Raw genomic sequence first — 72,089 nt, forward strand, 5'->3', positions numbered from 1 at the left:
TAAGTCTTATTTTCAAAAGCATTAAAACCTGTCTTATGCACTTCCAGTAGTTTATTTGTCCTCATTCAAATAGCCTACTTTTATTTATCAGTGAAACAAAGATAGTAGTGGTTCTAGAAGGCATGATCTTGGCCGTTGGTCGGGCTTGGGGTCTTTGTGGGCCGGATCGAAGGGCTAGACGGGCAGCATCTGGCCCGCGGTCCTCACTTTCCCCACCTCTGTTTTAGGAGTCTGAGGGAAGAATACGTTTACAGATGTTGCCGAAAGGGAGGGGGGGGGGGGGGGAATTAAATAGAGTTCAGAATCATGATCATTACTAAGGATGATGGGATTTGCAGCAACAATAAACCAATGGAGATTTTAAAAGTTAAAATACTGTTAGTTATAGTTATATATAGTTACTTAGACATGTAAAGGAACAGGCCACTGTTTTTCCATACTGAAATATGTTTTTACCTGAGTTTAGACGAGTTGATTCGTACCAGTCTGGTCTTTTATGCGTGCGCTCAGTCATGGAAAAAGACCAAAGATGTTGTTAGCATTTGGCCTCTCCCAGCATATCCCTATGGCTCCAAACGGGGGTGAATTTGGAATTTACCACGCTCTTCCCGGGCACGCACAAAGACCAGACAGGTACGTATCAACTTGTCTAAGCTCAGGCAAGAACATATCTCTGTATGGAAAAACTGTGGACTGTTCCTTTAAACATTTAGACGATTTACAGAGAGTGACATATATTTACCAGTGGTGACTCAGCAGCTAAAGAAGTTGTTCCACGGCTTTTATTTCCACTTTTTATACTGCTTTTTAGCAAATGTTGGTCTTTGGAAAATGTTTGCGAGCACCCACAAACATGGCGGATCTCCATGGTAACAGTTCATTTTGCCGAACTCCCTTGTTTTATAGTAATATGTTTTGTGTCAGGATTTCCATGTTACCAAAGCTACAGCAGGAGTCGTAAGTGTAACAACTACTAGTTCTCTCTACCACTAGCGTTGCCATGTGAAACTATATAAACTGATATGTTAAACGCAAATACTTAAACCTGCTCTTTACTGACACTGCCTAAAGCAAGTACAAGAAGTCATGCTACATTAAACATGCATCAAACCATGACTGCCCCCAGCCAAATTCCTCATGTGCTCTGCTGATACACAATCTTTATGCACAAGTCAACAAACAGATGAGTGTTTATAGATCTCCGAGACGGGATTCCGATCACCCACGAACCCCTGCCTCCACCGCGGGACCCTCCTATCAGCATGGAGCTTGTTATCATGTGACTCATACAAGTGGCAGAGGCTGTTTACATGTTTAGTTTTATTCTCGCGGCATGGTGCGCGGCGCGTCCATGGTCTGTGTGAACTTGTGCGGCGGTGCGTTTACGGTGTGTGGGATACCGATGACCCGGGCAAAGCCTGGCAGCGAGAGAGGCGCTGGTGTCTGACTGGCACCGCGCCCACTCGCACATAAACAAGCAGATGTATACACTACATACAGAGCCACTTGGGCTTTATCTGCTCTGCTAAGGCTGCTCTTGTCATTGAATGGATTTCTCGCAGCTATTTTTTTCATCTCTACTTTTGTACATCTTTGCTTTGTTTTTTGTTTTGTTTTTTTAGGTTCAGCAGGTTTTTTTTTTACTGCACAGTCCACATACTGGCCTTGAAGGACCCAGCTTTTCAAAAGTAAACACACACCTAGCGTATGAGCTAAAGATATTTGAGTCGTACAAAAACACTGAAGAAGTACCCCCTGCTAAAGGAAACAAAAAAGGGACAAAGGAGGAGGTATCCAGGCAAGACTTCTATCCCCACAATTGTTCTGTGTGTGTCAGGTACGTTCACTGGTAGAGTAAGATGGAATATGTTCCTCTGCTACACTCTTCCCAGAAGATGGTGAAAGACTGTTGTGGAGCGGAGGGAGCTGCACAGGAGGAAGAGGAAGGAGGAGGTGGAGTGGGACACCACGCTCTGACACAGGAGGCAGAGCACCGTTTCTGCCATCCAGGTTTTCTCTCAGTCCACTCCAGTTTCCATCCATCCATTCATCCATTTTCTTCCGCTTTATCCGGGGCCGGGTCGCGGGGGCAGCAGTCTCAGCAGAGATGACTTCCCGATCCACACACACCTCCCTCCTCCAGCTGTTCTGGGGGACCCTGAGGCGACACCAGGCCAGCTCGGAGACATAGTCCCACCACTGTGTCCTGGGTCTTCCACGAGGCCTTGTCCCACTAGGACATGCCTGGAACACCTCCCGCGGGAGGCGACCAGGAGGCATCCATAACAGATGCCCTAGCCACCTCAGCTGGCTCCTTTCGACGTGAAGGAGCAGCGACTCTACTCCGAGCTCCTCCCGGGTAACTGAGCTCCTCACCCGATCTCGAAGGGTGCGCCCAGCCACCCTGTGAAGGAAACTCATTTCGACCGCTTGTATTCGCGATCTTGTCCTTTCAGTCATTACCCAAATCTCATGACCATAGGTGAGGGTGGGAACGTAGATCGATCGGTAAATCGAGAGCTTTCCCCCCCGACTCAGCTCCCTCTTCACCACGACAGACCGATACAGCGACCGCATCACTGCTGACGCACCGATCCGTCTGTCGATCTCACGCTCCATCCGTCCCTCACTCGTGAACAAGACCCCGAGATACTTGAACTCCTCCACTTGAGGCAAGAACCCCCCACCGACCTGTAGAGGGGAAGCCACCAGCTCCAGTTTCCCTTTCCTCCAAAAACATGCTGGTCAGGTTGGTTAGGACTAACTCAACACCTATGTACAATGACAAATAAAGCGGCTACTTACTTAATTTTTCATAATAAAGCGTTCCATGGCCAGTTTGAGAAGGATGGAGTCCAAACGGAAATACAAGTACTTCCTTCACCCTCAAACACAAGCATGATTTCTATCAGACACTCAAAGGCCAGTTGAGAGACCAGAACCTGATCCTGAAGGTACTCGCTCTACTGGTGAAGCTTTCAAATAGACCAAGAGTGCATTTGAAAAGATGGGAAACCTTCTGAATGTCTTAACCTGATACTGTGCCCAATTAGCCTTTACCCAATAAGAGAGGCCCGATAAGAGTTGCTTGCAAGTGACAATTTGTCATGGCTCTCCTTATGGGGGTACCTCCAAAACCTCAATTCTTAAGCAGGAAAATGTTTGATATTTACAACTGTCTTTTGCGATTGGAGTGACGCTACTGTACTGTACCTCATGCTTAGTCCAAAAGACACCTTGAACTTGGTTGTTTTTGTGGTTTACTTTCAAAGAGTAAACCTCAAAGGAGTCACGAAAATATCAGCCATGGCATTCCTGCGCCTGCTCTTAAAAACTCGGACGTGCTTCGTGGATTCCTCGGAGCAACGTATATGGAGCCTGGGCAGGCGTTTTGACTGTATAAGCGGATTGCAAATTTATTTTACAAATTGATTTCTGTGATGTTGGTCTTTTAACAGCACCGTTCCACCAAACTGATTGATTTTGCTCACCAAACCACCAACTCTAACATCAGACTTCGAAAACATCAGATACGTGTAGTACATTCTCATGCAATCGCACCGAGACTGAAGCTTTTCTGGGGGAGGCGGTGTGGACAGTCGTCAGAGCGTGGAACACAGGCCTTCATGAACTTGTTATTCCTGCATGATCCCGAACACAGGAGGAAATGAATGTGCGCTGCATCCTCATGCTGCTCCCCGAAGGACAACAAACTCCTGCTTTCCAGACTGACTGAAAAAATATGTAAATGCAACGCAAACAGAGGAAATACGGCCGAGGAGACGGGTCGCCATGGAAACGCTCCACTCCGTCTCCGCTACAACCTCCCGCTTTGTACTACTTCTTTTTAAAAGGTCTGATATTATGCTTCATGCAAGCTTGGCGAAATACTTAACGACACCTTGGCTTTTGTGGAAGCCCTGTAGTGTTTTGTGACTTAAAGCTACACTGCGGAACATTGCACGTTAGCCTATCTGTTGCTCCATCACCAGAATAACTCCAAATGTCAAAACATATACATCAAACATTAAATGATCAGCTAGACACTGATCATTTTTCAGTCATATGGCCTTTGAATGATTCTCATGTGGTTGGTAGAGGCAATTTGAGTGCTGAAATGGGGAGCACCACCATCATGACGTCAGTGGCCTGGAAGCGTTTTGAGCTTTCCAGAAGGCGGGGCGATTACATTTACATTTCATTCCTAAATACCAGAAAAAATGAAAGATACCACAGCTGAGGTGTCCTAAAGTGTGAGACACGGCAGATGAACACATAAATTTTGAGTGTTCTCCCGTAACATGATTTAGTTTTAGTGTCCAGTGAAAAACTGACCAGACTCGACCTTTACGACGTCTACTTTATGACGTTTTGTCGATTTGCATATTGGGATTTAGTCAGGAAATCGCTATCTCCCACACCTGTCCATTCATAAATACTGACATGGTATTCACGTGACGATTCTTAAGCGTCACGTGATACCAGCCCCGACAAGACTCGACAACCTAAATATGGTCATTTCCTTTGTAGAAGACCCCAGATACAAAAGTTCCCAAGGATAGATACAGGCGGCATCTCTGGAATCGCCTATATGGTCATGTTTGAAAACAGTTAAAGGAATAGGCCACAGTTTTTACATACTGAGATATGTTCTTACCTTAGCTTAGACGAGTTGATACGTACCTGTCTGGTCTTCACGCGTGCCTTCAGTCACGTAAAGACAGCGCAGACGGCGTTAGCATTTAGCCTCCCCCTCTCTCCTCTATAGCTCCAAACAAGGTCAAGATAGAAGCTACCAAGCTCTTCCACGTTTTCCCTATTTAAATATGGCTACGTGAAGTGTGTTACACTATAAAGTATAATTACACAAAATTAAACAATGTGGATTTTATAAGTGGATAAAAGGGGAACTATTTTGTAAGGCGTAATAATACCAGGAGTTCTTCGACATCCGCGCAGTAATATCTTCACTTTACTGTGCGGATGTCAAATTACTCCTCCTCCTGCTACCTCCTCGTCTAAGCTAAGGTAATCATGTCTCAGCATGTAAAAACTGTGTCCTATTCCTTTAAGGGGGAAAACAATTTGGAGAAAGATCTAAACTTTCTCTAATTATTCAAACAACTACTTTAACTAATACTGAATGGGGTGGAGCAAAGTGATTCAACAGCCCATAAATCCATAAATAACGGAGAATGCTAACATGATGCTTCATGCTAGCATCATGCTAATGCTAACGCTAGCTACGACTGCTGTTTTTTCACTTCTACTAAACAATCTGCTGTGAATAATAATCCATATGGACCCGATTTAGACTTGACTGTATTTGTATGTCAGAAATAATTCGCCAGAAAATGGCAAAAAAAAAAAGTGAAAAATGATGTTTCCCAAAAGATTCTGTTTACCCCTCGGCGAGGCCACGCCCCCTTCTATGACACGATGCCGTCTGTATCTATATACACGTAGAAGCAGATTTCTCAAAATTATGTTTTCATTCTACCTTTGCACCAACAAACTCCAGACTGTCCACTCTGGTACTTTCCAGTACGCTATTTTTTCTTCTAAACCAACTTCTTTTTTTTAGTTTAAACCCCATAAAACAAAAAATATTTACAGATTTTTTTATGCATCGTACAAGTTACAGTTCAAGCTTTGGTCTATATTTCCTTATATTTACGCTTTGTGGCACGTGTCATGTGTGTCATCATCACTTACCGCTAAACGGCTGCAGACACTTCCAATGAAGTGTCTGCAGCAAGTAACAAGTATTAACAGTTAGGCTATTTTATAAAAAAAAAACGACATAGAATTTTTGCAATTGCACCGTGATGCACCAAACCATGGGTCCTGCACCGTGAACCGAACCGGGAAATAGCAGAACTGTTACACCCCTACTAATAACAAGTATTGGTTGTCAATAATATTTTTTACTATTTTTACGCCTTACTTTTATCCCCCCCAAAAAATCAAAAGACAGAAAACTCTCAGTACACTTTTTTTCCTCATACTGTATTTATCTTAGTCATCTCCAGCAAAAGTGTAAAATTGTGATCTCTAAATGTATTTCCCCTCCATCACCTGCAGTGTCTCGCCTTAAAACCTGAATTACCACAGGTTCCCCGAGGCCAAAAAGTTACTTAGTTCCACTCTAGTTATTGTCCTCTGCTTTCTTCACCCCTGGAACGTCCCTGAAGGTTTAAAGTTCCCAGCTGAGGTCACTGGAGGAGAAAGGGCCGGGCGCTGGGCTCTCAGACTGGGGGTAAAGGTAACACCTGTGGGCCGGGGGCAGATGGAGCGCGGCGGCCGGGGCTCTTGGCAAGGGACCTCTACGGGGCCGAGGGTGCGGGTGCGAAACGTGAAGGGTGCGCGGATCACTGAGTTTTCACAGATCAAACTGGAAAACACACAGCACTCCGGTGACTCTTACTTCAGCCGAGGTAAAGAACATGGTTGTAATTAAATAGGACCTGTTTAATGCTTCTCAAACTGTGGCACTTAAGATTCTATTTATGGCACTGAAGATGTTTTTTCCACATCAGTTTAGATCTTATATTACCCGGATTCCTGGGGCTTTCTGTGATCGTACACCAACGATGACAACCAATGGAACACATTTTGGGGCGAAAGTGGCGCAGTTGGTAGAGCGGGTCGTCCCAAGATCGGAAGGTTGAGTGATTTGAATCCCAGCTCCTGAAGATGCACACTGTCATTGTATCCTTGGGCAAGACAAGACACCCCACCCAGGTGCCTCCAGAAAAGTGCTAAGCTGAGACCATTTACCGTTTCTACCATTTACAATTGTCTCTACTTCGGCTTGACCTAAATCTAAGAGCTTCTTGACTGGAGAGTTCACAGCTTACAGTCCAGTGTAATGCCTTATTGGAAAGGTAAGACCTTCAAAACTTATTTAAGAATTTTCCTTGCGTTGTCGCCGCGTGGTCGTCACTTTATTGTCGCATTTTTGTTGCTTTTTCATCCTCGTCTGGTATTTTGATGTTTTAAGAAGTGTTTAGATTCGGGTCGTGCCGAACTGGAGAAAATGTGCTTGGTTAATGCGGGAGTTAAGAGGTTAAACAAGAGTTTGGGCCCTGCCGCTGGCACCAGACCAGAGGATGAGGACCAGGCTGGAAACGCAACCCTGCAGACTGGAGTAGGCTGGAAATATCAGGGCCATGGTCATCAGGCCCGCGTGGTCGCAGATCAACCGGTCAGGCACCAGGCACACGCAGTATGGGTACTCCACGAAAAAAACACAACCATTGCTGGTTCCCAATGGAGGCTCTGGAAAGAGTACCTCCTCACATGCTGGTCAGGCTCTCTGGAGCATCAGTGCCCGCCGGCCTCATGTGGTCTGCTCCTGAGAGAAAGCAGCTCATGTATGGCGAATAAGGAACTGCCACACAACTCTACTGAGACCCAGTCAAAGTCAGGGGTGGCCCATTGGTCCGACAACCCATTAGTCAGAAGTCTCATTACTCTGAAAATGTCTCATTGAGTAGGGGTTGTTGAATAAAATTAGGTTCAGGCAAGAGTCCGCTGACCTTAGAGGAATAGTTCACCGTTTTTACATACTGAGATATGTTCTAACCTGATATTAGACGAGTTGATACGTACCTGTCTGGTCTTTGTGCGTGCCCTCAGTCACGCAAAAAGACTAAAGATTAGCATTAGCATTTGGCCTCTCCCAATGTATTCCTATAGCTCCAAACGGGGTGAAGTTGGAAGCGACCAAGCTCTTTTACGGACACAAAGACCAGACAGGTCCTAAAGAACTCGTCAAAGCTAAGGTAAGAACATTTCTCAGTATGTAAAAACAGTGAACTATTCCTTTAAGGTTAGGGTTAATGTTTGTATATGGGTCTCTAATCCACAACACAAGTGGGTTAGAGATGTCGGACTATTGGCCCCTCTGCTCAATGGTAAATTTTCGGAAAAATGAGATATCGGATTAATGGGTTGTCGGACCAATGGCATGGCACCGTCACAGTCCACACCACGCACACCCCACATGGCTCCGCAGCTTCTTTTTTTTTTAAAGGAAAAAAAAACAATAAATGTGGCCTTTCCTGGACTTACAAGTAAACAGATGCTGCAGCCAAACCGAAAACTGCAGCTTAACTCATCAGCAAAAACAAGTTCCACACTTCTAGCCTCACAGTACAACATCTGCCATGCTTTTTTCACAATCAAGTGACTGCTGGCAATCACAGAAAAAGCACCATTTTTTTTTTAACTTTTAGCGCAAGTCCTCTCCTGCTCTCTGCGGTCGAAACGAGACGACAATTTTGAACAGTTAGTCCAAAACGGTAATGCGTCCAGTTCACACAATGGGAAAAGCTTTTTGGAGAGCGCCGGCTGAATGGACTGGTGCTAGCACGAGTTCCTGCTGGACAAAGTGCACTTTGTAAAGGTCACTTTTGAAAAAGAGTGAACAATTTGTAATTTCATTGTGGGGTTTTTCGTTCCGCACCTGGTTTTCAGCTCGAGTTTTGGTATCTGAGGAAATAATCTTCTATCTATACATTACAAACATTATTATTCTCTATCATGCAAAACTGCGTAGAGCTTTTATCCATGTTATAATTTATTGTTGTTCCCACGTCTTTGCTTGGTGCGGTTAGTCATCCCATCAGTGCAATTATATACGTTTAAGTCACGCCAGCCTATTGTTCTTTCAACACGATCCATTTGCATAAAGTGTCGCCTGTCAAAAGAAATGACATTTGTGTGAAAAAGCTCATTGTTCTGATTGAAATTTGACACGGCGTTGTGCTCCGTATTACTTTGTGAGTGTCGCTATAACCGCTAACGCAACTTTGTATCGTGTTGCCCTGTTGATGCGGTGGAGTGTGTTTGGCTGGTTCGTTCATTGCCAGCTCGTGTAAGGTCATCAAAAGGACAAAACTCTGCTTGCACGGTTGTAGAAATTCGGTTTCGGAGAGATGGCACGGTGATCTGAAAGGGTGAGATCGCGGACGCGCATTTATCTATTTGTAGGAAAGCTCTCATCTCCATTTCAAGGTTTTTTTTTTACATGTCAAATTAACAAGAAAAACACCCCCCACCCCCTTTTGTAGACCACTGAGAGCAGCAAAGAAGTTGCTTTTCATTAGTGTGTATTGGGGCTGCCGGGTCAGAGCCGGAAAAGTTACAAGTGTGGACCTCCCCGAAAAGTACTTATTTCGGCTTTAATTGTTAAGAGACATTCCATATCGTCCTCTCCATTCAGAGATGCCCCCCGTCGCCGGCCCGCCTCTCCCCGATACACACACCGATCGTCTAAGTGAATACTCTCTGCACGGACTTTATTTTAACGAAAATGTCTCAATTTCACACAATATAACCTCGATATTTCCCTTTGTAGGAGTTAATCATCACAAATACAATCACCCGACCCCATTAAGCTTTTGTTGCCCCCCTCTCCTTCGCGCAGGAGGGGGGGAAAAAACTGATGGTGGTTGAGCTTCACAGAGTTTACAGCTCATTAATAGTTATTTATTATTTTGTTAGGAGTTTTATTCAGAGCCGGTGCTGGCCCTTCTGCGGTCCTGAGCAAAAACCCACACGGGGGGCCCTACAGTACTCATCCCATGGCTATTTCACAAAGAGTGAACCCATTTACGGTAAAAACAGTTCAACTAAGGAACACAATGACCTCAATTCAGGCCTTCAATTCCCACTGTGTGAGAACCACTAACCAATAAACTACTGTCAGATTAATGTCGTTTAAAGCCCAGTCTATTTTCCCCACTTTTTAAAATGGCAAATGGTCCCATTCTCTCACCTCTGGTCCCTGACCCACAGTTTGGGAACCGCTGAACTGAAACCTGCACCGGACGGTTATTTCTGTCTTGGGCTACTCACAGAATTAGCCTGTGATTAGCCCAATTTCGTTTTAGACTGTGCACATTCAGAGAACCAGAGTCACTGTAAGTAACTGCGTGTAACCGTGTGGATTCAACTCCTCTTTGAAAAGCCACGTAGAACGGCCTCGCTCTCGTCTATTCGCCAAACTACGGTCCTGATGCTCTGTAAGGGGGGACACGGGTCACATGATGCAGCCACGCAGGAGGCGACGCGAGCACCGGGCCTTGAAGTGACAGGGGGAAGGTCGTAGGTCTCTCCTGCTCATTCACTTCAGCAGACTGCTCCATTCTGGTGTTACATGTGGCAAAGTAGAGCTGAGAGTGAGCGCGCGCTGTCAGAGTCTGTCCCTGTAAAAACGCGTTGATTAATTAGTGAGACAACACCGTAGTTTGACAGAGATGTGGGGGCCGCAGGGGCCCCACACACCTTGCGTACTCTGCTTATAGGAAAAAACGGCTTGTTGCTTTGAGCAGAGATGACCGGGGCGGATTGAGGAGGAGGCAGTGGGTGTTGATGAGGAACAGGCGGAAGATGTGGAATCTGGGTGGTACATTTCCTGTCTTGGTCATACAAGCCCAGAGTAGAGCTGCTGCTTCTCCACATTGCGACATAATTAAAGCAGTTTGGATTTTTGTTTCATCCATCCATCCATCCATCCATCCATCCATCCATCCATCCATCCATCCATCTTCTTCCACTTGTCCGTTTCCGGGTCGTGGGTGCAGCCGTCCAAGCTGCCCAAATCACATTGCACCAGCCCCTTATGGCTCCTCCTGCAGGTGGTGGATCCACAGAAGGACTGCCTCAAGATTCAAACCAGGCCTGTTGGTCTCTCATAAGGGGCTTCTGAACCATTCTTTGTCTGACCCGTCACCTGGGACCTGTTTGCCATGGGAGACCCTACCAGGGGCACGAAGCCCCCGACAACAGAGCCCTCAGGATCATTCGGGTGCTCAAACCCCTCCGCCACGTTAAGGTGGCGGTTCCAGGAGGGGTGGATTTTTGTTTGATCAACTAATTATCATTATTATGTCTTTTTATTGTCATCCCAGGAGTCCTACTAAATGTGGGCATTAGATGAATAATGAGATCTTGAAGGTTAAAATGAAAACACCCGCCCACACACAGACAAGAAGAAAGATTGTTGCATCTTTTATTTTGTTGTATGGACACATTTGCAATAGGCAAATAAAGCAATACACTATTACTTTAAACATGCATTTTTCAACCTCTCATAATCATTGCGCTGACATCAGTATCAGAGGATTCGATTTGCATCACTTTTTGTTTTCACTTCGACTGAAAGTTCTGCGCCGGCCATCTGTGAAATCCACTTTACGGCGCTTCGCTCTCCGCCTGCCGTTCTCTGTATTAAATATTAGCTTTACTCCTTTAACTTTCCTCGGTGCAAAAAAGGCACATTAGCTTTAAACCATCTTTGTTCTCGTTCTATTTTTACCGCTGACTTTGAAGCCTCCCCCTCCTCCTCCTCCTCCTCCTCACTGCGTCAACTTGTGCTGAATCTTATTAATATTAGGCGCCTTTGTTTCTTGATTCCAGTGATATTTTTATCTGAAATCACAGGCTGCGGCGCCGAAGTGAATCAAAGTCCTTGAACAGCCCCCAGTCTCCAAAGTGCCCCATCGAACAGTGGTAATCAGCAGACAACAAATGAGCAATGCATTTTTTTTCCACCTTGAAATTGTTTCGCCCTTGGGTTTTGTTATTGTCTTGCATTATCCACAAAAAAAGTATGTTGAACAAGTCGGCATTGTACTAATAATTATCTGTTTGTTCTGTTTTACAAAAGATTATTTTGAGTCAGGTTGGCTTTGCAAAATAAAATGCAGCGTTGAGTGCAAAGTGCGTCGTAATAGTCGAGGATTCTTTGGGTCATGCAGAAAATGATGTCGAAATAAGTTGTTTTGTGTTTTTGTCACATTTTGGTCACTTTTGTTTCATTTTTCATGGCTTTCTGTCACTCTTTTGTTGCGTTTTCAGCTTCGTTTTCTTATCATTTCGGTCACTATTTTGACACATTTTTTTCAAGAAACTTTTAGATTTGGTTAAAGCCAAACTGGAAAAAAATGTGCTTGGTTCAAGTGGGTAAAAGAGTGGGCACTCTGTGATATTTGGGGACCATCAGTTCATTTTCTCGTAGGAGAGGTGTGCTTTATGATTGTCCATAGCCGTTTATTGGGCGCTACGAATGTCTTCATATGTGTGTGCACGTAGCCATAGCCAATCGTATCATCGTGTACGATTGGATATATGAAGTACACGCTGTAAACTTTCGCGCCAAACTGTTTAGAACACAGTCTACGTTTGATCCAAAATCAAAAAATCGAAATGATTCGAGCGCCCACAGCTGTCTGCATTAGCCAGGTTATAGCCAGGATGCAAAAAAGCATCAAAAATACAAACATGACAGTACAATAGTGGTATACTGCTTTTTGCAGGTATTGGGTAATAATCTCAAACTTGCCTGCATCGCTATCTTACACTTTATTGGTTAGAAAATGAGATATTGAGCTAAAACAGCCGGAGCAGAATATAGTTTCACGGGCTATATTCCGATAGGTGAGATCATTGTAAAAGACTGAAGATGCTCTTGGGATGTTACAGAGAAACGTGGGCATGAGCCCAGAAATATCAGTCTGGTCAAACTGAGTTAGTTTTATTGGTTGTATCTATTTATTTATTAGTTTATTTGGTTGGGACAGTGCAACTTATTGCACAAGCCACACCGGATTGTAGCCTTTGGCTAATTTCCATCCGTTGTCCCCCATGCACACTGTCATACATCCTATTGTACATGTTTTTAGTGGTAGGGGAAACCAGAGTACCCGGAGGAAACCTACGCAGACACGGGGAGAACATGCAAACTCCACACAGAAAGGCCCCGTCCCTGGTCGGAATCGAACCCGGACCTTCTAGCTGTGAAGTACGAGCGCTAACTGCTGTGCTACCGTGCCTGCAGTTGACCAAACTGTCCCAGAAAAAAAGGAAATGAATAAAGTTTCCAAGTTTGCATGAAGTTTGCATGATGGCTAAAAGAAGTTAGAACGGAAACATTCAGCAACTTATTGAAGCCAATAGTTGACCTCACACGGCTTCTCAGGGCCCAGCATATGTGCTACACCCTAAACCCCTAGGCTATCCTTTCCCTTTACTTAACTGCTTTCTCGAAAATAACTTGCTGGTCACACTTTCCCATCAGCAACTGCAGCCTATCTGGATTCAATTATTTCCTCCATACTTTACAATACAATACAACCGTAACTCACAAGCAGTTTCAAACATTGGCAACAGTTTAAAAGAAGAAAACTGTGGGCATGTTGAGATCTGAAACTGACACATAAATTAACCCCATCTTTGAGAAGACACTTGTGAAAAATAACATTTACCTCATCTCTACCTTATTACCTGTGTAGATCAAGACAATGAACATCCTCTCCCACTCTCACTCGACTTCAGTCGCCACTTTTCCGCTTGCTTTGAAGTCTCTCTCCTTTTGTGCAGCTGTGCAAGTCCAGACAGTCTGCAAGCCCCTGAGCAGTCGGCTCAGCGCATCAAAAAACTCAACCGGGAGAGACTTTCTGAATGAAACGATCAGCCCATCGCCCAGCGGGTGGCGGTGAAGAGAAAGAGTGGTAGATTTAGCTTGAAGCGATATTTCCTCCAAGACTCGCGCGCCGGTGAAAATTGTTCACCGGGTGGGTTTACGCCAGCTTTGGTTAATCCCGTCGACCTAAAACATGCACCAGGTACCCACTGCCTCTGACTGTTGTGTCAATCCACACTTTGTAATAACGCTCAAAGTAGTAACCAAATCAACACTTTACTTATTTGTAATACATTTGGTTACTACACATTATTGGTACCCCTTCTGGAACCGCCACCTTAAGGGGTTTGAGCGCACGAATGATCCTGGGAGCTCTGTTGTCGGGGGCTTGGTGCCTGCAGGAGGAGCCAAAAGGGGCTGGTGCAATGTGATTTGGGCAACGCCAACAGCTGCCCCCACGACCCGTAAATGGAAAAGTGGAAGAAAATGGATGTATGGATGGACATTATTGGTAATGCACCGATCAATAGTACTACCGTCATTCACAAGACATTTTCGCAGTGGCACTAAGCATTGTTCATATGAATGCGCACCTTAACAGAGATATGATGGTAACTGTGCGCACCATTGGGAATGGGTAAGGTTTAGAAAAAGGGTGTCCGAAGAGAGTTTGTACTTTTATCAGAAGAGGCTCAGCCGGCTAACCAGACTCACTGCCTTTCTGCACCAAATAAAGTTGAACTGGACCCCTGGATGACAGGTTTCCAGATGACCAGTCACAATCGGTCACACGGAATTCACAAGAACCCACCCCAAAATAAATTAAAAACAACAATAAAAAAAGGTGTAGGAGGGGTAGCTCACTTTAAAGGAACAGGCCACCGTTTTTCCATGCTGAGATATGTTCTTACCTGAGCTTAGACGAGTTGATGCGTACCTGTCTGGTCTCTGTGCGTGTGCTCAGTCACACATCAACTCGTCTAAACTCAGGTAAGATCTTATCTCAGTATGGAAAAACGGTGGCCTGTTCCTTTAATCAAACAAACCCCCAAAACTACACCAAAATGTTTGTGGAATTAAATTGAGTTTAGGTGCAACAGTTTGATAGTCGGTGCCCCCTCCCCCCAGAACCTGAGTTTCTCTGCCCCGCCCCTGCAGCTTTGCAATCGGCTTGTTAGCTGTTTAGTTGAATTCACTGACAACCTGTGCGTGTTCGTCTGCAGCGTAACCAGACTACTCTCTGTGTAGAATAGAAAGAGCAGTCTGGCAGCGTAATGTTGTGTAATCACAAAGCCTTGGTGGATGTTTTTGCCTCTTGCTCCACTGTGGACGAGGGGTGAGCTTGTGGGAGCTCGGCAGAGAGCTTCCCGGTTATGCGTATGATCGGAGACAATATGCGGTTAAGAAAACAGGCCTCACAGCACTTCGGTTCGAGGAGGTTTATCTGGTGACTGTCATAACAGAAAACAATGATAAAATTCTTAGCCAGCCAAGCGAAGAAATAGTCTTCCTTCCCGAATTTTGTGCCTCAGCTTCATGACTGCGGACTAAAGAACTTCTTATTTGCATTTCAATGCGCGTCTTATCTCTGAAAAGAGTTTGCAACATCACAGCATGGAGCCGGGCAGAGTCATCGCTCCCAATTTTACGTCGTTTGAGCCGCTCCTGTCTGCAAAATGGATGGAAGGGATTGTCTGTGAAGTGTGCCAGGCCTACACAGGAGAATAATTGGGCTGATTCACCTCCAGCAACAGAAAGGGGGTCCCATTAGCAGATATTGTCACCATGGAAAAGATTGCACCGATAAAATCAATGTTGAGTCAGACTCCTTTGCCAGTATTTTTTTTTTTATTGCAGTTTTAAAAGATAATGAATATTGCCTAAGCAATTAAGTGACTCATCACATCTCGCTGCGACCGGTGTTGGCCTCAATAATCACATCTATCCCAGGTTTTACATAAAGTTACAAAAAAGTTGTAGAAATCAGTTGTGAAGCAGAAATGGGCCACTCGCATATCAGCATCATCCACATTATTCCTAGTTGTAGAGGTTGTCTGGTCATTGCTTGGATGTCTCTGTGCTCTTCTCAGACCATGGTTTGGGGATTTACGGTGAAAATAACAGTGTTGCATCGCTATGAACGTAAAGAACTCTCCTCTGGCTCTAATGACACATACAACTCAAATTACACACTGAAGAAGAAAAATAGTATACTATTTCATTCAATTTCATAATGACATGCTCTAGCCTATGGAGCAAAGAGGTATCCACCGGCGGATGTTTTTTCCAACATCATGAGCCGACTGCGCAACAGTAAAACAATAAAACAAGCTCACAAAATGGCAGATCATCAGCTCTGTGGAATTAGAATTAGACCAGACTGGTATCGTTTAACGGTACCATTAAATGATACCAGTCTGGTATTGGAAAAACTGTTTAGGTACAACTGGTATCGACAAAATTGAAGTATCGAAAGAAGGTACCGAATAAAATATATCTTCGGGTCCAAGTTTTGTTGCTTTAAAGCTGTAAAAGAAGTGACATGTTTTTTTCAGCTCAAATAAATGACTTTTTCCCCAATTTTCCCCCCTTTTTGCCCTACCTTTGTGCACAATTTTTTTTTTTTTTTTTCCCCCTAAATTTTGCTCATTTTTAGTGCTAATATTTTGCCTATTTCTATAAACGTTGTCAAATTTTTCCCAATTTTTCCTAATTTCTTTACGCAATTTTTCCTTATTTTTGCCACAATTTCCCCCCCAAATTATTCCCTGTTTTTCACACATTTCTTGACATTGGAGATCAATCTGATGTTGCAAATTTGCGAATCTTCTAAACCATATTGTTCTGTTTTCTGGTTTTCGTTTACAATATTTTGACATTAGATAAAGTATTGTTCAGGTATCGATATTGTAAACCAAATAGTGGTAATGGAAAACATACAACCGGTACCCTGCGGTAATCATATGATACACCCCAGTTGATAAACCGCCGCACACATAAGTCCCCATCCCCAAAGTATCACAGACTTTCTTTCTATGTATTTACAACTCAGAGCAGAGCAGTACATTCAGTTCATGTTTGAGTATAATCCCCGTCTGTTCTGCCATTGCAATATCTGACATGATTCCCACTCTTTCTCTCCCGCTTATCTGGTCAGCCCTCTGTGCGCCGGTCAGTGGGGAGGAGCTGTAAGCACGTTATAGAGATGGGATCAGGGGGAAGCAAAGTCAGTATTCTAATTCCACGGCGTCCTGGTGGGCCGGTGCTGTCCGGGGCCTGATTAAGGATTCATGGAGTATTAGTCCCACTATCATCGTCAAAGGCTTTACAGGCCAATGAGAATGGGGACCCAGGTGTAAAGACGTGTGCTGGTTTCAGATTGACGCCGCAGATGGGATTACGGGCCAGATTTCATCAAACTTTTATCATCGAGACACTTTGCTCAACACATTGTCGTCAAGATGGAATGAGATAGTCATGTAGTGGCGGTGTTTTCTATAATAGGACCTGGATGTGTAAGATAAGAGCTTACTTAGATTTTATTAGGCGAGGCAGGTTTATTTGTTGAGCATAATCCGTACGCCGCAAGGCAACACAAAGCGCCTCACAGTTTCATGAAATTACAAGAATCAGATCACATCCACCCATAAAAACATTAATATAATCAATCAATTACATAAAAGTGAAGAGCACAGATATAATCCTTCCAAGTGTCATAGTCACAGATACAAAGGACTGTTTTGAGGCCTGTTTCACATCTTATTCCAGATTTGAACTGTGTAAAAGTGAAAGAAAGCCATATATTTAGTGCTTACTCTGGGCACCCGCTGGAGACCAGTTTCTTGGAGATGGTTCACACGCCTCGAACATGTCAGAGGTTTACTTGCCAGACCATGAAGAGACTTGTACACAAGCAGAGCTGTTTCAAACTCTATTCTCTGAGTGACCGGAAGCCAGTGCAGTGACCGGAGCACTGGACTAATATGGTCATATGTCCGTGTTCTTGTCAGGACTCTAGCAGCAGCGTTCTGGATAACAATAGTCGAACCGGCTGGAGACAAACACAATGGATTAGTGTCTCTACATCTGGTTTAGATGCTATGATCTTTACCACCCGGCGCAGCAACAGCATTGCTCAAGACAAAGTTGGAATCTTGTGTGCAAATAAAACTGCGCCAGTGCGTTCGCTGATAACCTGAGGGCGTCGCTTGGAGAAAAGTAGGGGTTGACTGAGGTGTGGTGTGTTACAAACGCTTTCCTTATTAAACGCTCGCAGGACAAACTACTATTTCTCCCACTGTGAGTTAAACACTGTCCACATCCCGAATACATAGATCCGCCTTCGCACTAGTATTAAAGAGCACGATGCAAACTCCACAAAACGTGATCAAAACACCAGCACGTGCTAACCCCACCAACCCACCGCCCCTGGAGGAGTAAAGCCTGGGGAGGGACCACTGCTCTGCATAAAATCGGCCATGGAGAGTCTGTCCAGCCCCTGTCCAGCAACGTACAGCGCCAGGAATGAAGCTGATGATTCCACATAGCACAAGCTCAAAATCTAGTCCACAGTCTGCACTTAGAAACACAAGATCAGGGGCCTCATTTATAAAGCTCACGTACGGACAAAAGGAGGCCAAAACCTTCCGTACGAACTGTTCTGCGCCAAAGGTGGTATTTATAGAACTCAAACTGAACGTGAAACATTACGCGCCGCCACACGAGGTTTGTACCTGTCGTACGCAGTCCGCACTTTTACAGAAACGCTGCACAGACGCGAGGAGTGGCGAGGGAGAGTAGCGAGGGGAGGTCACATTGAGGAAATGAAGTTTTGTGCACATTTTAAACCGCTGAGCTTTCTTCTTTATTTAATCATCACCTTATTCATCATCTCACCACCCGGACTCGGCTCCTCATTCACACCCAAAGCGAACCGCTGCCTCGCAACCCCCAACCCTGACTACACGTACAGCGAGCTCAAGAAACAATATCTGAGTGATTAAAAGCTTATTCTGAAGTTTCAGGAAGTTTGAGGTCCGTGAATGGCACTGGCAAATATCAGCGTCTAAAAGGCTCTTCTTTACGTTCTTAAAGTGTTTTTCCAAAGGTTTTATTGATTAGACACTGCACTCTGCAAATACTTTCAGAGAAACAGCGGTAACATGTGAGTAAAGATCCGCCCGGCCTCTGCTGCGGCGTGAGGCCCCTCCCTCTCTGCCCCCAGTGTCTCGGTAAAACCCTCTCATAATCGCCTCATGTTTAGGTAAATCTCATTCATAAGTTAAGTTTTTCCGTACGTGAAGTTTGGGTTTTGCTCGTACGGACTCTTATAGGCAGAGTTTCATGCACAGTTTTATAAATGAGACCCCAGGCCCATCATTTTGTATCTTAGTATTGTTTTTCAGATGATCAGTCTCAGTCCATGATTACTCCTAGATTTCTAGCTTGGTTTTTCGTTTTTTTGAGAGAGAGACTCGAGGTGACTGGTAACACTTTTTGGGCCAGAAACAATGATTTCAGTTTAGTTTTGTAGAACGTTGTTTTGCATCCACACACATCTCTGACGATGCAGTGAGAGAGTGTAAGTTACTTCTTCCCATGTTCTGAATAGCTTTGTTACAAGTCGAGATTGTCCGAGTCGTCGTCTGTACTACGTTTGGAGTAACCGGCCTTTCGCCACATTCAAATAAAAACTGCGATATATTTATCTGCGCAGCTCTTGTGTCAAACTCCAACAACTTGGCCATCCACTCTCGGTAAACAATTCCTCCAAAGTGCCACGGCCCCCAATGTTGGACAACTTCTTGAACTTGTTAGCTTGCAGTTATCATTAATTCGCCAACCGCACCCATCCAGAAATCAATTTGGATTTTCCTCCGAGCAGGTAAAAAGTTTCTATTTTCCTCACTCACGCCTCCCTTAATGCGCCATTACGGCAATCAGCAGTTCGTCCCTCATAATTACAAGTGTCCTCCGTGTAAGGTCGACTCGTGCCCAAGGACACATTTCACCGTCAGAAGCCCTCGCCCTTTTTTTTTTCTTCTCCGTGATTAGGATTTCTTTGATAGAGCTGCCAATCTGGAGAGAAATTAGTGGAGTCTAGCAGCGTGCCTGTCCGGGGGCATGTTTTGGACGATTTCTAAAAGGTAGCAAGCGGTAGAAAATGTGCAAAAATGATGTTTAGTTTGAGAATGTAACAGCCATCCAACCTTTTACAAAGATGAATATCTGACAGCTAGAAAAATGTTCAATCTCCATGAGCTACTGTGCTTGAAATGAACTGAAAGAGCCAATGCTTTTGCACAGTGTACTCCAACCTTTGAATAATGTTCCCTGGCGACACACATACCTAAATTTCTTTTTGGTTTTGTTTTGTTTCATGTTTGTGTAATCCGGCATAACCAGCCCGTCTCCTTCCCGAGAGCTCAAAATGAATAGAATAGAAAAAGTTTATTGTCTACCATGCACAATGATGGCAGAGATTTGCCTTTGGCTTGCTCACACATTCGATGCATTTGCCCAGCAATGTAATAAAAAAATACATAATACATTCAAATCATTCAAATCAGTTTGCTGCAGACGCAGCAGCAGCAGCAGATTCACTTCACTGAAAGAAAAGGAAAAGGAACAGACTGACCTAACGACATTAGAAGTTACAACTTATTCAGCTCCTTGATGGCAAACGGCACAAAAAAATTCCTGTACACATTTTTCTTGGCACAAGGAAGGCTGTATCTCTGCCGTGATTGGAAGGAGTGGATGGCCAGCAAGCCCCACAGGTCTTGAGTGAGTGTATAGTTCCACTCAATGCTGTGGGTTCAAGGACTAGAGGAGCTCAGAACGGGAACTATCAGATCCCGAAACGAAACACTTCATTTGGACAATCAGCTTTCTCTGTACAAGGCACCAAAGCCTGGAACTGTTTACCCACTGACCTGAAGGGAGAGTCAAACTGGGTCCTTTTCAAACACAAACTCAAAGACTTTTTAATCAGAGGTCAGAAATGTGACCACTGACCGTCTGCTCTGCTGTGTTTATATAGTGTTGTGCTGTATTATTGTATGTGTTTTAACTATGTATTGTTTAATTTTTTTTGTAAAGGCCCAACTGGGGACGGACATTGAGAATTAGCTTTGGCTAAAATGTTGTAGTATGTGGCATGAGTTTATGTGACATACTTGTCCCTATTCAAATAAACTTAAATAAAATAAAAATGGCTATCGTCATCTGTGATTTCAACCTGAAAAGACTCACAGAAACAGAATGACGGTATGAGTGTTTTATTAGCGAACATGAATCCTTATTGGGGCTCAGACCCCGGCGGAAGACTGAACGAACGATACGGAATGCATGGCTTTGACGAATGATAGCCGTGATCTTCCCCGGAGCCTGGACCCTGGTGGTGGTGGAAGAGACCTGGGTTGGGAGACAAAATGGGGAAAGTGTGTTTTCTGCTTTTTTGTATAGTCTTTTCAGGACAATTATCTTTTTTTAAGGGACAAAGCAATTTAGATGGTTCGCAAAGACATCGCTTCACAAATACTGACATATTCATTTTTGTCAATATCACAGCACAGGTATGAACCAAGCACTTCAAAACACACAAACATCTTTTATCTTCTAGCTTGGTATGATTTTATGGCCTGGCTGAATACTCAGTGTGCGCTTTGAAAATCAAATTTCCAGCTTTCAGGATAATTGCCTCCTAGTTTCAAACCAGCCGCATTGTTCTGGCATCAGGCACTGGATGGCGTTTTTTTTTTTTTTTGAAAGACAGTACCAAGAAAACACTAAATTGAGCTGGTCCAGATGGTTAAGGCATTTTTCTTGGCCGATGCTAAAATCATTTTCCTGTAAAAACATTGTCTCCGTAATTGGCAGCAAATCATCCTATTTGTCTCTCCTCGAAGACGACCCTGCCAATTCCCCGGAAAGATCTTTGAGAGAATTTTCACAAACGCTCGCTTCAAAAACTCGCCTGTTGAATGAGGGGGTCTGAAGAGAAAGGCCGCGATGAGGGCTCCGATGTGCCGCTGAAACATCTCCAAGCCTCACACACGGACGACAGTGCTTAGCAACGGTAGCCAAGCTCTGGATGCGGGGGGGGGGGACAAAAGCTCACTGTAAAGAAGGTTTTGAACACATCACGGCATATAAGTGGAAGCAGAATCTTCGCTGAGGTCATCCGCTGCTGCCGACACGCGTTGAAAGTTGGGACGCGGAGAAGAAACGTTTTATTTTTTTTGTGTGGAGGAGCTCTGGCCAGGCAAAGATTCTTTTCCTGCTCTTTTTGGCACTATATAAAGTGCACAGATATAATGTATAGGCCTCTATGGAGTAAATTCAGTAGTGCTGTGTAAAGTGTCTCCCTTCTTTAAAAACATTGTGTTTGTACGTCAGAGGGCAGAAGTCTGTTGACAGTCTGAAATCAGGTGCCAGACTGTTGTGTCATGGTGCTTGAGCTAGGTTACTGGAAATAACTATGGGATAGTAGTAGTAGTAGTCGTAGTAGTCGTAGTAGTAGATTTCAGACGGTTCCGACTAAGTGCTACTCACCTTACTCCGCCCATTTTTGCCATAGATCGGCACTTCCATTGTATTGACACTTCTAGATTTCTAGCGCAAAGTCCGTTCACTAAGAGGAGATCGAGGGAAAGTGTTGCAGCTAAATGTGACGGCTAAATGATGATCAAAAACTTATGAAAGTCACAATCTGGACATTATATATATTATTGCGTTACTTTTTTTTTTTTCAGAAGGGGCGTGGTGTTGTGTAGCGGTAAAGCCGACACACGAGAGCGCGTTTGACAAAGCAGAGTGGCTTCCCACGGAAAGACAGTTGAGATTTTAACATTTCTCTGAGTTTTTAAATGGTCAAAACCGGTCCAAGGACGGCTGAGAAACATCCTGTTAAAGTCTTCAATCCGAGAACCAGGCTGTTTAAATTCGCACGCGATTATGAGCGAAAGTGATTGGTCTGAGGAAACACGTGTCCACAATGTTGTCGTTGAAACTTGACTTCAAACTAATATATTTAGGTATTTGCCTCTTCCCATAACGTTAGTGTCTGTCCAGAGAGGATCGAGGAGCAGAGGAGTTAATCAGAAAGAGTGTTGCATAAAACACTCATTATCTTAATCTGTGATTTTGATTTAAATTAGCCTTTGTTTAGCTTAGATTTCTCATGAACCGAGGCATGTCGAATTAAACTGTTTTTACCTACGGAGAGCTTAGAGTCTCGTCCTTCAAACAATCCACGGCTTGCTTCTACAGATGCCAAACCAGCATCAACACCGACCTCACTTTCTCAATAGCGTCCTCTCCTCCTCGCACCTGCATTGCGTCTTCCACACTGCTTATTTGTTCTCTTTGTTCTGTGTCGATGCGTCTGTAATGTGGCAGGCGGCGAGAGATGGGAGCGCAGAGACGAGGAAGCGGTATAGAGGCGCTCGGTGATGATGTCAGCGGCGGAGCCCAGCTGTGGTGTGAGGAATCGTGCCTTTGATTCGGAAGGAGAGTGTGAAAATGTGCGCTGCCTCCTCACTCTGACGGCGGGTGTCAAAAAGAGAAGGGAAGGGAAAAAGAAAATAATCATGTACTGAGGAGAGAGATACAAGCTGGAGTGAGAAATGTGTCAGGTTGAGGCTGTACCCACAATATCGACTTGTTCGTCGCATCGAGTTTGTAATGAGCGTAAACAGGCCTGACTGCAGTGTGCGCAATATGCTATGGAGGCAGTGTTGTGAGGAAGAGACCGCACCACGACATAGCAGTGTGGTGCCGTCGGTTAAAGATAAATGCAGCAACAGGAGGGAACTTGTTTCAAACCAACTCTGGGAAGTGTTTTGTGGCTGGTTGCAGCCAATAAAAAATACATTTGGCCAGTTTCATAATGTAATAAGCCGATAACGTAATAACGCTGTTGAGCCAATAACGTTATCATTATTATGTTACTGGCTGGAAAATCTATCCAATAATGTGGATAGATTATTGGCCTCTATCCACAAATGTTATAAATTCAGCCTATAAGTCAGGGGTCTCCAACCTTTTTTACCCGACGAGCTGCTTTTACACAATATGAACATCGGAGAGCTACTTATGTTCAAAAACACAACAAAAACGCAACTTAGGTGGAGTTCACCCAGAGGAATTACTTGCCAAGCTGGTATTTCAAAGACAGTGCCTTGAGTTTAGTCCTTATACTTTACTATATTAAACCAACTGTTCACAGATTGTGTTCAGCATGTTCAGAACAAACAGAAAATGCATCTAAAATTTGAGTTATCAAGTGTGTAGAGGTGTAGAAAGTCTTTGGCGAGCAACCTGAAGAGGCTTGGTGAGCATCTGGTAGCTCCCAAGCTACTGGTTGGAGATCTCTGCTATAAAGACAACAATCTGACTTTATTTTAAAAAAACACACTTTAAACATTTGTTTTGTGCTGTTTTCATTAACATGTTGGAGGACCTGTTATTTTGTGGGTTTGTCATCAACCTTTGTATGTTGCTGTTCACTTCACCCCCCCTTGCCTGTGTATGAATGTAGTGCATGAGTGAGTCAGTGGTTGGTTCAAGGGGCCGATGGGACTAATAGTAAATTCCCTAATAGTAAAAACAAAACAGCAATATAATGCTTGTTCTTTTGACACAATTTTTTTCTTTTCTGCTACAGACTACTATCGTAGCCACAGCTGCCCAGGGGTAGACCAACAGAGGCCAGGCTACCAAACTGTGCCATCGACCCCTCTATACTAAGAGTGTGACGGTAGTTGATCGTTTATGCGCACATGTCTCAAAGTGGGGTTGAGTATTGCCAACAGACTTAAAAACAGTATTCTAGATGCCTCAGCATTGATGTTTTACGTTTTGTTATTAGAAATGTCTCTGTAAGAATTGGATATCAATGAAATACAGGCACTGAAGCTGATGAGGACATTGCCCGGGGCTCCCCCCACAGGCAGCAGTGGGAATAACTTTCCGTTTTGGTTCACAGCGTGGTTAGCAGCTTCAGCACGGTGTGATGAACGCACTTGGAGAACTGATCCCATGTTTAATGCTGGATGTTTTAAATGTGGAGGACTGTTGTAGGCTTTAAAAATGATTCAATATGACCCAGGGAGTGCAGATTGAAGTGCTGACACCGTGGAAGAAGACACAGCCAAATAGGATTAGTAAAATGCTATATATGTTTCTGACAAAGAGCAATGGTATGACATGCTATATGTTTCCTAGAATGAGACTTCTTTAATAAAACTGTAAGTCTTATATTGCAGTACTTTTAGACCATGTTGTGATACGTCCAAAGCCCACATTGGCACCAAATTGACTCTTTTATGTCGTCTGAATGGATTCCAAAGATTTGGCTGCTTTTAAAGAGACAAAAACCCAACATTACAAATTACAAGTGGTCCTCTAAACAACTTGACATTTTATCAGCTGGAAGACTTTTCGAGGTGTATCACATATTGTAGTTTTGGAACCATCCACACATGCATGCGCACTCCTCATGCACTCCCTCCACGCGCTGCCCTTCCCGCCGGTGTACGGCGCCGCGGAAAGTGGAGTGTGTGCATTTCCGTAACACGCCACCGGCAAGGACACAGGAACAACAGCCGTCCCCTCCATTCTGTAACTGTAGAGCGGCTCAAACTGGGACAGAACACCACGCCAGGCCCACTCCGGTGTGCCTTACACCGCTTCCCCCGCGCAGCCGAGGAGCCGGGACAGTAGTGAGTCTGAACTGATGACACGTCCGGTCAAGCGGTCGACGGCATCACCACCAGCACAAGCACTTCTTCTGAGGCCCCGTGACCGAACAGCAGATTGTAAAATGAACGTTATTGGGATTACCGTGGCAAAGTCAGTAACAGTGGCACAGATAGAAGTTCTTCCCTGGGCTGGCTTTGGGGGACTCTACCTAAGGTGGGGTGGCCTCTTGAGGACTGGGGTGAGAGGGGTGTTATTTACAAATGACTGCAAATAAATATTTTCTTCCATTCTGGGTAGGGTGGTCAGTCAAGTTCCAGGGGGTGCAGGTGCCCACCCAATGCCCCCCTCTCTAGCTCCGCCCCTGCTCAGTAAGCGATTGACAAAAGAATTCACATTTTCATTGTTTGAGGAAGCACAATATATTGCATTCTAACCGAAATGAGTTATTTCAGTGCTGGGAATTTTTGAAAAGTAAACATCTTCCTTTTAAAAAAAACAAATGTAACAAAAATCCGAATAAATGTACTTTTGTTTTGACATTACGTGTATATAATAGTTTTTCCTGTACACTTAAAGATAACTTTTATCCTACTACACTGGGTTACAAAAAAAAACAACTTATTCAAAACATTTTTGCAATCCAGAACTTGAAAATGACATACATTTTTCTGCATCAAGTCAGGTTTTATGCTAAATGGATTTTTGGAAGTTTGATGTTTTTTTTTAAATTATTTTGAAAACTAGATTTTCCACTCAATGAGATACATTTTTGAAAATTGGGGTTTGCTTTATTTTAGTAGTTTCTATTTGAAATAAGACTTTGTGTACTGAAATAGACACACATATGCAAATGATGTTACAACAAACCCCAGTCTCCCCCTCACTGTGGAAAGACAGGCACCGGGATGGCAGATTATAAGGACAATGGGGTAAAGAAAAAAAAAAGAAAAGAAAGAAATTGACCTGATTGAGAAAAAAACGAGACACCGACTTTGTTGTTGTTCTTTTTTGCTATCTTAGCTTTCTCTATATTTTCATAACCTTATTATTGTTCATCTGTGTTTCGTGTGGCAGTTTTCACCTGCGTAAATTCCTACTTTGTGAACCCTTTCACTGACAATGACGGCAACAATAACTGTGATTCTGAATCGATGAAACACTTGAGCCACATATTCCAGTCAAAATATAAAAGTGTCCATTTGTGGCTCCAAGGCTATTTGTTGAGTTACAAAAAAAACAACAAAGCAAATGGAAGCATGAGTCAATCCCAACCCTCACACACTCCAAACAAATGTTAAAAAAGAAAAATCCATTGACTGCCCTTCAGTAACTCGCCGTCTGGCAAATATGATGCAATGTAGTTTGACCGCGAATGGCTTTGAAAACAGCAGAAATTTACGGTAACATTATTTTTCAAGATCTTGTAGCTTATTGATAATGAGAGCGTGTGACCACTGTGCAAAGTCTGCTCATGCTCCCTGAAGCACTCTTTCACAACGTGAAAGAGAACTGAATATTATCATTATGACCGTCCCGTACAGTCCTGACCTCGTGCTCATATTTATTTCCAAGTGTGTCTATTGTTGGAAGTGGGACTCCCCTCTCTCCTGGCGTGTCCCGTGTGGAGTGTGCCTGTCCAGGGCGGGGGTGTTACCTGACCCCGCCGGTGAGAGCCGGAGTGTGGTTCGGAGCAGGGAGGGGACTGTGGGAACTTGCTAACATGGAGCTCCCGTTACCCAAACGACCGAGAGCCAGTGACACTGGATAGGGCACTCTCATTTTCCCCAGCACCAGCACACCGCGGATCGAGTGCAGCGCACTTTCTAAAACACACGGGCTGACGGGCTGCGGTTAGGGAGTCTGGTTACAGAGCGGTGGCCGATTTGGAACAGTGGGGATCACATTGGAGCAGACATGATAGAGACAAGTATTTAATCTTTAGTAACGCTTGGTCATGGTGCACGGCGGCAGCTCCGCACAAAGATCCTCCTGTTCCCAACAATCCTACAAAACCAGGAAACACTTTCCTCACCTTTCCATCTCTTGCTAAGTGTTAATTATTTTCTTCTGTTTTGTTTGTTGCATCATAAAAATAAGTTCATTTGTAAAATAAATTATTGACCATGAGAAACCAATACGACTTTTTGGGTTAATTTTGACGGATAAAGTTCATGAAGAGTTCATTTGCAAAAATAGGTAAGTGCCATTGAAAAAACTAAACATATGTTTGAACATACACTTCATAAAAAGACACATTTGCATTTTTTTTTCTCACTGTGTGACATAAAACCAGAATTAACTTTTATTTTCTTTAGGTCAATTAGAATGAAAAAAAAAAATCTATTTGTCAAATTCCAAAAGACTGAGAGAGAGAATTTTCTAAATTTTTTATTACTTTTTACAAAACCAAAAGTTTGCATACACTAAGATGACCATACTTTTAAACAATTTGGGAAAGCCCAGATGATGATGTCATGACCTTGGAAGCACAAGTTTGGTTCATTCTTGGGTGAAATTTCAAGACACTTGAAGGTTCAGGTTTATCGGTTCAAACAATGATGGAAATGTCCAGTTGTCATACAGATCAGAAAGAAGGCGGGCTCTGAGTCCCAGAGATGAACGTGCTGTGTCTGAAATGTGAACATCAACCCAAGAACAAACAAAAGAGCTGGTGAAGACACTGAACCTGTAAGAGTTTGTCATTATCCAAGTGAAACAAGTCCTGTACTGACAAGGGCTGAGAGGGAACTCTGCCAGGAAGAAGCTCTTACTCCAAAAGAAACATCAAAAAGCCAGTTTGGTCTGACGGAAAAAAATACCTGAGAACACCATCCCAACTGTGAAATATGGGGGTGGCAGCATCATGCTGTGGGAGGGACTGGTGCATTTCACAAAATCGATGACACTATGTGGAAATATTGGACCAACATCTCAAGACATCAGCCTGGAAGTTAAAGCTTGGGCACAGATGGGTCTTCCAAAGCAAACTGCCAAACTGGCTACAAAGTGGCTTAAGGAAAACAAAGTCAATGTTTTGAAGTGGTCATCAAATAGTCCTGATCTCAATCCAGTTGAAAATGTATGGGCAGAGCTGAAAAGGCATAGGCACACAAAGTGGCTACAAATGTGTCAGTTACACCAGTTCTGTTTGGAGGAATGGACCAAAACTTCTGCAACTATTGTGAGAAGCTTGACCCAAGTTACACAGTTTGAAGGCAATGCTACCAAATATTAATGAAATGTATTATTATATGTAAATGTTTTGTAAAAAGTTATAAAAAATGTGTAGAAAATTCGATCTCTCATTCTTCTGGAATTTTGCATAAACAGACATTTTATATTTTATTTTAATTGATCTGAGACAAAAATGCAAGTGTGTCTTTTATAAGGTGTATGTAAACATATGGTTTAGCAGTGTATTTCATTACCAGATTTGTTTCAGTGCCATGAAAATAAAAAAGTCACTTCACAACTTCAGTTTCATAAGTGGCAAACAACAAATATCCAAAACAATAAAGAAAAAAAAAATCTTCTTTGTTTATAAGAACACTTTAAGCATTTTCAAGCAATTTTGCAAATGTCAAATCTTTTTTTTCAATCACAATTTGTGCGTTTTCATGCCTGTAATGTTCCCGTGAACGTGCAGGTAGACAGAGGAAGGCCTGAGGGAACAGCACCACCTGCACTTTGTCTCCTGTCTGCTGTCATATGTGTGCGTGTCTTTTGTCTCCAGTGGAAGTGTCTCCGGTTTGACTTTGCTCGGTGAAAGAATCGGCCCCGGGGTCAGCACTAGACAGAGATGAAGAGGAACGACGATGACGTACGTGAATGCACCCGGGAAACAAACACACAAGATTTGTTTGGCAAGTCTGTAAAAGAGGATGAAACTTTGCATGATAGTCAATGAAAAAAACACAAACCTACCTTTGTTTACCTCTAAGTGATGACCTTTTACTTTACAGAGCTAGTCATAATGCTAACATTGGATTACATGCTAGTGGATAGCTTCAAGTGCCAGGTATTTACTTCAAATGTACTACCTGCTTTATTTTCTCCTGCAAGAATGACACAAAACGGATTGAGTTTGTTTGTGTGTGCTAAATATGCGTCGGGAATAATTGTGAACATAGAAATCCTAGAAATGCCTTTAGCTATTTGAGCCTGATCCTAAAAATGTGTACATTTTGTTAGCGGTCAAATCCCGAGCCCCAATTAAATTTAACAATCTATCCATATACCCGCGCAGCAGTTAGCATTTCTGCTTCACAGCTAGAAAGTCCTGGGTTCGATTCCCACCAGGATGAGGACTTTCTGTGTGGAGTTTGCATGTTCTCCCCGTGTCTGCGTAGGTTTCCTCTGGGTTCTCTGGTTTCCCCTACCACTAAAAACATGTACAATAGGTGAATCCTCCAGCCAGGTGATTCTGACCATCAACCTGGCTCCACATCCCCAGGCGTGGCACTGCTGTCGCCCAATGCTCCTTACGGGTTCCCCAGTGGCATCGAAGGATGGGTCAAATGCAGAGGACAATAAAATATACAAAACAAACAAAAACTAATTAAAGGGGGGGTATTAAGCAAAATCGACTTTTTCAAGCTTTACATCGTGTTATTATGTCATTCCCTCATGAAAAACATGCCTGAAGTGTTGCCTTGGCACATTCACGTATTTTTGAGTAATCTGTAAAAACTCTGATGGCAGCCATTTTAGGGACAGATTTGCCTGTCCTCCTAGGAACGCCCCCACCTCCTGGAGACGCCTCCGAGCTTTCGTCACCAACCGAGTAACCAACCACTGCTCCTCAGCAGAACCCCCTCCCCACTGATGCCACAGACAGAGTGTGGAGGGGGCGTGTCGGAAAGGGTCAGAGGTTCTTAAAGAGACAGAGGCCTATTTCAAGACATTCACTACAACCATTTTGAGAGAGCAATTTTATACAAGGCAGTTATTCTAATTTACTGCATTTACCGACCAACAGAAGGTTTCGTCATCATTGTAGTGTGCTATAGACTGGTGCTATGTGATTGAAAAAAGCACAATACCCCTTCTTTAATAAGAAAACCAGGCGCAACACTAAACTATGGCGAGGTCTATTTTGTCCTTTTCATGGCATTTAATTTCCGTGGTTTCTTCCGACCCCACAAAATGCAGAAACTTACCTGAATTTGGTTTAGCATTAAATTCAGAGGCCACTTTTAAATGCTAATTTGTATTTTGTCTCTACATTCGTCATTGATTAGGAGATTTTTTAAATTGAAAAGGCTTAACTGTACCTTGGTGGTCATACTGCCTTTGCTCTGCCCAATCCCGTCAGACCTTGGAAGCTAAGCAGGGAAGGGCCTGGTCGGTACTTGGATGGGAGACCGTTTGGTAACACCAGGAAGCCTAGCGAATGTAGTGAGTGACTGAGTGGTTGGTGGTGGTCGGAGGGGCTGATGGCGGAGACTGGTTGCCTCGCCTCCGTCAGTCTACCCCAGGGCAGCTGTGGCTACAATAGTAGCTTTGACCACCACCGAGTATGGAGTGAACGAATAGTGCAATGTAAAGCGTCTTTGAGTGTCCAGAAAAGCGCTATATAAAAACAATGCATTATTATTATTATTATTATTATTATTATTATTATTAGCTGATTTGTTTTCGTTTCTTCTTTTTTAGCTTATGTGTTTTATTTACTTTTTTATTTTTTGCGCTGTGACCTTTGACAAAGATATGTTCAGAATAGGACACCATTCATCGGAACTTGACCCAGTCTGTATTATTTTTGTAAACATGCCAACAATGGTATTCCTTCAGTAACCACTTTTACGAGGAGGCCCTGAACATTACCGCAGCTCACAGTGTTGGCGTCTAAATGCCGGCTAATCCCACCTGAAACTCTTCTGACATAAACGCTTGACATTCTCCACATTTTTACATTGTTTTAGCATTAGAGCCCCGGGGGCGGCGCACCGAGCCTAATCCCCTTCCCACAGTCACGTGTGCCTCCGGAGCTTCCGTAGCCCTCCTCTCTGGACGTTACCTCAGCGCTGTGGCATTATCCCTGTCCCCTGTGACGCTCGCTCCACACGCCATTGTCTCCGTAATCTGCCCCCGTTATTGTTGCACATTTGACCCGGGCCCTTGTGTCGTGGCATCAGCTGACAGCGACCGGACAGCAGTGAGCTCAGAGGGAATGATTGGAAAAATGCGAGGAAAAAATTCATGTAATCTGGGACAATGGAGTTTATGGAGTATTTATAGTCATCAGGATGAACGGGACCAACCGGTAAACAGGTTCAGGGTCAAGTTTATGTATATGGCACATGAACGATACAAACCGACAAACTGCCCCAAAGCGCTGCACATACGCTCAACCATAGTCAAAAATATGAAGTCATAATGCTTGCTTTTGTGAGCTTTCAGAATATGCTGCTGTTCTATAAACAACAGAGACACTAATTGGTACAGACAAAATCATTCAATGCTATTTTTGAGCATGGTTCGGGAGCACTGAAGCCAGGATTTTTCAGCATGGTGGAAATAAAATGGGTAGATCGAACATCCTGGTGCTTATTAGAACTGAGAGGGTCAACCGAACGTTCTGCTTACTGACTGGATAATCATAATACTATTTTTCTCATATCAAAACAAACCGTTTTTGTTCTTTTAATCAAAACATCCGAAAATTTGATGCAATTCTTTCTATGTCTCAGTCTGTGTGGACCGGAAAATGAGCTCCTGCTGCGGTAGAGAGTTGTGGCGCATAGACAAGTCAAAAAGACAGAGAGCTAGAAGGAAGCGTGAGCTTATGAAATATTTGGATGAGAGGCAAAGGCAGCAGGGTTTGATTGTTTTACAGCAGGTTTTACTCCCAGACCTCTTTTTAAAGAGGGAGCACCATTGAATCATTGTAAAACGCTCCAAGTCCATTTTGCTTCACAGTATGTTCAGTGTATATGTCCTCGTAGGGCTGTGCAATCGAAATTCGATTACGATTTCATTTACAACAGTAAACGATTACAAAATTAGCATAATCGCAAAAAATCGACTATAATTGTATTTAATTTTTTTCATTAAAAAAAAAACAAATTTCAATTTTTTATTTTTTTTTTCCAATTTTTTTTTTTGGCAAAGCAGACTTGCGTTATTTCAGGCTTCTGGGATTATTTTCCCTTCGCTTTTCACGTGCCATGGCTCATGCTTTTGTCTGACATAAAAACAAACAGCGCTGTGTGATGATGTCATCAGGCCGCACTGCTCAGTTTGCTTGCGCAGGTGTGAGGGCTGGCCAGCAGAGGGCAGGTGTGAAACAGAGACCTCTTTTTAATCAAGGCGTACTTGAAATCAATTGTACTTTTATGACTTTCCAGAAAACATAAAATATCATCATAGCGTTTTGATTAATAAATAAATAAAATACAGATGGACTTTTTTTTAAAGGCAACAAATTATTGTTTGAATAATCGTGATTTTTATTTTTTCAATAATCAAGCAGCCCTATACAGTCCTCGTCAACATGTAAACCCCAAATCTTTCCTTCCTCCAAAGCTTAAATATTGTCTTCCTTCTTTGGAATTCACACTATCCTCCAGCTAAACTAATCCAACAGCTTCAGACAAGCTTTTTCTCTCGCACTACCTTTTGAACACCGGCTTACTCACTCCCCGTCTCAGGAGTGCGGCGCAGTTCCTTAATGTAAAGCGTGACCGAAAAAACATTTAGTCGGCGCGCCGGCTGGCATTAACCGGATTATAGCCGAGGTTCTTTGCAGTAAAAAGCTCTATTACCCCGCTCCATTCTCCCGATGCTCATCTCAAGAGGTAGAGAGAGTCGGTATCGCAAATGGCGACCGCTTTACCGGAAATGGTAGGCGTTGGGGCGATCAAAATGGCAGACCTTAATACATTCAGCTCACAGTAAGAAGGTCGATCCAGTCTCCGTGTTGGAGCCTTTCTGTTAGTTTGCATGTTCCGCCTGGGTTTGATTGAGAGTTCCTGTTGCTGACCGAAAAAAGAGTCCTACATGGAATCGCTGCAGACTCAAACTCTATTCGGCCCAGAGTAAAACATCATCTGGAACGGTTCAACAAAACTCGGGGGGGGACAGATCTTTGAAATCTGTGGCGCACTGACGCTGTGAATTGATCATCCTCCACGCTGTGCTCACTTGAAGCTGCTTTTCATCTTGTTTCGTGTTGGATATTGCAATTCTGTCTCGACGTGTTTCAATAAGACGTCTCCCAACAGACTTCATATTGTACAAAATGTCAATAAGCTGGAAGGTCGCGAGAGTCGAATATTCAGTCTCACCAAAATCTGTTATTAAAAAGGCTTGAGTTGATATATTGATTGACAACAACAAACTCTTTTACCGAAACTTAAAGGGACTACATGGAATTTAAAAATGCTAAAATGGTGTGCGCCTCCTGGAACCGCCACCTTAACGTGGTGGAGGGGTTTGAGCACCTGAATGATCCTGGGAGCTCCCTGGCAAGGTCTCCCATGGCAAACAGGTTCTAGGTGACGGCTCAGACAAAGAGCGGTTCAGATGCTTCTTATGAGAGACCAACAGGCCCGGTTTGAATAGTGATGCCGTCCTTGTGTGGACCCACCACCTGCAGGAGGAGCCATAGGGGCTGGTGCAATGTGATTTGGGCAGCTCCAATGGCGGCCCCCGCAGCCCGGCAACGGAAAAGTGGACGAAAATGGAGGGATTGATAAAATGTTGTATTCCCCCCCCCTTCATCCTCGACTCAAAAAGTTAATATTTACCTATCTCCATCATCATGCACAAGCTTAACATAGAGACTACAATTACGCATAAGACCTGAGGTGGTAGTAGCAAGTTAAAAAAAAGCCAGTTTCCATCATGTCCCTTTAACACCACGATGACGTCGGAAAAAGTGCAACAAACAAAAAAACGTTTTTAATAAATGTGAATATTTAACTTGCTTTAGCGCTTTGTTGTTTGGCCATGTTTTGAGACTTAGCTGTGATTGGCTAAAACGAGGTGCACTTGATCCAAGCAGTAGCACTGCAGTAGTACTTCTAAAAGTTAGTTCTCTTCTCGAAAGATTTCAGCCTTTCCAGACTGACGTCTGTGCAAGCTCTCTTTTTGAGTCATCATCTGTACTTTGTAGTCATATTTCCAGATCAATGTCACTGTGGTAATGAAAATTGCATTGTAATACCAATCTGGCTTGTATAATCAGTCAAGTAGCCTTCTTGGCTTTAAAGTATAGTTGTCTGCAACAACCATGTGACACAATGACAGGTAAAGGCACTATACCTACTTTTTTTTTTCATCAGATGGGTATTTTGACGAAATGCCTTTGAGGCCAAAGGTGGCAAATTTTTATTATTATTTTTTTTTTACCATCTCACCTAATGGGGTTAACTACACACAATATAAACAAATCATAATATAATGCAAATTTCCTGCATAAGGTATTGTGTCCACAAATTACCACAACATACTTTTATGGGGCAAAAAGAGGGTGAAAAAAGTCAGGGGGCCTTTAAAGGGGCTAGATGCAAGTTAGCCATTTATACTCACTACTGCCGCCTCAGGTCATACGTGTAACTGCACCTTCTATATTAAGCTCCTGCATGACGGCACTTCAGACCTGAAGTAACAACATTTTGAGTGACAGTGCAGGATTTTAGACGCAATTGTGGTGAACAGGTCTGAGCTCATTCTACACGTTAAGACATTGTTGGCACATGTAGGTGGAGGAAAATACATAATCTTAACTTTTTTAAACTCTGTATAGTCCCTTTAATGAAAGAAAAGAGAGAGAAAATAATCCAAAATGTGATATTATTTTTGATTCTTGTGAATGTTGTTCCCAGTTTTATTTTTCGGTACTTTATTGACGCTTCTAAAGCAAAAGCTCGTACAAATACCTTTCTGAAGACTTTCTGAAAATGGCCACATGACCCCCTCCTCTTTTGTAACGCTAAATCTCTGCTCACAGTTTTCAGTAGCGCTTGCATACAGTGGATGGATCTGGTCCTGTTTAAAAATGAATGAGCGCTGTGTGAAAGCGGCGCTGGTATTTAGACGGCAGTGATCTGGCGCTAGCTGGAGGGAACCATAGCTGCTGTTGTCTGCTTTAAAGACTGGCTCAGATTTAGTGCAGAAGCAACAACTCTGAGAATCCTACCAGAAAAACCTGTTCTGGCTTTGGTCTAATTAAGACGTATGAAAGTTTCAAACTGCTGAATGCATTAAAAGTTGTGCAGTGTGAAAACAAGCGGATGGCTGGATCATTTCTACAGCTTAACAAGCACTTCTGGGGAGGGAAAAAGAGCGACTCGGTGATTAAAATGTGCACATTTTAAGGAACGAGCTAGGAAACCAAACTATTGTTGTGCCTTTAGGCAAGACAGTGAACTAGTGAGGCCCAATCAAAGTATTATTCACAGGTAGAGTCGGGGACAAAGATACAACTGTGGCTCTGATGCCTATTCTACTAACTTTATATTCTGTCTCTAAAGGAAATGATTAGGAACATGCCTCTTTTGGCTGTGTAACACCTCATTTGAAAGCTAAGACCCACAAAACTGACATTTTTCCTTGCGCTGTTGCTGTGTTGTGTCACCTTTTGTATGTTTTTTTTTTCTTTTTCATTTTTGTCACATTTTTGTTGAGTTTTTGTGACATTTTTCTTGAGCTTTTGTCACATTTTTGTTGAATTTTTGTCACATTTTTGTTGAGTTTTTGTCACTTTTTGTTGAATTTTTGTCACATTTTTGTTGAATTTTTGTCAATTTTTTTTGAATTTTTGTTTAATTTTTGTTTAATTTTTATTTAATTTTTGTTTAATTTTTGTTTATTTTTTGTCACATTTTTGTTTAATTTTTGTCACATTTTTGTAGAATTTTTGTCACATTTTTGTTTAATTTTTGTCACATTTTTGTTTAATTTTTGTCACATTTTTTTGAATTTTTGCCACATTTTTGTCACATTTTTGTCACATTTTTGTCACATTTTTTTGAATTTTTGTCACATTTTTGTCACATTTTTTTGAATTTTTGTCACATTTTTGTCACATTTTTGTCACATTTTTGTTTATTTTTTGTCACATTTTTGTTTAATTTTTGTCACATTTTTGTAGAATTTTTGTCACATTTTTGTTTAATTTTGTCACATTTTTGTTTAATTTTTGTCACATTTTTGTTGAATTTTTGTCAAATTTTTGTTTAATTTTTGTCACATTTTTGTAGAGTTTTTGTCACATTTTTGTGGAATTTTTGTCACATTTTTGTGGAATTTGTAATTATTTTTTCTATCATTTTGTTGTTGTTTTTGTCCGTGTTTTTCTCATGTTTTCATCCTCTTTTTCTCGCTATTTTGATGCTTTTCTTTTTAGCTTTAAGACTTGGGTAAAGCTCGGTTGAGGCGGGACCGGTGGCCCTCGAGCCAGTGGCCCCTCTGTGCTCTTCCAGAATGGACATATGGCCAGTCCGCCCCTGGAAGTCCGATTTACAATTCAGTAGCAAGCATGTCACGATTCACATTTTGTGAGTCGCTATTATCATGAAGAGGAATAACCATTTTACAGTTCTTCACAATTATCAAATGCACAGGGTTCTTTTGGGACTCTTCCTTCGGCAACTTTTCCAATGATCATGATTGTGGATAAGACTGTCTTGTATTAACACTTTACTGAGCTTTTATAACTGTGGTAATTGGTTAATATTGACCTACCTATTTTGTTGTGACATAAATTATAATAAATAAATAATAAATAGAAACAAAAAAACGTGAAATTATGTCAAAAACCTAGTATTTCCCCGCAAAAAATGTCAGGAAAATATACAAAAAGAATTTTCCAAAAGAATACAATACATGAAACACAAACTACATCTATTTTCACTCACTGCGGAACGAGTAACTGCTAAGAGTACAGATACTTCATTTGAATATTACTCAAGTTTATGGTAAAACTACTCTTAAGAAGTATACAACTACTTTAAAAAGTTACTCGAGTACATGTTCTTGTGTAATGTATTGCCTCTGGAGCATGGATACAGTGAAGAGAACATGACATCTCCACAGAAAACCTGGGTGGTGTTGTGGTGAGAGTGCTAGCCACAACCAACAACATACAAACTCCTTGCACTGACCACTGCCACCAAGTCTGTAATGCATAGACGATCCACCAGGGGGTGCTGCAGCGCCCTCAGCACCCTGGGTTCCCACGGCCTTGTACATAATAATCGAATTCAACTTTGGTACTGAAATAAGGGACTAAATTTACAAGTACTTGCACTTTTAGCAAAAAATAGCTAACTGTCTTAGCTTTAATGCTAATGCTAGTTGCTAAGTAAGGCAAATGCAAAGCCCACTTGATCGAAATGGTAAACTGTTTTTTTCTTTGTATCAGGTTAGGTCCGTTTGCCAGTCATGCCTATATTGTAAATGCCGCCATATTGCACAGTTGAATCGATCTGCCGTGAGGAAGAGTCCGAATGGGCGCAGTGTATTTCTAACGCATTGACGTCGTAATCATCTGCAGTTTGTCATGTCCCGATGATTGACACGTGTAAGGAGGTTTCTGGGTTGCCTTTGTTGCTCTCGCGTTTGGGGCCGATGAGCCGGGGATGGAGCAGATGTTCACACTCCTCTGTTTACGGTCCCACTATGGAAACATGGCCCACTTCGGCTCATCTGAACTGATCAGGACACCGCCAACACGTGCCGATGCGAAACACGCCGCTCCGAAAACAGAGTGAAGGCAAGAGAGGAAACGAATGGGGTTTGGATGTAAGGCATGTTTTATTTAGGAGCACATGTTTTGTTTTGTTTTCTTCACAAATGTCGTCAACTAGAAAAAAAAAAAAAAAAACCTTTAAAGGTGCATTATGCAACTTTTTATTCGGAAAAAAAAATGTTTATATGTGCATATTTGACCTTGTAGTGACCCGGCGGCTGTGAGAGTGGTCAGCATGACGCCTTTACCTTCAATCACGGCGGCCTCTACAACAATACAGGATCAATTGTTTTGTAGGTTTCTGGTGAGAGGGTCCGTCAGCAGCGAAAACCTTCCAAACAATTGATCCTGGAGTGTCCTAGAGACCACTGTGATGGAAAGTAAAGGCGCCATGCTGACCACTCATACAGCCGCTGGGTCTACAAGATCAAGTGTGCACAAATATCGACTTTTTTTTTTTTTCCGCAAAAAAAGTTGCATAATGCACCTTTAAGGCGAGACACTGCAGGTGAATAGGGGGAAAAAAAATATATACATTTTCTCAAAACTTCTGCTGTAGATTACTGACATAAATATGAGAAGAAAATGTATTGCAAGTTTTCTGTCATTTTATGTTTCCCTATAAAAATTAGACATTTTATGCCTAAAAACTGTCAAAATTGTTATATTTTCAGCGACAAAATCATTATAATGGACACACACAGGTTTAGATTGATTGTTATTTATATTGTTTTTTTGCATATTAGTTACTAAGATTTTTTCAGAGGGGATTTTGGATCTTGTTTAGTTTTTGAATAAGCCATTCATAAGTGAAAAAATCTGTGTTAAAAAAAAATATAATAATAATCTAATTTTGCCTTGTTAGATCAGGCTAGGAATTAGATATAAAAAATTATTTCTGGAAAAACCTTCAAAATTTAGTGAAGTCCAAGACTTGAAAGTTTGAAGTCTGTAGGAGCTACTAACATGGTGAGGTCGTTGCATGAGTGGAGCAAAGTAATTTTGTAATTTTGAGAAAAGCGGCCATGAAGTTTTGTAACGTGTGCGAATGTGCAAGAACATTTCCTTCGGTCTTTTGTACAGGTGGCTCCCAGAAAGGAAATGCCCATATTTGGATTATAGCGTCATCTCAGGCACCCATCGCAGAATACGTGGATGTAAAATATGTTAATATTTGCGAATAAATATGTTTGGGAAAGCTGACTTTGCAAAACGATGTTGTAGCTACTTCCTGGATATCTAAGTTTCATACTCTGACATGAAACCAAGGGAGAAAAACTAGCTAAAAATCTCCATGTTGACCACTACATGAAAAATCTATATTTTCCCCTGCCGTGTCTCACCTTAAACACTTCAAAAAGTAGTTTTAGCTTTAACAATAAGTTATTGTTGATGTTACAACCTGACTCACACATGACTTTACTATCTCACTTCAACATCCCTCACTCACACAAAACAGAGGCGCTCTTTCATGTCCCCGTGGCCTCTCATCTGCTCTGTGTCCCCCCCCACTCACGGGGAACACTAACTGCCCCACTGACTCACGCGATGACGGACACTCCGCAGCCTTCTCGACATACGCCCCCCCCATACCCAATACTACCTGTCCCGCTACATTTACACCCCCGCCCCCCCATCTCTCCGGGACGCTTGTGTTGTGTCAATAATACACTGTCAGTCAAACTCACCCTCCTCTCGTTGGGTTAATGCCCCCCTCAGAAGCCAGAGGAGCTTGGCCTATGACCTCTCCCATGATCCCTTGCAGCTACTGGTCTGGGGTTGTCCTGGGTGGCTGTCCACCGGCCGCTTTGATCTCGAGCACATTTGGGAAACTCGTGAGATTGAGAAAATACACAGGAGTTGTTGTGAATTGGTTTGGTTGTTTAGCATTATAGGGATGCACAAAACAAATGGGGATAAGCTATTTGACAGCTGTCTGTGCCTAGATGGTGTAATACAAAATAAACATGTTTTTTATTTTGGCAAACTGAAAGAAGGGTGTGCATGAATTTTAACTTGCTTTTTGAAGGATCTGTTTTTATGCCTTTGTTTGCTTTCATTTTGTAATTTCTAACAACCCAATTCTAATGAGTTCAGAAGCACGTTTCATAACGTCCAGGGTCACAATTATTACAATAATGTTCTTGGGGGGAAAGTGTTTAAATTAATGCACAGTATCTTTTCACAAATGTCTACTTTCACAAATAACTTTAGGAGGAAAAAAAACGTTTTAATTCCTCTACCCTGAAAACGCTCCTAAAGTCATTATATTGAATTAGCACAAAAGTAATTTCACAACTTTTAGGGAGCAAAACTGTCATGGAAATGTAACCGACAAATGTCCTGCAAGATCACAACTGCTGCACACAACTGCTTTTTTTCTTCTTTTTTTTTTTTTATTAAATGCAATATTTTCTTCTTCATAAATATCTGGTTGGAAATGGAAAATCAAGTTCAGTAAGTGCACATGGGATTAAAGATCAACAGGCTTTTAATCGTATTTAATGTTGGTGCTCCACAGGGATAAGTGTTTGGGCCGAAACTTTTTCAATGATTTATGTATAATGTCAAAAAAACTAAAGTTCATTTTCAAAACAACACATCAGACATAATCTAAAGCAACTTTGAAGCCAACTATCCATCCGTTACTCCGTTGATAATGTAGACACTAATGCCATCTTCATTCAACACACTGCAGAGGAATCCAGGTTGTATGTTGCTATCCACTCCCGGTGAAATCATTTGAAACCATATTGGGGTTCTGTTGGCTTCCACAGGGATAAGTGTTTGGCCCGACACTTTTTCAATGATTTATGTATAATGTAAAAGAATAACATACAATTCAATTTCAAAACAACACATCAGATAGAATATCTAAAGCAAGGTTGCATGTTGCTACCTCACAAGAACACATAATCCAATCCCAGCAAAATCATCCCATCTGGAACCATATGGGGAAGTGGACCCAATTCTGTCAATGATCCTTTTCTGTGGCTGCCTCTAGACAAAGCAAATCAACATAGCCATGGTAAACAGCAAGAGATGTCCCGCCTCCACCAAAGTTTTGTGTTTCGCTCACAGAAAAGGTGCAATTGTTTTTCACTTCAGTAAAATTGCAGTTGTATTCAGTTCTCTTTACTGGGTGAAATGTTTCGCAGTATGGCTTTAAATGTAAAGGCGGGCCCCCATAACAGCACAAACTTCAACTTCAAACCACAACTTCAGCATCAAATGTCTGCTGACTGCCCACTTTTTCTCAAATCCATACCACATCCAATTTACTTTGCTGCCTCTATAATATCCGATATCTAGTCTACTACTTTGTACTATTTCTGTACAATTTTCCCTCATCATTTCAGAATACTTGGCCTATCTTTCACGTGTGGGCTCCTCTGCTACGTCCATTTGAGGACTTCTTTTACGGCGTGCTGATAGGATGATGTGGAACTCAAACGGAATTGGAGAAACGATGCTGATTCTGCAGTCTCGACTTCAGAGGATAGCATTTTAATGGGGCTAGAATGAGTGTGCCCCGGCTGCTAATGATCCGCAAGTCATAACCAACCCACTGTGCGCCGTAAATCTGCGCGAAATAAAAACATTGCGAGGTTAACTGCTCACTGTTTTGCGAAAATACTTATGTTCGCGTTCAGCTCCAGTGGAATGCAATTCTTCTGCCATTTTAAGTTGTAATACAGTGCACAGACTATATACTGTACAGATTTTTTTTCTCCAACATTTTGTGCTGATGATGCTAAGGCCAGAGTATGCCTCCCCCAACTCTGAGGAAAATAATTCAACTAAAATTCCTCTGGTAAGTACCTAGCTTTAGAGGAACATAACTGAGCCAAGTTTTCTCTATAAACAGAAACTTTAGTGTCATGGGGAAAAGAACATCCATAAAATATCGATGAGAACCTCTTTGGTCCAAAAACTTCTCACATAATTACCCTTGTGTTTTATCTGCCCTTTTTTTTTTGCGTCAATTCTTATTATTACCACGTTCTGGGGTTCAAGAGAACAAAGAGGGTCCAACGCTGGGATGTTAGGTCTGAAGTGGCTAGTTAAAATGCATGATAGCGGTCTGGTTTACATAACAGTGACAGGTTGTTGTAACGCTACGGCTAAGCAGTGGAATTTTCCCCAGTGTCCTCCCATCCAAAGGTTGACGGTTCAATCAAATATGCAGCAGAATACATGGATTTTCAGGTTTATAGTTTAAAATGTTAGGGTGGAGGATCCCCAGAACCCCCTCTCAGTAGCAAAACTCTAAATCAAGTATTAAAATGGTGTAAATTCACAGTCATCCACGTGGTTAATTCAAGCTTGTTGGCAGCAGTAAATAACCATGTCATCAGCCTGGGCTTAAACATAGTCAGAGTTGAGGCCTGTCTTGTGTCTTCACAGAGGCTGTACCAGACCTTTGCTGCATGAACCTGAAACGCAGCCTATTTAGTCGTGACTCTAGGAATCACCAGAAGACCCTTCCAGAGGTCCTCAAGGCCCAAGATGGTTCATTCGGCTGTAACATGTCAACTATATACTGTGGTGACCGATCATGAAGATACTTGTACACAAACAGGGCTATTTTAAAGTCTATTCGCACTGGGCTTATATGGTCGTATTTCCTGGTTCTGGTCAGAACTTGAGCAGCAGTATTTTGGATATACTGCAGCTGTCTAACAGCTTGTTTAGAAAGGCCAGTGAGCAGGCCGTTACAATAATCTAATCGGCTGGAGACAAACGCATGGAATGAATCTCTCCAAGTCTGGTTTAGACATGATGGGCCCAATCTTGTCTTTCAAAACACAGACCATAGCAAGTAGGAGTATCTTGCAGCTCCTAGCGAATTTAAGTGTAAGTGTCAAATAAAAGGAGCAGTTAAGAGACTATTGAGGAGCAGACAGCATCATGAAGTCCAAGAACACACCAGACAGGTCCGGGATAAAGTTATTGAGAGTATAAAGCTGGGTTAGGTTATAAAAAGATTTCCAAAGCTTTGAATATCTCTCAAAGTACAGTTAAATGGAAAGAGTGTGGCATCATAGCAAACCTACCAAGACCCGGCCGTCCTCCTAAACTTACTGACCGAACAAGGCCAGCACTGATCAGAGCTGTTACTAAGAAGCCTATGATGACCCTGGATGAACTGCAGAGAGCTGCAGGTGGGGGAAACTGTCCACAGGACAACTATTAGTCATGCACTGCACAAATATGGCCCTTACCATTGGCTGTATCTGGTGTTGGTTGTGGCCACAAAAACTTCCAAGAGGAGGCTTCAGTTGGAGATTGAAATGTTGCCGTCTGTCAAAAGAAAAAGATATGTCCAGTTGTCTACAATAAAATCAGGGCTGAAACCTTTTAATTTACTACAGTATGAAAAAACAACAAGCTAGTAAAAGCAGTCTAGCCTAATCTGTACACATGTAACATTAAGACACTCCTTGCTATTAGCTTTTAGTTGAAGTCCCATTACAGTGACACACACAGTAGTTCCACAAACTCGTATTCAAATTCGCACCACGACCTGACAGAGCAGAGAGGGCCTTTTTTTCCTCCTCTTTTTTTTTTTTTAAGTCGCAGAAACGTGGCTCTAAAGGCAGGAAAACGCAGGGATGGGAGGAGAATGTCAGGGAAGTCGGTGTAGTCGCGGAGGTGGAGGCGAGGAGCGCGGTGATGGGCTGTCCGCGGCTAACTACCTGACAGAGCCGGAGCGGGAGCCGTGTTAGCAGAGGCATCACAGAGCGACCGTGAATCAGCAGCGCTCTAAAACAGGCGCGCCATGCCTCCCCAGAGCATCACTGTCTGAGAGGAGAGACACCGGGGGAGGAAAGAAAAACTCGCACTTACAACCTGGGTATTATAGCAATTTAAAGCCCGAGGTTTCGATGGTGACATGTTCGGGACGATTTCCGCGGATATTTGAGCCAATTACCGGAGCAAAACTAAGGGGTTAAGAGAAAGAGTTTCCCGGAGCGCTAACATTACTTCTGCGGGTGCGGCGAACAGACACCTATTCTGCAGATTTTGTGTGGCCATTGCAAGGACACAAAAAACTCCTTGTCTCATTAGCTGAATCCTGGATATAATTTTAAGAGGGATCGAGCCACAAGCGCATCTTTGAGTTATCGTTGGGTCTTCACCATAGGCTTTTATTAGCTCCGAGTGACAGGGTAGACTCCAGGATATTTTGTTTCAGCTGTTTTCAATTAAGGGGAGACACTACAGGCAAAACTCAATTTTTTCAGTTTTCAGGTTTTTTGGCCAAATTGGTCTCTGAACATATAAGCTTTCACCCGGAAACAGAAAATATACCTAATCTTCACAATAACATGTTTAAATATTGCGCTGATTCAATGTTTGCCCATAGACTTATATGGGAGAATGCAATTTCAAGGGCCTTTTTCTCAAAACACATTTTTCTGTCATTGTGGCGACGCTATGTCCACGTCAGTCGGACCTAAAGACTTCACATTTTCCAGCCTTGGACTGAACAATATTTGTAAGATTTTTTCAGAGGGATTTTTTTATTATCTAATCCCTGGCCCCATTTATTGAGTTTAAATGTCCAAAAATAAGGCGAAAATTACATTTTTACAAATTTTTCCACTAAAAAACAGCTTATTTTAAAACTAAACAAGATATCCAAAATCCCCTCTGAAAACGTCTTGGTAACTCATTCATCAATAAAATGAAACCATAAATTTGAATGTAGCTCTATCCATTTCGTCGCCAAAAAGATGGAACATTTGGGGCATTTTTAGGCATAAAACACCTTGTTCTTATATGAAAAGATAAAATGACAGAAAACTTGCAATGTATTTTTATCTCACATTTATGCCAGTGATCGACAGCAAAAGTTTCAAATTGATATCTGTAAATATACATTTTTTCCCTATTCACCTGCAGTGTCTCGCCTTAATGTGGCATTTCTAACCAACAAAGTGTAAAACCGCGATTAAGACGTGTTTGAGATTATGACCAAACACCCGCAAGTCGCATAATGAAGCAGAGAAACGGTTATGAATCCGCAGTCGCCCAGAGGGAGGGCCATCTAGATTGTGAGGTCAACATGCTTGTTTGCCAATGTGGTGCACTGCACGAATGCGTCAATGCGTGTCAGCTCTTATTATCGGATGCCATTGGATGGACGTTGCTGTCCCAGGCCAGAGTTAAAATAGCACAGTGCAAACTTTAGTGTTCACCCACCAGCCATATGAGTATGAGCAGAGAGAAATGTGCGCATAAACTCAACCCCAGGAAGAATCGGGACGTTAGAAATGAGTTGGCAAAGCTAGAAATGTACTAGTTCCCGTATAAGCTTAGTACTTTTGTGTCTACCTGTTACTATGACCTTGAAAGTTCCCATTTGCCAATTCAAAAAGGAAATCAATCTGGGATCGCTCCGATTTACGTTATTTGAGGAGAGGACAACCTTTTGGCACATTTGCTACTGATTGGCTCAAGCGCGCCTCGTTTTAGCCAATAACAACCAACTCTCAAAACAACAAACCGCAACAATGGCAAATCCATTAGATATTTCGTTTTTTTTTAAAGTGTTAGGTGTGCTTGCAAGTCTTTCAAAGCATACCTCGTTATTTCCCAGCGTTGTCATGCCGTTAATTCATATTGACAAGACTTTCTAAGCTGCTGCAAGTGTTATGCCTGACATAGGGCTGGGCAATTAATCAAAATCACAATCTTTACTTGAGTCAATCTTAATAATTGTCTTGGGACTTTATAATTGTCAGGTTTACAGCCATTTCTTTGGCAGAAATAGGTCCTAGTTTTGGAGTTTGGATGAGACAATGGAAGGCTTTTGCATTAAATGACATTGAAGTAGAGCATTTATTTTAGTTTGAGCTCAGGTTTGCTGATATGTTTGAGTCAGGAATCAGCTCCATTTATTTAACTTAAATTTTAAAAACTATAATCTAATCAAAAGGGTTGGCCAGGGTTGGGGACTAATCGGCTTAAAGGAACAGGCCACCTTTTTTATATACTGAAATATGTTTTTACCTTAGCTTAGACTAGTTGATGCCTGTCTGGTCTTTGTGCGTGCCCTGAGTCACACAAAACAACCAAAAATGTTGTTAGCATTTGGCTTCTCCCAACATATTCCTATAGCTCCAAATGGGGGTGAAGTTGGAAACGACCACGCTCTTCCACGGGCACACACAAAGACCAAACAGGTACGTATCAACTCGTCTAAACTCAGATAAGAACATATCACAGTATGGAAGAACTGTGTTCCCTCAGTCCCGCAAAACGACCAAAGATGTTGTTAGCATTCCTATAGCTCCAAACGGCACGCACTTACCAACTCGTCTAAGCTCAGGTAAGAACATATCACAGTATGGAAAAACGGTGGCCTGTTCCTTTAAGTGGCACAAGATGGATTCTAGGTAATTCTAGGTAAAACAGTCATCTCAAGGTAGCAAAAGGGGTACCAGATATTTCCTGTGCAAACTTTGACTTTTGAAGTGATAAACAAAAGTTAACTATAGTAAAAAACAAGGAGGGCAAACCTAAAAATTGTAATGAAAATGCTGAAGACCAAAAAAGCCATCAACGGATCGATAGCAGCTTTCTAAAACTGAATTCATCTGCTGATTAAACAGTTTCTTGCCATGCCAGTGCCTGTTCTTGCGCTCTATTGTGCGCGCCTTGTATTGATGTCCATGCCACAAAGCCACAATAGCAGTCTGTAAACAGCTTCCACTCTGTGTCACGCCCCATCTTCTCTCGGCAGCTCCTCCGCGGGCCGACTCGTCACCGGTTTGTGGTGCAGAGTTGTTTTGACATATCACCGCGCCTCTCCTACTGTTTCACAACGTTCCTCACAACAACAAAAAAACGCTCCGCAACATCTAACGGGAGGTTGACAAATCCAGCGTGAGTTATGGGCTAGATTTGTCACACTTATTGTTTTGGCCATGAGATCACAAAGGGGCTGGAAACCGCCAGCGTTCCAGGCATATTCAGTGTGGTTATCAAAACAAATGCATTTGGAGCTGATTGGAGGAACGTTATTCATGTTGGTTAAAGAGGAAAATAGCAATGTGAGATGAAGGGCATATATTTCCATGAATAAAAGTAGATACAATAGATATGTCCTGATTTTGGAGTCCTAATAGTTTTTTCAGGGCATCGTTTTCTTTGATATCTTTTTTACATCCAGATTTACAATATCTATGCATAACTATACTCGCAACTATACACTGTGTGAATATCATTTGTTAATAGATGGCAGGATTGTGATGTCACTTCGTTAAGCACTATGGGATTGGCAGCAGACTTTTTCCATAATAAACTAATGGAGATTTTAGAAGGTAAAATATTGAAGTTATTGTACACATTCAAATATTTGAACACTAGTGTGTCTGTCCAATGTAGTAGTCACTCAGCAGATTTTCTTCTCTTTTTTTCGTGTTTTTAATCAGTGTTAGTTTCTACATTAAAATCATAGATAAAGGGACTATGCGGAGTTTAAAAATGTTGAAAGTATTTTTGAAAGTATTTTCCTTCCCATGTCCAGCTTCCAGCCATGTCCTAATGTGTAGAATGAGCTCAGACCTGTTCACCACAACTGCCTTTAAAATCCTGCACTGTCACTCTGAGAGCTGTTACTTCAGGTCCGAAGTGTCGTCATGCACGACCTTAATATATATATGCTGCAGTTACGCGTATGACCAGAGGTGGCAGTAGTGAGTATAAAATGACCAACTTGCAACCAGTGCGATATTTTGCGATATTTGATGGCTGAATGCTAACGGCTATAGGTGTGACGTCACGACTTCCACTTCCGGGTCCTAGCCAACCGGCAAATATGCGAGAAAAAACCCTAAAAAACTCTTTAAAACATTTCTGAAACTTAACGGAGACTTACGGAACCTACTTATTTCTCAGACTCAGTGGCCAAAAATGCCGCACCTACTATTAAAAAAGTATTAGGCTATTTACTAAAGTCGGTACTTCCGGGGTTAGCGTAGCTGCTGTGCCTTTAGCATCCTTCTCCGCTAACCCGGATGTACCAATTTTAGTAAATATTACTTTTATAGCAGTAGGTGGAGCATTTTTGGCTAATGGGCCTGATAAATAAGTATGTTCAGTAACTCTCTGTTGAGTTTCAGAAATATTGATTGTGGTATTAAAGAGTTTTTTGTAGTTTCTTGCACATCTGCGGACCCGGAAGTAGAGCTGTGACGTCAAATACATTGAGTAGGCTAACAAACTCTGAAAAGTTACCTGGACTAGCCGACTGGCTAACTGTCTGCATACGTTAGGATTGAATGCTGCTTCTCCTTTTTACTCCTATGAGTCTTATTGGATAACCTTTGCTAGCACCCACAAACATAAAAATACTGACTTTCATAAGCATAACAGGCTCTGTGCACGGAATGTTTTTGGCTAACTTTGGCCAGTGTACGGCAAATACTACTTCCTATCCACATTTTAATAATAAAATACGATTTAAAAAGCCAAAATAAAACTAAAATAAACATTAAGCAGAGTATGTTTCATGAAAATTTGGTCAGACAGTGGTGCTATTTTCCGTTGTTGTCTTAATGTTAGCCTTAAGCTTCAAGGCTAAAACACTTGCACTTATTACCACAGAAGTCTCCTCCAATTAAATGTTTACTTCTTGTGCAAAGGTTTTAAAATGCAATTATCAAACAACTGCTTATTTTCTGCCACGTACTGTTTTCAGCAAGACACGGCTAACTCTTCACTAGAGAACACTTGAGGAGCTGGAGGAAATACAGTGCCTCTCGAAAGTATTCATACACCTTGAACTTTTGCACATTTTGTCATGTTTACAACCCTAAACATAAAGATTTTATTTGTATTTTTTTACTGAACGATCACACACAAGTAACAGACAACTGTGAAGTGAAAGCCAAATGATACATGATTCTGTTATTTTTCAAAAAATAGAAAAGTGAAAAGAGGGGCGTGCATAAGTATCCATACAGCATGTTTGTGGAACCCCCTTTTACTGCAATAACAGCAGAAAGTCTTTTGGGGTTTAACTCTACAAGATTTGCACATGTAGAGACTGACATTTTAGCCCATTCATCTTTACAAAACAACTCAAGCTCTGTCACATTAGAAGGAGAGCGTTTGTGAACAGCAGTTTTCAGATTATTCCACAGATTTTCAATAGGATTTAGGTCAGGACTTTGACTGGGCCATTCTAACACATTAATATGTTTTTATTGAACCGTTCCATTGTAGATTTATCTTTGTGTTTAGGGTCATTGTCCTGCTGGAAGGTGAATCTCCGCCCCAGCCTCAGTTCTCTTGCTGACTCCAGCAGGTTTTCCTCCAAAATGTCTCTGTATTTGCCTCCATCCATCATCCCAACTATTCTTACAATCTCCCCAGTCCCCGCTGAGGAAAAGCAGCCCCACATCATGATTCTCCCCCCACCATATTTGACTTTGGGGATGGTGCACTCAGGACGATGAGCAGTGTCAGATTTGCTCCATACATAACGTTTTGCATTTGGCCCAAAAAGTTAAATGTTTGTCTCATCTGACCAAACCACCTTCTTCCACATGGAGCTGTGTCCTCCATATGACTTCTAGCAAACTTCAAACAGGATTTCTTATGGCCTCCTTTCAATAATGGCCTTCTTCTTCCACTCATACATGAAGGCCAGATTTGTGTAGATACGACTTATAGTTGTCCCATGTACAGATTCCCCCAGCTCAGCGGCAGCACTTCGCAGTTCCTCCAGAGTTATCTTGGGGCACTTGGTTGTATTTCTGACCAGTGCTCTCCTTGTTTGGTCTGTTAGTTTAGGCGAACAACCGTGTCTTGGTAAGTTGGCAGTGGTGCTTTACTCTTTCCATTTCTTAATGGATTGAACAGTGCTCCGGGAGATGTTTAAATCTTGGGAAATCTTTGTATAACTTAACGCTGCTTTAAACTTCTCCACAGCTTTATCCCTGACCTCTCTGGTGCTCCTTGACCTTCATGATGTTGTTTAGTGACCAATACACTCCGACCACAGCTCTGAGGGCCTAAAAAAACAGCTGAAATTATATTTGAGTAGATTACACACAGGTGGCCTCTATTTAATGGTTAGGCCAAGGTTTCTGCCGTCATTAGGAATGGTATAAAGGCAATTTAATACACTCAGAAAATGCTGTATGAATACTTATGCATGCCCCACTTTTCACTTTTCTATTTTTTGAAAAATAACAGAATCATGTATCATTTTGCTTTCACTTCACAGTTGTCTGTTACTTGTGTGTGAACGTTCAGTAAAAAAATCCAAATAAAATCTTTATGTTTAGAGTTGTAAATATGACAAAATGTGCAAAAGTTCAAGGTGTATGAATATTTACGAGAGGCACTGTAGGCTATGTGTGCCGTTAAACAAATCTGGGCAACTTTGTGGTTGAAATTAATTCCTTATAGTTTTACAAAGTAGAGTAGAAAGTACAAACAAATAAAGGAAGGAAATTGAGTGCTTTATGAACTTAACTGATAATTTGTTTAAGTGCCACACAATAGTATTCCCCATACAACAGCATTCCAACGTCCGTCCCTGAAAGCCTCCTGCTTGTCCGTCTCTCCACAGCAGCATTAGCTCTCGGATTCCCCTCATTCCTCTGCCCTGTCCCAGCCTGAAACAATAGTGTGGTATGTGGGGACAGCACGGTGACACAGGCGGCTCTATTGTGGTCCCTGGGCTCCTCCTGTGTTTGTGTGGGATAGTGGAGGGACCACTGATGGTTTTCACAGCTCTGCGCTCCTGCTGGGTTAGCCCCCTGCTACTGGAATGTGTGAAACTAGCACTATTAGTCGCTAAGCTAATGCCTTTGTGACTCACTCACTCACTCACTATTGGGTTCTTGTTGTGGAGGTATTTGGCATGCACGGGGCGCCACCTATGATATATATAGAAAGTACAAAATATGTGTTTTATTGAATTGTTCTGATATGACTTAATTTCTGTAAATCAGTTACGATTAAACTGGTAACCATCTGGAGGACAAAATGCTCACCCAGGGCTTTCATTTTAACTATTATAAATATAGAAATGCATTTAGTTTTCTAATAATTACTTAGTTTGATGGGATAAATGCTTGGAGTCAAGTGGCAGTTTTCTGGTAATGAGTTGAAAAACAAAAGTGGGAACTTGTATGTTCTAAAACACAACTGAAATAAGAAGTCCATAGATACAAACGGCATCTCTGGAATCGCCCCATATATGATAATGTTTTAAAACAGTTAAGAGGAAAACAATCTGGATAAAAACTTTCTCTAATTATTCAAAAACTACGTAAACAAATGCTGAATTATGAATATAGTTTTCTACTAAATAAAGATACAAAGACATGGAGAGGAGCAAAGTGGTTCAACAGCCCAAAAATACATAAATCACGGCGAATGCTAACATGATGCTTCATTTTAGCATCGTGCTAATGCTAGCGGCTAGCTTGAGCGAGCTACGACTGCTGTTTTTTCACTTCTACGGAATAATCTGCTGTGAGAAAATATCCATATGGGCCTGATTTACACTTGACTTTATTTATGTGTAGTAAATATGTTCATATTCCATCAGAAAATGGCTAAAAAGAATGAAAAACTGTGTTTCCCAAAAGATTCTATTTTCCCCCTTGGCGAAGCCACGCCCCCTTCTATGACAAGAGGCCATCTGTATCTATATTCCAAGAATAGAACTGGCATTCGCTCGTGGCCCTTATGTACAGTAAGGTTGCATGATTCTCATGTCAAAGCCTGTACCCTTTTCCCATATGGCTGTAATGTATTAAGCATCAGAATAAAAAAACGTTTAAGGGGAGAGTATAATACAAACTTTTTTTGTTCTGGTTATTTGCCCTTCCTCAGATCCTGTGTATCCAGGAAATGATTTCCTCACCTCTCCATCTCTTGAAGCCTAATCTTAATCATTGTCTTCCTTTTTCTCTCTCTATGGAAACGGCTGCTCGGCAAAGAAGAGCAAGGGTGTGATTTTCAGGAAGTGAGGCTACTCAATATTTAGTTTCAACTGGTTTTGATCAATAGCACATTTTCTAACTAAAGTGTAAAATAGTGATGAAGATGAGATGAAGGTTAAGGTGAAGGTGCTTTATTGGTCATTATACAACTGTACAATGAAATGTGTCCTCTGCATTTGACCCATCCTTTGACCCCGCTGGGACGGCCCGTAAGGAGCAGTGGGCGGCCACAGTGCAGCGCCCGGGGGACCCATGTCCAGATGTTTTACTTAAATGGGGAGTCTGTTCTCATATACACTTTAAATAAATAAATGTGTAAAATATCAACGGATAGGAGGAAAAGTTTTTTACTCACTCTCCGACTTTTGTGGAAATAATCCTCTGGAAGCGAGCGCAGGTCTACATGGAAACCGAAGCTGACATAACAGCTCCCTGGCAGAGGCAGCGATGGCCATAAAAGAGTCCCCCATTGCGCTCACTACTGCAGGCCGGGCCCGCGCTGGAGGTCCATGTGTGAGGTTTAACGAAGTATCCCGCAGAGAAAGGGAAATTTTAAAACCGTACGAAGCAGCCAAGACGGCAGAGCTCTCCGTGGCACGAGAGGGTCCGTCCGAAATAGCTTTAAGCTGACGGTTTGACTCACCCGGACTGGTAAACAACATCGTTATACGGGAAAAGATCTGGACAATTTAAAATCTACACATTACTTTTGGCTCACCACACATACTTTTAGCACTTTTGGACGCTGTGGGAATTGATATTTCAAGCAGGCTGTTCACGTGTTCATCCATACATAATGTAAAAGTGGCCCTGTTGCTACAGCGACAGTCAATGGTCTGATGCATAGTTATTTGACATGAAGATTGCGCTTCTCGTTATAAACAACAGAGCCATCGATCATTTGCATTGATACAGGAGGCTCGCGTGCAGTGATCGATAGGGTTAGATCATCACCTACTGTATACATGAAGTGTGTGTGGAGGAGGAAGTGTCGACCGCAGATGTCACAAACTGTGTGCACTAGGTAACTTTTTATGTGGAGAAAAAATAGTGGCTCGGTGGCTTTATGGGTGCAGCATGGCATCTTTGCTTTTCCTCACGGTGGCCTTTATCATGCTCCAGAATCAATTGTTTTGGGGTTTTTGGCCCGTTTCTGGTACGAACCCTTAAAAACAGTTGATCCTGGAGCGTCATAGAGGCCACTGTGAGGGTAAACAAAGGTGCCATGCTGCACCCATAACGCCACTGAGTCATTAAAAGGTTTAATGCGCGCAAATATTAAGATTTCTTTTTTTCACCTTAAAAGTTGCATAGTGCACCTTTAAAGAAGGTGTAATTATTCTCAAGTGTTACCAAATATTTAACTGAAATTCCAATGAACACATTTTGCTATTCATCCCTCCAGTTGTATATTGTATCAAAACAGATCTTTTGCTCCCGTAAAGCTCAGTTAGGCAGGCCAATTATCAGAACCTATTCTCAAACATTCTATTCTATATCCATTTTTAGCAAATTCCCACGACCCACTGAAAATGGTCCCGTGACCCACTTTTGGGCCGTGACCCACCAGTTTAAAACCACTCCTTTTAGATTAATCATATGAAAAATAGAAAATGTAAGGCTTGCTCTATCATCAGCATTACATTCATCTCTCTGCAAACAAATATGCATCACTGAACTAACCGTATCGAGCTGCATCAGGGGGAGAGCTGACCAGACTGGGAAAGTAAACACATGACCAGCTAAAGCTCTGTAATGTGTCTCGGGGGAAAACAATGGGAGAGAACCAGCTGACCCCAGGTCAGCAATGCACATGATGGAGCACTATCCTCACAGCTCACTCAGACAATCAAACTGAACCTATTTCACCCTATTTTTGTTGATTGAGATACAATATTGCTACAGGGAAATAGCAATACAATCTCATGGTTGATACAGTGAGGAGTTTCTAACACAGAAAAGTATGAAATTAAGGTGGGGGACTGCTGCGTGGGTAATTCAATGTAGAATATCTGAAATGTTTGCCGTTTTATCAAAATAAAACAAAGCAAGTTGCCTTATCATGAAAAGATTAGCGTGGACACAATGTCAATGGCAACAATTATTTATATAGCGCATTTACTAGCACAATTAATGAGTAAAAATAACTTTAAAGGAATAGAGCACCGTTTTCGCTTAGAATATTAATTCTGTGTGACTAAACTTGGATTGTGTACAGGCTCATGTAGCCATATTTAAAGGAACAGGCCACAGTTTTTAAATACTGAGATATGTTCTTACCTGAGCTTAGACGAGTTGATACATACATACATCTTTGTACAAAGACCAAATAAGAATTCTTAGCAAAAAAAAAAATGCTGACCCCACTGGCAGAATTTTTTCCTTAAAACAAGACAAAATGTCTTATTTTAAGATTTTTTTCCTTGTTTTTAGTAGGGTACTTTTTGCAGTGTAGGAATGCCCCCACCTCCTGGAGACGCCTCCGAGCTTTCGTCACCAGCCGAGTCACCAACCACTGCTCCTCAGCAGAACCCATTCCCCACTGATGCCACAGACAGCGTGTGGAGGGGGCGTGTTGGAAAGGGTCAGAGGTTCTTAAAGAGACAGAGGCCTATTTCAAGTCATTTGCTACCGCCATTTTGAGAGAGCAATTTTATACAAGGCAGTTACTCTAATTTACTGCATTTACAGACCAACAGAAGGTTTCGTCATCATTGTAGTGAGATATAGACTGGTGCTATGTGATTGAAAAAAGCATAATACCCCTTCTTTAAGATATGGTGAGAACAGCATTTGAACGGCCATTTTTGTCATCTGCATCATGTCATTTGGACATATGCAAAATTTACTCTTTTGCTACTCGTTAATCTTCTAGAACCAGGAATCTTCAACCAGTTGCTCGGGAGCTGCGGGTAGCTCGCCATCCCCTTTTTGATAACTCGCCAATGGCTTTCTGCAGGTCTTCACACGCTTGATAAGTCACATTTTAGATGTATTATCTTTTTGTTCTGAACGTTTGAACAGAACTTGCAAACCAGTTATTTAAATAAGGGAAATTGGGTACGGACAATATTAGAGTCATTTTGTTGAAATACCTTGGCTACCAACTCTCCAAAGTCGCATGTAGTTACGCAAGCATGAGTAGCTCTCTGATGTTTTTGTTGTAAAAGTAGCTCACTGAGTAAAGAAGCTTGGAGACCCCATTTTTTAAAACATACCTGTTGTAAAACGCTTTTCCACCTGCACTCAAAGCACTTTACATCAAGGAACCACTCACCCATCCACACCCATGAGAGGTGGGTCAAGTGTCTAGCTCAAGATTCAAACCGCCGATCCTCCGGTCACAAGACGACCCGCTCTGCTCTCTGCGCCACTGTATTTCAATGATCACGGCAGCCATGGATTTGTTAGCCTGCCGTTTTTTCCGCATGTGACGGGTGCTCCAAAGAGACCGGGTGAGTTATAGCCTAGTACGTAGCACATCCGGGCTCGAGAACACCAAAAGCGGGTTTCAAAAGCAACTATTACACAAAACAGTAAGTCCATTTTTAATAAATTTGAGACGATGACATTTCTCCAAACCACTGTTTTCATCCCGCTAAACTATCCCCCGCGCAGCTGCTTTTCCTCTGAGGGCACCTGTTAACCTGTCTGCTTACCCAGATGAAGCGAGGGCAGGAGAGGAGCGGGACGGCGCGGGCGAGTGGAGTGATATCACAGGAATGGCCGCGGGGCTGAGGGGGTTCGTGAGGGTGACGACAGGCAGGAGAAGAAGGAGGATGTGGTCGGCGGATGATGGTTCAAAGCCCTGTGATGTTCTGATGAAAACACAGGTGCCTCTTCCGCCGGCTCCCCCTGCCTGTGTGCGTCTCCTCTGGGCAGCAAACAGGAGCAGAGCCGGAGGGGACGGAGCTCTCAGGCGAGGATGTTGTCACGTATTTGGGTTTGGGAAATGAAGTGGTTTTGAAGAAGTGTGAAGCTGTGTGTGATGTGAGATCATAGTAACAACAAGGATCTGCGTTCAGCTGATGGAATGGCAAACTGAAGTGTTGTCGTTTTTTTTGGAAGCGAGCTGAATTTCAACTAGGACTGCAGGATATATCGCTAGATTATTACAACGGAATATGAAATATCGAACTGTCAGGGTGGCAGGTGGTTGATAAAGTGATACACAAAGGTTTATGCATGTGGTTTTGCATAGTAGTTAGAGTTTCTTTCACAGGAGTTTGTACAGGACAGAGCTGGCCCAACAGACGACAGCGTTGATGTAGAGGATAGCACAGGGTATCACAGTAATAGGCGCAGATTTAGGGTTTTCCCAGTGGGTGTCCAGTAAAACAACTGAATCACCCCCCAAAACAATTAGGCCTGCGTCAGGCTCGATCTCACAATCTACTGCTTTAAAGTTGAGTGTTCATGTAATTGGAAGTGATTGGATTAAAAAAACCTGTCACTTTCATATTATGGCTGGAATCCTTTTACCTGAGCAACATCAAACACATCACTTTGAATATTGTGTTCACTTTAAGACACCCTTAATGAGCTTAGTTCATCTGTGACAACAGAGAAGATGTTGGACTTTGTGACAGTTTCTGTTTCATCTGAATTGGTCATTAAAGGGGCTAGATGCAAGTTGGCCATTTTATACTCACTACTGCCACCTCAGGTCATACGTGTAACTGCACCTTCTATATTAAGCTCGTGTATGACGGCTTCGGACCCGAAGTAACAACTTTTTGAGTGACAGTGCAGGATTTTAGAGGCAGTTGTGGTGACCAGGTCTGAGCTCATTCTACACATTAGGACATTGTTGGGACATGTAGGGGGAGGAAAATACATAATTTTAAAACTCTGTATAGTCCCTTTAAAGATATATTAACCGTAAACCAAGTCAAAAATTCAGCATTTTAGTTCATTGGTTTATATGGTAGGGACAGTGCAAGTTAATGCCACACTGGATTGTAGCCATGGGCTAATTTCCATCTGTCGTCCCCCATGCACACTCTCAAACACACCCTCATTCATCCAGGCCTATTGTACATGTTTTTAGTGGTAGGGGAACCCGGAGGAAACCTACATAGACACAGTAACCATTGTTGCCACAATAGAATTGTTAGCTGCACCAACTCAGCTTTAAATTATACTGTAAGTGATTAAAAGTGTTATGTCTCGTGAATGCCATCTATTGAAATAAACGGGGGTTTCGCTCAGGATGTGAGGAGAGATGAAAAGAGACTGCTCTTGTGTTTTACACATTATATCCTGGCTATTGAATCATTTTGTAATGAGAAACATTCACCTGGGTGCCTCAGTCTTGCCTGGCCTGCCAAGCTACATGCTTTTTCAAAGGCATGTAGTCTGGGAGGGAGCCAGATCTGAGATTTCCCGGTGGGCGTGATAGACAGACAGGACAAACCAAATCAATTAGAGTAAAGCCGGATATGACACAGGAACAAGCTGCAGGAAGCCTTCTCAGTAAACATTAAAGGGATATTTCAGGATTTTTGACATAGGGCATCATTTCCTAGTTATCCAGAGTGTTGCTCATTTCTGGAGATATGTTTTTTGTAATTCATGCAGTTCTTATATTTGAAGAGTTTCATGGTGCTAGGATAATGCAAGGCTAGCACATGTCTATGGTATCAACTAGCCAGCATTAAAAACAGTCTGACACACCAGACTAACCATATAACTCTTTGTGTCGATAGAATATTTTTTGGAATATAACTGACCTTGCATCACATGAATGATCGCATTTTGAGGGACTATTTTCTAGCAGATCACTCCGCCGCCGCGTAGCTTATACAACCACGAAGCTGATGCTGCTCAAATATAAGTTCTTTTAAATGCAAAATGGTTAAAATTATTCTATCGACATTTATATGGTTAGTCTGGCGTTATAAGTGATTTCCCTCAGGTGCTCTGTGGAGTGTGTCAGACTGTTTTTAATGCAGGTTAGCTGATAACGTAAAAATGCGCTAGCCTTGCACTAGCCTAGCGCCACATAAATCTTCATAAGAACTGCATGAATTACAAAAAAAGTCCCCTCAGAAGGCGGAGGCGACTTGTATATGATGCATGCAACACTTTCTTAAAACAGTCATATGGACTTGAAGACGATTCTCATCCAGATTTGTGAATCTCAATATTAGCCCGCTCACGTTTTGAAAACTTTGAATGCTTTTACTACTTTAGAAGAATGTTTATCTATGGCAGTGCAACTCTAGATTCAGTGTTTGAAGTTGCACAGTAGCAGGACTAAAACAAACTGGACTGACCTCTTCTCATACTATGACCATGTAGTCATTATGTCAACTCAGCCTATCATGTGGAATCTGACTTTCATAAACTTTGTTACCAAAACATCTCTCAACAAAAGGCGCCGCTAAATCCCACCCTCCACTGCATGTTCAAACTGGCCTCTGAACTGTTCCCACCCTGACATTCTGTGTGATATACAAATAGCCGTCCTCATTAGCGCACATAGTCCAACTCTGTCTCTCCCTCTCTTTTGACTACTGTGTTTAGACACTTGGCCTCCCGTTACCGAGGCATGTCCCCATCCGCCAAACGCAGGACAAATTGCCACGAGTCGGTCCCCGCTGTACGCGAGATGTCATTTTTAAACCCAATTACCCGCAGTGGCAGTGGAAACAGTCCGCGCTCTGCCCTTTGGAAGCAAATGATTTGGAAATAAACAAGTGGAGGAGTACGGGACGCAGTTTTTGCACATAAGGAAATGGGGGGGGAAAGTTATGGTCTGTGTTAGATGGCGCTGAAAGAGTGATACATGGGGCTTTCCGTCCGAACAGTCTGGTTTTGAAGCCTTAGGTCTGGACAAAGGCCTTTTCTCATTTATTAGATTTTATTCACAAACACTGTTTCAGGGGGACTAAGTTGGTACAGGAGGCTGCCTTGCAACCAGCAGATCATGCAATTTATTTTCCTGAGAATAAGGTGATACATTTCAATTCCACATAACTTTATTTTAATAATGTACATACTTTCCTGAAGGTTTTTTTTGTGTGTCCTCGACTCCTCACTTTTGACATTTTGTCCTAAGTTTGGAGCTCTAATGTCCTTTCAATAAGACAGGTTTAGGAAATATTCACCTCTTAAGCCCCGCCTTAAAGGAACAGCCCACCATTTTTACATACTGAGATATGTTCTTGCCTGAGCTTAGACGAGTTGATACGTACCAAAAAATGCAACAGAGTTCAGAATCATGATGTTACATTACTAAGCATGATAGGATTTGCAGCAACAATAAACCAATGGAGATTTTAAAGGGTAAAATACTGCAGTTATTTAGACATTTAAAGGAACGGGCCACTGTTTTTCCATGCTGAGATATGTTTTTACCTGAGCTTTGACGAGTTGATTTGTACCTGTCTTTACCCGTGCGCTCAGTCACGGAAAAAGACCAAAGATGTTGTTAACATTTGGCCTCTCCCAGCATATTCCTATAGCTCCAAACGGGGTGAAATTAGAAGCGAACAAGCTCTTCCACGGGCACAAAGGCTGGTAAGACTATTCCACTGTCACCAAAGCACAAACAATCAGGAAACCGTTTTCATTCATATCTTAGTACTTAGCAGCAACAGCGCCATGTTTTTTTTTTCTACAGAAGCACACAGCAGTGGCTCCGCCCGAGGTGAACACATACGAGCGTCTCATTACAAGTCTTTCAAGCGTCCAAATAGAAGCAACAGTGTGATCCGTGCGGTTAGGTGTGTAGGCGCCATTAGACCAACCAAACTCATCGAAGATTTATCCTCGCGTTGTCACCACTTTGTCGCCGTATTTCGTTCATTCTTTTCACTTTTTTGTTGTGTTTTCATCACTTTTTAGTAGCCTGTGTTTTTGTTGCTTTTCTTTTAAGTTTTGATGCTTTTTCATCACTTTTCATGTAATCCGTTTTGTTGCATTTTTGTATTTTTTTTTTTGCTGTTTTGTTGTTTTTTCATCATTTTTTTGTCGCTCTTTTGAGAAAATGTGCCCTGTTTAGGCGGAGGTAAAGAGGTTAATACTGTTCAGTTTACTCCAGTGTTGCTATGGTGATGTTATACAAACAGGCTGCAACTTTTGTATTATTGGCAGTGAATGGAATTTGATCTTTATCTGTATGAATGTTCAAAAACAGCAAAAGCATAAACAATGGAGTGGGTGAGGAGCTGTAAGGTTTGAATGCAATGATTTTTAAAATTACGATTTCATATTTTTTTCAACTGTTATGTTTTAATCTTTTTGAAGGGTAATTACTGTTGATGTTTTACCAAATATTGTACCGTGAAAATAGGCCATTCCACCAATGCCACATTTTCATTTATAACATGCTCTTCCAGTTCTTACAAGGCTGTATACGGATGTCTCCGGAGAAAAAAAAGCATAAGTATTCTGTTTACAATCCTGTCCTCTTCCTAAGTTAATTACGCTGTAGCGTTAGCTCCAAATGCCTTAGCTTATTGCTTGTTTCCCAGCAGAGATACTCTCCACTCCACTTAAATCTAATTCCATTGTTATCCACGGAGAACTCATTCACCTTGTTTGGTAATAAGTCCAGGATGAAGCTTGTCTGCTACAAAAACAACAAAAAAAACGATACTTAGCCTACACCGCTAGCTAAGATCCACCCGGCTAATGCTGCTAATACCTTTCCTGGCATTTGTGTGATGGAGAATAGCTCCGAGGCAGTTTCACAATCCCGACACATCTTTCTAATTGAATAGAATTAGCTGGAGACACACCTCGCGAAACGCCGGCCAAAAATAACGCTACGGAGTATTATGAGGTGATGAGATGTCAGGTACGGGGTAGTTACAATAGCTTAAGCGCGGAAACCAAATAGAGACTGACAGTCACGACGCCTCTAAAGCTGCTGTTTGCGAGATTGTATCAAATGAATAGTCCTCCTCGTTCCGAGATGCTATCAACACAGGCCCCATGCAATATTATGTAGGATCAGATAAGGTGATTGTGTGACAAGGGTAGTTGATTGTCAAAGTAGGCGGCTGTGTGAAATAATCTGCCTGTATTATAAAGAGTCATTGGAGCAGATCTCTTCTATCACACAAGGTGATTTCCACAGGAGGCAGTTTGAATGAGATGAGGAAAGGTTTTGCATGTTTTCTTCATGGTGTGCCATGTTCAAAAATAGTATGGATGGGGAAAGAAGACAGTCAGAAACAAGCTTGTATTCGGGCAAGGAGCTAAAGACTGTGGAACATTGGCTGAGGAAAACAGGTTACAGCAGTTAATTTCCAATTACCAGGGCGGGCCGTATAATATGTTTTTTTTTTAAGTTAGAGACTCCAGTCACCTAGCAACTTTAAATAGGCTAAAGGAAACTTGATGGAAGCATAGTTGCACAGGTCCAACTAACTGAATTATAGCTTCAGGGACGGCTCTGGGCATAGATACAGACGGCATCGTGTCATAGAAGGGGGCGTGGCTTCGCCAAGGGGGAAACAGAATATTTTGGGACACATAATTTTTCAATTTTTTTTAACAATGTTTTTGTGGAACATGAACTTATTTATCACACAGAAATAAAGTCAAGTCTAAATCGGGCCCATATGGATATTTTCTCACCGCAGATTGTTCAGTAGAAGCGGAAAAAACTGCAGTCGTAGCAAGCGCTAGGTGTAGTTTGCATTAGCATGATGCTAACATGTAGCATCATGTTAGCATTCTCCGTTATTTATGTATTTATGGGCTGTTGAACTACTTTGCTCCTCTCCATATCTTTGTATCTTCATTTAGTAGAAAACTATATCAATTCAGCATTTGTTAAAGTCGTTTTTTTGAATAATTAGAGAAAGTTTAGATTTTTCTCAATTGTTTTCCCCCTTAAAGGAACAGGCCTCCGTTTTTACATACTGAGATATGTTCTTACCTGAGCTTAGACAAGTCTATGCGAACCTGTCTGGTCTGCGTGCCCTCAGTCACGAAAAACGACCAATGATGTTGTTGCCATTTGGCCTCCCCGGATTGAAGTTAGAAGCGACCACTCTCTTCCACGGTTGCGCACACAGACCAGACAGGTACGCATCAACTCGTCTAAGCTCAGGTGAGTACATATCTCAGTATGGAAAAACGGTGGCCTGTTCCTTTAAGTGTTTTCAAACATGACCATATATGGGCGTTTCCAGAGATGCTGCAACATGCGGATGGGTCAGACTTTCAGCCCGGATTTAAACCTCGGACCAGTCCACTTGTTTATGACTTTTGCCCGAAAGCACACACTATGGAGTATGGACTAATCCTTCAGCTAGGTACTACTGATCAAGAATATTATTTTTGGTCAAAAGTAGTTGTCCAATATTTTAATGTTTTTTGGGAGTACATTTCCAGGACCATGTTCCAAAGATTTCCACCGCACTAGACAGGTTTCCTCATTTGCAGAAAAACTGATAAAATGCATACAATTTTGTACAATAAAGCCTACCATTTCAATGCAGAGGACTGCACATTAATGTTCATCTTCGCACTTCGCTCAGTCTTTCGACTGTGCATTCATCAACAGAGCCATGCATCACTGTCCCCCTCCTACCTGTCAAAGTGTCCCGCCGGAAGACATTTAAACTCTCGTCTGCAGCAGTTTTACCTGGGGACAGCCCCGCCTCTCACTGACAGATGAAACAGAACTCTGGGTATGCAGAAAGAAGCTGTCTGCGGCCAACCCATCACGGCATCAAAAAGGGTTAGAGACAGCGGACACCCCTGTCTGCACCCCCATTTCATCAAACATTTTATAATAACAAACACATAGCCATCACCGTGATTAATGGATAAATCAGTGGTTGCTAAGTGTCTGTGAAAACAAGAGTTATGATGTGTTGTTTTCTCAGTCAAATTATGTGTAGACAGTCTTTCCATTCATCACATTCTAAAACTTGATAAGATCATACGCTGTGATACTTTTGCCAAAAGACAGCAGATACAAGAAAGCCTCCACATTTTGTCAGCTTTAGATGTCGATGTATACAATTGTACTCAAGTAAAGTAAATTTGTTTTTATGCAAGTGGCAAGTTTGGACTGATTAAACTATTCTTTGACACATTATATAAAGCAACTTATGTTTCTATATAATGACAACATTAAAACAAGCTTTTTATTATGCTTGTGTTTCATTTTTTCTGTACTTTTTAATGTTTATTTCATTTTGGGGGCATTTGGGGACAGCATGAGCAGTCGCTGCAACCTAGGAAAGAAAAACATCTCATTTACAAAGAGGTGAGCCCAGCGTAAAACAGAAAGCGTGTTACATCTTCTTTTACCTATTCTTTTGTGACCGACATACAAAACATGGACTTATCAGTTCAAGTCAAGACAATTTAGAGTCATTCTTTTCCGATGTTGTGTATTTTAAGAAGTAAAACTGAAAGGGTTTGAGTTACTGCGTATTACATCATCAGTTGACGTTTGAAGATTGTCGGTCTGCGCAGACAATTAGGCCTCAACCCCCATTCACAACCTCATGTGGCTCAGTCTTTATGTCCTTGCACCAAACTGCCCCTCCAAACTGAGAGTGGCCTGACCTCTGTTCTCTGGGGTGCGACCTTTCACAGTTTTCCCACACAAAATGATCTTATAGGCCTGCACGTAGATTTGCAAGTACGATATGATATGTTTTTTTCTTATCTTTTTTTGATAAACACATTTGTGGCTAAAATATGGATAACTTATTTTAATTTTTTAAAAAGACTTAACATTTTATGAAGTTTTAAATGAACCGCCCAACTTAGTGTGGTCTCAGAGTTGGAAAACATCAACGCCTGTATCAAAAGGGAAAGTATTATTGCATTGCTTTACCAATCAACTTCACAACACATTTTACAAAGGCACTTGTAATTTTCATTTCCTCATCCAGTCCACTCCAAACCACTACAGCAAATACACAGTTGTTCCGATTCTAAGCAAAGACCCCGTGCAAAAATACGCTAACCGCTCGAGCCACATGCTAACGGCAGGTGCAAGGTTACGCTAACATACTTATTAAATGAGCCCTACGCTCGGCGACGCCACTCCATTCAACAGTCACTCCAAATCCTTGTGAAGAGTCCTTATTTAGAACATGGGCCACTCCTGTTAGCTTGGGTCGCTAATAAAAGGCTGCGGGTTAAGTGGCGCTATAGAAGTGCGTACAGGTGCATTAAGCGGGATGTGCTCTGTTTGTTCAGCCTGTCGCAGTGATGGTGGCGGGGCATGCTGGGATGAGCAGGTGGGAGCTAAGCCTGGTGTGCTACGGGGCTATTTGTTCTATTAAAAGTGTTGCTTTGTTTGCTTCCGCTTTGTGTGGACATGTAGCCAGGAGTAGTTTAAAATAACACACACTGAAGCCATGATTAAGCCCCAATAGTGGAGATATGCGGAGATTTTTAAAAGCTAGCAATGTTATCTTAAAATTAAAACAAGCAAATAAGGCAAATAAGTGCACAAAAATATATAGGACTGAATATGTAAAGAGGTAAGTGTTAAGAGTGACATTTAGTTTGAATGAACCTAAGCTGAATGAGTTATGTAAATGGGGAGATTTTTTGCTTTTTTTTAATTCATTTTTTTAGACTTACCTTGTACAATGCTTTTTTTTTTTATATATATCTATACCTGATTTATTCAGCTTTGAACCCCCCCAAACTTTTTTTTTTCCACATGATTAGCTAAGATCCCTTCTGAAAAAATGTTTTCTTACTAATACTGTGTGTCAACAAGATAAGAGTACATTTAGTCTATCCATTATTTCGATTTTGTTACAGAAAATATTGGCAATTTTGATGGCTTACTTTTATATGAAAACGTTAAGGGTCAGATCTTGTACCTGGTGCATGGGGTGTGCAGGCTTCTAGTGCAGTGAGATCTTCTGAGTGGCAGATGTGCTTATGCGCCTCAGCCACTTGTGTGAGGGAGTCGCTAGAGGAGGTGACTGCTCTGATGGGAGCACCGCTGATATACATTTCCTCATTTACATTGCTCTGCCTTGTGTTCTTTCATAAGCATTACAAGCTCTCACAGGCCAAACTAAAAACTGTATTAACCCATCATGAGCTAAACAATGTTCATGTCTCTCAGACAACATGAGACAACATGACATGGCAAAACAAATGCACATGTTCACCCCCCACTCCCCCACAACCCCTCTCCCGATCTGGTTGGAGGAAAAAGTGTGTCTCCACCTCAGTACTTCCCACTTACATACACTAAGTCTGCAGTGGCGAGATCACAAAGTGGCTCCTACTCAGCGCAAAATGTTACGCTATAGTCTGCATTTTGACACACAAGATTTATTTATTTCCTTCCTTCCTTCCTTCCTTCCTTCCTTCCTTCCTTCCTTCCTTCCTTCCTTCCTTCCTTCCTTCCTTCCTTCCTTCCTTCCATGTCCATGGTATGGAGCACAAGTTCACAAAACAAAGCAGATCAAAGCAAATTTTAACAAATATAATTTCAACAAAAGCAGAACCAAAATGAACAAAAACAGGCCAAGCAACCAAAAGTATGCTTATTGGCACGTTCAAATCAATAAATGACAGTATATCACCTCCTGTTCTTTTTGTTTTAGTGTTTTGAAACAGTTAGGAACAAGATAAGAGTTTAAACTTGTCACTATTTGTAAACAAAACCAAAAAAAAATGTGTAAAGGGTCTTTGTGTGAGAAAAGAGGAGTAACACACAGAGAAAGTTGTATCCGAGGTGCCGATGTTGAGGAAAATCTTCCAAAATCACAATCAGTATTTCATAAACACTAAACAGTTTTTGACTTTTCTTGTTCTTCAGTTTAAAAGCGAATCCTCTTTTGAGCAGGGGTTTAATTTGAATCATGTTTGGAGCGGGTTTTCACTGATGTAGTCCTCCATTACTTGGCTTTTTTAATGACATTCCTGACTAGTTTGGAGATATTTTTGCGTGAAAAGAGAAAATAAAAGGCAGTGTATCAAAACATCCAAGTGAAATATAAACTCAAATTGGTATTCATTTTACTGAATTGGGAGTCTGGATATTCATTTATTGCAGGCTCTTCGGAAGTGAAATGCCTTCAGATATGCCCACAGGAGCAGGCACGCGTCTGCGGGTAAGCTCCACTTGCATTACCATCTGTGAGCCTGTTGACTTAAGGCCGCAGCAGTGTTTTAACAGCCTGTTTGTTGTTTATTTGTTTATTTTGTCAGCTGTTTTCTGGGAGGTCCTGGTCCAACTTAAAAAGGGGTCCCAGGTGTGGAAAAGACCATAGGGTTTAGCACTCAGCGCGTCAACGTAAACACGGCTGGCGTGAACAGAAATGCTCCCAGTGTAAAAGGGAAGCGGCGGCGTGCTGCAGATGACGCCGTATTTCACCGGCTTCTCGCCCGACGTCATGGAAACAGCGAGGGTGGGCGTCGTGATGATAGACGTAGATAAAAGGGATGTAATAATGACAGACAAAACAAAGCTGGAAAGATACTCAGGCAGGGGTGTCGAGATGGAGAAGAAAGAAAACACTGCATATTATAACCAAAAGCTTCTCTTTTCAGAAGACTAAACAGTAGTCTGTTTATCTGAGGGAATGGGGCTGAATGTGGTGTGTGCATCTTAACATATCACTTTGGTAAGGCACACTTTAATACATCAATTAGACAGGGGTATGATGGTTTTAACAAGTTGGATGCCCCAGGGGAACATAGGTTTGAGGTTCCTTTACAAAAAACATTCTGAATTCATTAAACTGTTTATATTGCTACTTATCTTGCAGCAAATTTGCTGATCTAGGCCTGGAATTTTACAAAATACTAATTAGTAAAAGGATGTAAAGTCTATCCAGTTGAAGAAGAAGAAGAAATCTGTGCCAACGGTCCCTCTGACCACCATCATACACTCACGCACACACATCATTTCCTCTGGAGTACCCGGCGGTAACCTACGCAGACACGGGGAGAACATGCAAACTACACACAAAAAGGCCAAGTCCAGGAGGGAATCGAACCCGGGACCCTCATGCTGAGAAGTACAAGCGCTAACTGCCGGTTGTGATTTTGTATTTTTCAAAACCACATTGGGGCCCTTAGAACTAGGTTCTCTGAATTCAGGACTATCAAATTGTAGCATTTGGAAATCAATCAACAAAGTTTATGTACAAAGTGATTTTCATACACAGGTGCATCACAAAGTGCTTTATTGAATTAAATAATTTAAAAACATTCTTGCCCAGAACCTGTAACAGTATACACTAATACAGGGGTTCCCAAACCTTTTTGGCTGGGCCCAAGATGAACATGTAAACAACTCGGGACCCCTAGTTATTGCCTCTTATACTACTTTAGGGCAGAAAGACTTTTTATAATCAAGTTAATATGTATTAAACAGTATTGAGGTATTTGAATGGATTTTACAATAATTGGTTGTTTTACACTCAAAAATATACTAAAAACAGCAGCATTCTTTTGAGTTCATCTTGAAATCATCTGGGGACCCCCACTAAAGGCCTTGCGACCCTCCAAGAGGACCCGGCCCACACTTTTGGAACCACAGCACCAGACACCTATAACATTCTCCAACTTCTCAAGTTAACAGGTCAACACACATGAAAATAAATAAATAAAGGGATTTCAATGGAGCGACTTGTGATTGCTTACATTTGCCTAACGATAGAACCGTCCCTGCCTGACTGACTTTCGACATCTTTTTTGTCTTGTGTTTCTCCTTGGGCCTTTTATTTATACTCCGAGTGCCTCCTATCTCGAGAGTTCTGCCATTTAGAAAGTAACTGACTCAAAACTCCCAAGTATATATATATTAAAACACTCTCAAACTCATGCTGTTTATTTCAAAATATACTTATCTTTTAAATTAACCATCCAAAGAGTAAGTTCACTTTAACCTTCATTTTTAGTCTGAAATGGGACACACTACCATATGCGAGTAACGTTTCTACAAATCACCGTCAAAAGAAGAATTATAAGGAAATTTAAGTGAGTGATGGACACCAGTAAAACCTCTCTTTTCCTTTGCACAAACAAAGGCAGCGCAAACCCAGACACTCCTGGCGTTACAGCTGACGCCATTTTTCATCGGACTGCTCGACTGTCACCGCAGGGACCGCAGGGGGTCACCGCAGGGGTCACCGAGGAATCTCCTTGATGACAGACACGTAAATGACCAAAATTGCCGTTACCGATTCTTCTGTGCAGCAGCGAAGGGCACGAAAGAAAAAAAAAGAAGAAGAAAAAGTAGTCATGCAATGGCCAGGCAAGCCTTGTAAACCAAAGCCAGAAAACTTCACATTGTTGCATCATCAAGGTGGTGTATTTTTGCCCGGGGAAAAAGTAGTTTTAAAATTTCATTGGGTTTTGCAGGAAGACGGGAAGAACATTGGTGTTTTAGGTTGTTGTACATACCAAAAAAATGTAGCATTAGAATCAATAACTGCACCGTACAAACTTACACAGGAAAGCGTAAGGATTTGTAATGTTTTTTTGATCATACTCAATGCAAATAGCCTACAATAAATAACGTTAAAAATAAAGGAATATACAAGAGCAGGATAATGCCGAGTGCGCTAATTCGGGCTAGGACAACATCTGCAGATCCCGGTCACATCCTCAAAAGACAGAAACAACAACAGAGGCGGCCATTTGGGGCGGAAGAGTCTCATGCCCAGTTTAACGCGGTCCCTCTAAAAACAGATGTCCCTCCAGTTAAGTTCACTACGATGTGTTTTTATAAAGGCTCTGAAGGTCAGCCGCGTGAACTCCGAACCCTCGCTCAACTCCGAACATTTATTTACGTTCGGGATGTGGCCTATAAATTGAACTGAGAGTCTCTGTGTGTGATAAATACAAGAGAATGTTTTAGACAGAGAGGATAAATGAAATCCAATGACTTTTTTGTGTGTGTGTGTGGAAATGAATGATTTCCGCAGCTGGAAATAAATCTTCTGACATTTGTTTGTTTGTTTGTTTGTTTGTTTGTGTAGTTTATTTGAGCAATTAACATTTTCTCTTTCTCCATAGTTTCACAATCATACAGCTAATGGAAGCTCAAAGGGAGTCGACTGAAGCAAAAGCTTATAAGTGCCGACCCCTTGTTCATATACATTACATTTGCAATTCATGATGCTACAGTTATACATTTCTTTTACATTTACATTAAATAAACAAAGTACAATCCTTTCTGAGTATTCTATACTAGTTTCAGAACACAAATATATATCTATATGTATTTGTGAGTTAAGTTTTATCCTACTGTTGCTACAATTGTCTACATACAATCAACCGACTTTTGCAGCACTGGCAAACAAGGAGGTTTTACCATTTCATATTATTAACACAGCATGCTAATAAAAAAATAGTAATAATGTAATTGGTAGTTATTGTTATTTATCATAACAATTGTCATTCTTGTCATTATCAGTGAATGAATGTCCGATTTCATATAGTCATATTGGACTTTATAATCTGCCATCTTGCCACTTCCTTATTGTCATTACTATCCACTATTTGTTATTGATATTAGATCAAAGACATGTCCAATTTGTATACCCTATCTAGTGAGGTGCGTTACAAAGCCAGAGTGTATAGTGGCCTGTTGAGAGTGGGTGTAAGCCCCCAATCAACAAGTCCCCCCCCCAGCTGCCCTGACTAGTTGACTTGGTGGATGATGTTTACCTCCTATACTGTGTGATGTGTTAAAAGGACGAGGCTTTTTTGTGCCTGTCGTGATCCATGTCTCGCCCCTAAGTTACTATTGTGTTGTTTGAGTAGTTATAGCAATGACAACGGAGCAACAGCAGCAGTTGCTCCGTTGTCATTGCGGAGCAACTGACAACGGAGTCTTATCGGCCTGATAAGATATGAGTCTTATCAGGCCGATAAGACTCATATCGGCCTGATATATATCGATATTGTATAAGGGCGCACTCACACTTGACATCCGAACCGTGCCACACTCCAGCTCGTTTGAGGAAAGGCCTGGATGCCCCGAACGGCCCGCGCTCACACTTACACAAACGAACCAAGCCGTGACCGAGCACGAGGAGTTGTTTACAAGTGCACGTGAGCAGCAGCAGTGCAACATATTGAGAAGAATAAGAAAAAAAAAACCTTAAACAGCTGCGTGAAATAATGTCTACTTTGACCCCCTGTCAAATCTCTTCACTCCACTTTTCTTTGCATTTTACTACAGTTTAACAAAAAGGGCTATGGTGAATATAATAGTCGATTTTAATAAAGCAGAGAAATAGAGAAGTGCGCGTCCCTCTGTCCCGCACAGCTGAGGCGGGGGGTGGAGCAGCACCTGCCGCTCTGAGCCTTTCTTTGGAGTCATATACAGCCTGAACAGAAGATCTGACGCTCAGTTTATGTCATTCGTTGCTGCTTCGGCCACTGGTTAAACAGCTTTATGTTGGTGAACTCCTGGAAGTATAGACTATACTTCGTATACGCTACATTGCGACAAAGCACTTCACACGAACGCGCACCGAAGTCACAAGCGATAAAAGCACCCGCAGGTTTTATCTGTCCCACTAAAGCCTGCGGCCAAACCAGGTGCAGCAGCAGAGAAGCTCGGACACAGGGCGGGAGAAGCGCAGCTGCTCCCGTAAAGTCAGCCCGAGACGTGCGTGAAGCGGCCAGGGCGTCGGGAGTGAGCGGTCGGGGAGACGAGCGGTTTGTGGCCGGGGGTCCGGGGATCCGCCCGGGAGCGAAGCGGTCGGGGGCCGGGGAAACGAGAGCGAGGCGGCCGCTGCTCTGTTTGATAAATACAGCCTTTTCTCACTGTTTTACGTGACAAATGCACCCGCTCATACAACAGCCGCTTGTATCCGTGCGTGTGCGCAAACACGAGCAACCGAGCCGCGCTCTGGCCCACCTCCTCCAAGCGGGACAAAGTCCGGAACCGAGTCCGACTCGGGCACGGATTGATTGCACTCATACTACACAAACTAACCGCGCAGAAGGGGCTTCCAGCGCTTGGGCGCGGTTCGGATGGACAAGTGTGAGTGCGCCCAAAGTGTTGCTTCTATAATTTGGATAACTTTATGGTACCCAATTGAAATCTTTGAATTTGAGCTTGATTTGACTTGCAAAATTATATATATATAAAAATATGTACACACATATATACATACACATATACATATATATATATATACATATATATACCGGCATACACATACACATACATACATATACATTCATTGTAATGACTTTTAAGATTACATTTTGTCATACGTTGCAAGAACCATTTCTGTGTATTTCCTTTTAAATTGTTTGATATTTTCACACTCCTTGATTTCCATTGGCAACTTATTCCATAATCTTGTTCCAGATACCGAGACAGAAAAGCTTTTTCTTGTTGTCTGACATGAAACAGAAAACAATGCCATCATCTGAGATAAAGGCAATGCAACAAAATGTTAGAAAGCATGACTTTTTCCCCCCCTTTTTTTTTAGAGAGAGTGTATTTATAAAATTCTGACAAATCCCTAAAAGCATCTTTCTATATCCATATAGAATGATTAGCATAAGTTGCCACCATTATTTCATTTAGTTTGCCTCTGATTGAGGTAGCCCCACTGAGATTCAGAATCTGGCTTTAACGGTCCAATAGGGCAAAACATGGACAATAGGGGACTCTATTGTATATATTTACAGTGGAAGGGGACAGGGCCGGCCCGAGCCAATTTGGTGCCCTAGGCAAGATTAGGCTGTTTACACCCCACCCTGTAGAATTAAATAAAGAAACAAGAAATCAATTATATCTGATCTAGGGGTGTTGAAAAATATCTACCCGCTGTTACGTTGCGCAATTCTCATATGGATTCAAAAGGCGCCCGTATCGATGTTTATTTATAACATCTGTTTTTGAGGAAATATTAATTGCAGCGTCTCCTTTGGTCCTGCACTTTTACTCCTGCTCGCTAGATGGCAGCGCAGCGTGCAGCCCGCTTGAGTAGCACTAGAATCTAGTAAGAGTTAGAGAAACACAGGAAGAGTTCTACCATGGAATAGAAAGAGCAATGAGATGCTCCGGGGCTCTTTTAAAGCTTTACATTTGGCCCCACTCTGGCTTTTACAGCTAAGACAGAGACCTGGATCATTACAAGGGCCACAGCTTTGTCACAGAGTTTGTCACCGCTGCGTCCGGAGAGGATTTAGCTTCGTAGCATTTTATTACGGAATAAAACGCAGCCGAGGGAAAACTAAACACAGCAGCTCATGTTAAACTTGTGTCACCACTGCACGACTATACGACACACGTTTAACATGAGCTGCTGTGTTTAGTTTCCCCCCGGCTTCGTTTGTGTAG

This window comes from Gobius niger (genome assembly GCF_951799975.1).
Source record: "Gobius niger genome assembly, chromosome: 9".
Classification (NCBI taxonomy): Eukaryota; Metazoa; Chordata; class Actinopteri; order Gobiiformes; family Gobiidae; genus Gobius; species Gobius niger.